At 32.2% G+C, this 72,089-nt stretch overlaps 2 protein-coding genes and 1 non-coding gene across 3 annotated transcripts; 1 reads left to right on the top strand and 2 right to left on the bottom strand.

Annotated features, from left to right (window-relative positions):
• Window positions 1-17,296: 17,296 nt before the first annotated feature.
• Window positions 17,297-18,070, bottom strand: LOC120080911 (agamous-like MADS-box protein AGL80). The gene is made up of 2 exons (XM_039035588.1): window positions 17,822-18,070; window positions 17,297-17,731 (listed from the first exon to the last, which is right to left on the bottom strand). Exons 1-2 carry the CDS (start codon window positions 18,068-18,070, stop codon window positions 17,297-17,299), a joined length of 684 nt encoding a protein of 227 aa, XP_038891516.1.
• A 17,462-nt stretch (window positions 18,071-35,532) lies between these two features.
• Window positions 35,533-36,309, bottom strand: LOC120080760 (agamous-like MADS-box protein AGL80). Its single transcript, XM_039035383.1, has 2 exons — window positions 36,061-36,309; window positions 35,533-35,970 (listed from the first exon to the last, which is right to left on the bottom strand). Exons 1-2 carry the CDS (start codon window positions 36,307-36,309, stop codon window positions 35,533-35,535), a joined length of 687 nt encoding a protein of 228 aa, XP_038891311.1.
• A 25,527-nt stretch (window positions 36,310-61,836) lies between these two features.
• TRNAL-UAG lies at window positions 61,837-61,916 on the top strand. Its single transcript has one exon. It is a non-coding gene; the product is annotated as a tRNA-Leu (tRNA).
• The last annotated feature ends 10,173 nt before the right edge of the window (window positions 61,917-72,089 follow it).

The raw sequence follows: 72,089 nt of genomic DNA, 5'->3' as shown, positions 1-72,089 counted from the left end.
GCACTGGAATGGGAAAATCTTCACCCATTTCATCCCTGGTCGGCTCATTATTATCGTCTTCTTCAAAATATGGAATGAAATCATAATCCTCCTTTTGTATATTCTAATCCCAAGAGGCTTCCTCATAAAAAACAACATCATGACTAATAATTACTTTCCCATTCAAATGATTGTAAAGACGAAAACCCTTTGAACTTGCATCATAGCCGATGAAGATGAGTTTCTCGCTTCGATCAACGAGCTTGGTCCTTTTTTCTTCCGACACATGAGCATATGAAATACTCTTAAACACCTTGAAGTGACCAATCCCGGGCTTTCTTCCGTTCCATGCTTCTTGAGGCGTCTTGTTAAGCTCACTTTTGGTTGGTACTCGATTTGTCAAATAAACCGCACAAGCTAAGCCTCCGCCTAAAATTCCCTCGACATCTTCTTTGTCTTTAGCATGCTTCTTTCCATGTTCAAGATTGTCCGATTCTTCCTTTCCAACATGCCATTTTGTTTCGGTGTCCTTAGGACTGTTAACGGACAGCAGATGCCTTTTTCATCACAAATTTTTTTGAACTCATTTGATGTGAATTCACCACCTCGATCGGTTCTCATGGCTTTGATTGTAAGGTTGCTTTCATTCTCCACACGTGCCTTAAATCTCTTGAAGATTTCAAATACTTCTGATTTTCCTTCAAAAAGTACAGCCATGTTTTTTTTAGAAAAATCATCAATAAAGAGAAGAAAATATTTACTTTTACCATGAGACTTTGGTTTGATCATTCCACACACATCAGCATGGATGAGTTCTAAAGACTTCTTTTCTCTTGTCATAAAATCCTTCGAAAAACTACTTCGTTGATGTTTGCCAAGAAAACACCCTTCACATACTTGGTTTGGCTTGTGAATGTGTGGTAAACCTCGCACCATCTTCTTCTTCGACAAATCTTCTAGACTTTCAAAATTGAGGTACCCGAACCGTAGATGCCATAGCCAAGAGAGATCTTCATAACACGTCTTCAAGCATTTTGGAACATCATTACATATATTCAAAGGAAACATTTGGTTTTTTGTCATGGAGACTTTAGCAATAACTCTCTCATGATTATCCATCAAATACAAACAATTGTTTTTCATTTGAACTTCAAAACCTTTCTCTAACAATTGTCCTACACTCAATATATTATTTTTTACTTTAGGAATGTAATAAACATTTGTGATATATTGATTTCCTCCAATTTTTAACCGAATGAGAATTTTACCTATTCCTTTGATGGCGGCTAAAGAATTGTCTCTAAAGGCAATATTACCTTTCTCCATCTTGTTCAACTCCACAAACATCTCGCATTTTCCATACATGTGATTTGAGGCTCCTGTGTCAAGATACCACATACTATATTGACTCTCTTCTTCTCCCTTTGAAACCATAAATAAGGTTCCATTCTCCTCTGCATAATTGAATTGCCCTTGATGGGCTTTTGATGTGCTAGCAGTTAATCAATCTTGATGCTTTCGATCAATCGACTCTATTTGAGATGAGTAACACTCATTCGCATAATGTCCATATTTGTTATAATTATAACATTTTACCTGAGATTTTCTCTCCCAGACTTTCCATCACGTCTTCCACGACCTCGACCTCCTCTTCCTCTTGAGGATTCAGACGAGTTTTTCAGAAACATTGGTGTTGGCTTCACCTCTTCCACCATGGCCTCGACCACCACGACCTATTCCACATCCACGACTATTCTCCTCCTTGATTTTGAGTTGGAGAAATTGTTCAACGGTCTCTATTGTCTCCATCCTTCTTTTCTTTTTCTCCTCATAGGCTTGTAATGAGCCTATAAATTGTTCAATTGTCATGTTCTCGAGATCCTGTGTCTCCTCGATCCTCGTGGCGATAATCTCAAACTTTGTATTTAGGCTTCATAGAACCTTCTCCATGACATGAACATCGGTGATTTCTTTACCATTCCATCTCAATTGGTTGACGATATCCATTACTTTTGTGTGATATTCCGCTATCACTTCAGTCTCCTTCATTTGTAAAGATTCAAATTCACCATGTAAGGTTTGTAACCGTACCTTTTTTCACACGATCGGCTCCTCTATGAGTAGATCGGAGCTTGTCCAATGCCGCCTTTGACGTCTTCGCATTGGCGATGGTCTCAAACGTATCTTCGTCCACCGATTGATACTAGATATAAAGGGCCTTCTTGTCCTTCTTTCTTGTCTCCTTTAACGCATCTCTTTGCGCTTGGTCGGCTCCAGCTTCTGCCTCTTGGAAAGCGTTCTCCACGATCTCCAATTGTCATAGTTGAGCTTGGTAAACATTGGTAGTTAAAGTGAACCTATCCCACCGTTGGCCATTTTTCTCTCAATATTTTCTACTTGCTCTGATACAACTATGTTAGAAAAAAAACGTGGACGACAAATATGAAAAATGAGAGATATATATTCCATTCAACTAAGCATGCCTTTATATAGGCTTACAAACATAACTATAGGGAATGTCAATGGTTTAAAGCTATAAATGTCATCAAATGCTCATAACTCACATAACTCCTATAACTCAAAAATCACTATTTGTTACAAAAAACTAAAAGACACAAAACCCAAAAGTCACACTAAATGCCAAAAATAATGTTTAATAATGAAAAACTTTTCAACACTCATTTTAGCAGATGATTATAAATGCACATGCTCAAAAGAAAATTGACATTAGAGAACGAAAGACAGAGACCAAACTACCACAAACTAAAGAAAAATGGAAAAACCAAGAATCATTAAACTTTGAATGCCTGAACCAAATAAAATCACAAAACCCAATTTAAAAAATGAATTCAAAGGGTGAAAGATTAACAGAAGCAAAGAAGACATCAAATCAAAGAGGGGAGAAACAAGAGGAGATTTAAAAATTGGAAGAAAAACCTAAACCATGTGCAAGAAAGGAAGAAGAGGAAGGAAACCCAAAAATTGGCATAAGATTCAAGAAATAGGGTTAAAAGAAAGAATACCTAGAAGGATAACTTTATGATTAATTTTGAGCCACAAACACATAAACTTCTCTTTGGGATTTAGGGTTCTAAGTAGCGAAATTGGTTGGGGAGTAGAAATGGGCAATACCCATATTGTTTCCTTGGATTTGAATTGAAGAAGGTTGTTTTGAATTTGCCATTATCGTTTCACTTTGTACCTTCATCGTGGTGCTACTTGAAGTTCAAAAATGAAAGAAGAACATTTAGGTCAAACAAAATCTGATACACAGTGATAAAACTCTATCACTATCTATGCCTAGTAGATTGTAATAGAGTTCTATCATTAATTATCAGTGATAGATAGACTAGTTCAAATACAAACTAACGATCAGTGAAAGTCTATCAGTGTCTATTAGTGATACACAATGTTAAGACTTCTATCAATGTCTATGTTTGGTAGATCATGATAAACATAATATCAACAAACAAACTAATTTATCTAAAACCTATTATTATCTACCATTAATAGACAATGATAATGGTCTAACACTTTCTATGAATTATAGGTAGTGTCTATAAATGATAACAATAGATTAATATAACTGTCTATGACATTCAGCGATAGGCCACTATCACTCTCCTATTCTTTATTGATAGACACTGATAGTAGTCTATGATTAGTATCTATCTTCTATCAGTGTTTATTGCGGATAGATAATGATATAGTTTTATCACCGTCTATCGCTGATAGACTGTGATAGAGTTTGCCATATAAGTTCATTCAAGAATTCTTATTCATCTTTTAATTCTACAAATGGAAGCATAACAAACTAATTATACGTGATAGAAAATGATAGGAGTCTATCACAATCTATTACTTATAGACATTGATAGATGTTGATCAATGTCTACCATTGATGTCAGTGTCTATCTGTGATAGATAGTGATAACAATGTCTATCACAACTATCTAATAGCAACAAAAATTTCAAATTTAATAACAACGTCTAGTATAGCAACAAAATTATGAATGAAATCATTATCTATTGATAGACCATTGATAATAGACTATCATGGTTTATCACTAATAAACAATGATAGAAAACTATCATCGTCTATCACAGATAGACAGTGATAGACAACTACCATTGTCTATCACAAATAGACAGTGATAGATAAATATCAGTATCTATCTCTGATAGATAATGATAGTGTTCTATCACTCGGTCTATCACTTGACCATCCATTGTCTATAATTATCATTCTAATTACTATTTTGGAACTAGCAACGGAACTACCAATTACTATGATTATCATTCTAGCACTTAGTCTGTCATAAAGTGTATAACTTTCTATCACCGATAGACAGTTATAGACTACTATTAGTGTCTCATTAATAGAAAGTTGTACACTTCTATTATTGATAGTCAATGATAGACTTCTATCAGTTTCTATGAGTGATAGAAAGTTGTACACTTCTATCATTATTGATGAATAATGATATACTTTTATCATTAATGAATAATGATAGACTTCTAGAACTTTTTATCACTGATAGAAAGTTATGCACTTATATTATTGATAGAATTCTATCACACTCTACTTCATTTAAGTTTCCCTCAATATTTTCTTCTATGTCATTATGACATGGGATTGGAGATTACAACCAAAGAATATGAGAAAGAGAGTGACGATGATATTTGTTCTCTATCGATAGACAGTGATAGTAGTCTATCATGGTCTATCGATGATAGAACACTATCACTATATATCACAGATAGACAATGCTAGAAGTTTATCACTGTCTATCATGGTCTATCAGTGATAGACTTCAAAATTCCCATTATTTTCTCAAACCCATTTCTCCAAATTTTATTTCCTGTCGACAAAAACATATCAAATGCTCTCAATTCAATCAGAGAAAAGGGAAAATAAGTGACAGTTTGAAAAAGCCTATTGAGTATAACAAAAATTACAAGTTCCTAGGAGATTTACAAAGTTCTTTTCCTAGATTTCTCAAGAAAACTTCGTTCGAATCCTATATACCAGAATTTCCTTAAGTCTTATCAAGTCTCTTCTTAAAATATTTCTAAGACCTAGGGACTGCAAGTTTAACTTTCGAAAAGACTTTACTACATTTCGGAACATTGCATGATTTATTTCAAAAAGAAAATTTTGTACCGGGGTGTCAAATGATTTTATCCTTGCATAAAAATTTTCTTCATTGCTTAATTTTTTTTTTTCTAACCTTGCGTTGATCCAAGTGCCTTGCCTTCATTTTGGCTTGCCCCCACGGGTGTCATGCGGACATCCAACGACGAGTAATGCACTTTTTCTCAAACTAAACTCATACCAATTTGGCAGTGGAGTTGTGGTCATTGATTTATGCGTTCATCCTGGTGACTTACTTTTATTTTGGCTCTCCCCCACATGTGTCATGCGGACATCCAACTACGGGTAAGTGCCTTACACAACTTAACTCTTATCAACATGGGTTTCTCATTGCGTCGACAGTAGAGTTGTTATTCTCAATTTTTTTTTTTTAGAAATAGCAAGGTCGGAAACAAATACCTCACCCCCAAATTTAAAATGCGGCAATGTCCTCATTTCCAAAAGATTAAAATAAGTTATGTGATGTTCTAGAATGCGTTGCAAAGAGAGTTTGAAAGAAAGCTAGCAAACCCCTAGCTTCTAGAAATATTTCATGAGGTGACTATCTTAAGATTAAGTTGACTCTAATATATACAAAAGAAATAGAAGCATATTTTTCATCATTGAAATCATACTAGTAAAAGAAACAAAATGCGGTAACTCACTAAATTTATCTATGTCAAATGATTGCGGTGATAAAACTTTGAAGACTAACACGCAATCTGATAGTGCAAAATTTGAAATAAAGATAAGGAAGAGTACACCCCCAAATTTTGTGTTGTCGCCCACATTGTATTGACGCATCCATCTTTGCAGCGATCTCTCTTCTTTGGGCTGCGATGATGGAATAAGATAAGTGCTTCTTCGTGTAACATTTCCACAATCCAGCACCTCGATCGTTGCAAGAAAAACAAAGGGAAGGTCAAATTATTTTAAACAAAATAAAACTCGTTATCGCATTTTTTTTGAAATAAATATAGTGATAGTAAAATAATGATAGATCAAAATTTGGAAAGATAGTAAACTTTCGAGCAGTGGAGAAAGTTGAAGAATTGAGGTTTCCCAAAACTTGCGTCCCTGATAAGTGCGATCATTTGATAACGCAGGGACCACTTATTTCTGGCCGGTTTGTTCACGTCCATGGTGGATTTTCTCTCTTTTCTTTGTCTTCTAGGGTCTTTACTACCTTAATTTGGATTTTTTCCCCATGAATGCTCATTACAATTTCCCCCTTGTGCACATCAATTTGATCGCGACCGGTTGAAAGGAATGGTCGTCCCATCTTCGTCTGCTTTATAATCCAAAATGAGGAAGTCTGCCAGCATGATGAATTTATCGATTGAAATTGCGGCATTTTTCAACTCTTCTTCAGGATCTATTCGAGATCTATCCGTGAGCAGGAGAGTTTCCTTTGTGGGCATAAGTGTGCCAGCATTCAATTGTTTGAAGATTGATAGCGACAATATGTTTATACTTGCCTCAAGATCACATAGTGCCTGGCCATTGAAGGTCCCTCCGATAAAGCATGGGATCGTGAAGATTCCCGAGTCGACCATTTTGGGTGGGATCATAGCATTTTGTGCTGCAATCACTATTGCGATATTTTCTTCGTCAATTTGTTCCTCTTTCAGTCTTTGCGGAGTCACTGGTGGTTGAACATCTTCGGTCTCAAGATCTAGAAGCTTAAGGGTGGATGCAACTTCAGGGTCTATTTTCTCAACCTTCTCCAAACTACAGGTCAGCGGGTTTTCGGTTATCACTGCATTCAAGTTGGTCGCAATGCGCTTCTCCCCTACTTCCGTAGTTGTGTCGTCATTTAGCAAGGAGACTGCTAAGCATTGTTCCTTCCCATTACCCCCAACATTGCAAGGGAGCTTGATTGAGCTCGATAACGCTTCTTATGGTCTATTTTTCAACTCACTCGCAATCTGGCCCATCTGTAATTCAAGATTGCGGATGGACGTGGCCTGACTTTGAAGCACCGTCTCATTTTTCTCTATATATTGCTTTAATAGGCTTTCCAAAGAAGATGATTGTGGTAGTTGTTGTGAGCTACTTGCTTGATTGCTCGATTGAGCGTTGTTGCATTGAAAGAATCCTGGTGGCCCTTCTTTTTGCGCCACAGGTTAAAAATTTTGTTGTTGATTCTTCCATGCAAAATTGGGGTGGTTTCTCCACCCGGGGTTGTATGTATTGGAAAAGGGATTATCTCTCATGAAGCATACCGACTGCGGGTTTGTTAGGCATTCTTCCATCGGATGAGCACTGTCTCTTATACACATCTAGATGTGTATAAGAGACAGACCCGGGGTTGTATGTATTGGAAAAGGGATTATCTCTCATGAAGCATACCGACTGCGGGTTTGTTAGGCATTCCTCCATCGGGTGAACATCATCGCAAAGGACACAACTTGTGTTCGTCTGAGTAATTGCACTGACTTGCCCTTTCTTCGCTCCCTTATTATTAATTGTGATGCCTTGTATTGAACTCATCATCGCAATCATTTGATTTTGCAGGGATGCGATGGCCCCATTGCATCGTTTTCTTTGACTCTTAATCTCTTATCACTTTCCCTCCAATCCTCATGATTTTTGGAAATACGATCAAGTATACTCTTAGCCTCCTCATATGCTTTGTCGAGCAGACCACCAGTGGCTACCGCATTGGCAGTGGTCTTCGAAGAGGGATTCAGTCCTTGGTAGAAAATCTCCATTTGCAGGCAGTCTGGTAAGCCATTGTGTGGACAGTCTCTTACCAGCCGCTTGAACCTCGCCCAAGCATCGCTGAGCGATTCGTCATCTTCTTGTTTAAAATTTGTTATTAAATTTCCTTCTCCTAGCGTTCTCAGTTGGTGGAAAATACTTCTTCGTAAACTTTTCCACCACCTGTTCCCACGAAGTTATCTCTCCCGGTTTGAGAGAATATGCCCAATTCCTCACCTGATCACACAAAGAAAAGGAAAATAGAGTTAGTCGAACTTCCTCGGTTGAGATATTTGGGAACGCAAAAGCGTTGCAGATTTCTATGAAGCTCCGGAGGTGGGCATGCGGGTCTTCACCACGCCTTCCTCCAAATTGCCCAGTTGCCTGGATCATCTGCAACATTACTGGATTCATTTCAAACCTCGATCCATCTAGCGCCGACCTCATGATTCCTGGAGAGAAATCGTAGAGGTTAGATGACGTATAGTCTCAGATGGGTCTATTGCGGTCATTCGCAAGAAGAATGGGGTTGGCCATTATATTATTCGCGTTAGCGGACCTTGCGTTCTGTTGCTCCATCATTCTTGGTGTTTCTTCTAAAAGTCCTCTCAATCTCCATGTCATAATTCGCCAGAGATTGAGAGAGTCTTGCGAAGAAATCAAAAAATTACCGTTAACAAACTATTTTGTCGAAGTCCCCGGCAACGGCACCAAAAACTTGATGCGTTATTTTATTAAGTGAAAATATGGATGATATGCGTTGATGGAATTGTGTTGTGCACTCAAGTTTCCCCAGCGGAATTCAAGTGTAAATTCCTCTGAGTTTCCTGGTAAGTCCAGGGTCGAACACAGGGACTTGTGAAAATAGATTGCATTGGTAATTTTTGATGAAAACTTTGTGGTAACCGGAAAGATAAATAAAGTGTTTGGTTTTTCGATTGCATTGATGCAAAAGAAATAAATAAATGCGGCGTATTTAAGAAACGAAAGTTGCGTTGATAGATGTAATGAGTATGCAATAAAGGGGTTGAAAAGATCTTTAGCTAGCGTTATTCGGGAATGCGTCAGACTATGCGATCATGTTACTACCATGCACAGCAAGTCATTTTCCAATGCAAATGTGATGCTCCTAAATCTAGGACATATGTGTTGAATGCAAAATGTCCATAGAGCTCATCCCTAAGTCTTTACTCTTTTCTTATGCGTTGATGCAAGATGCATGAAAGTAAGGTGACCGCATACAATCATATTCTATCTCTAGTATGCATGCGATACGTTGATAACAAATAGTGCTCATTCCTAAGTGCCTATCTCTAGTTTATGCTTTCTAATATGGTTCTTCCAAATCTAGATTCTAACCTGACCTTCCAAGTCTAGATCCTGTCCTTAGACTACCCTCCCGGGTATCTCTAATGGACAAATGAAGCATACATAAATAAGATAATCGCAAAGAATGAAGATTCCCTAATTGTGCTAGCTAAATATTTCTCAACTCATTCAACTGATTTAGCTACTCATGCGTGAATCACAGAGAGTGAACAAATATAGAGAAAGAAATTCCATTCTTATAAATGAGTTGAGTACAAAATGCCAATGAAAGTTTAAGGTAGAGAGCCTGGTAGCAATTCCTTGCTGATCGAGGCTTTTTACACTGAAATCTCTATTCTGATCTAAAGATATTCCTGCTTCCGTAGGCGTTGGCCCTCTCTCTTTCTTTGGAGTTCTGGCGCTCTCCCAAGCTTACCGAAATGATCTATCGGCACAACTTCTCCCTCGCGTCTGCGTTGAGATGAAAGAAAACTAAAAATGAAGACGTGCGAACTGGAGCAAAAGATGGTAAAAGTGGTGAACCCCTTTTCTGAAGAATGCACTTGGTATTTATAGAGCATCCATGGTGAAAGGTGACTTCTCTCTCCTAGTTGTACAGATGGGACAACTTTAATTCCTGATTGACGCGTCGGATAATTGTTATCGATAAAGCTAAATGTACTTTGTGACCGTTATCGGCTGTCAACTTAATTTGGATTCGTCTATCGTCAGCTTTCTGTCCCATTGCTCTTAACTAGCCTTTCACCCAGATGCGTCCACCATGTTGCACGGACAAATTTGCGGCGATCCTTCTCGGGCGAATACTTGCGAGCACCATCAACGCAAAGTCTTACAGTGAAGTTGCACTTGACCAATGAATTCCTATGATCGCAATCTTTGCATTGCGTTAACGCATATTTTGCACAAAAATACAAAAATCAATAGTTCTAATACGCTGAACGCATGCGATTGCAACATTATAGAATTTATGCTTAATGGACACAATTTAACATATTTCATCAACACAATCCAACATTGTTTACGAACTTAGCACTATGATAACGTGCATTTCTACCCGTTATCAATCACAACTATCTAAAAGCAACAAAATTTTCAAATTCAATAACAACGTCTAGTTTATAAAAGGCCCCCACTCAACCTTCTTTCTTCTTTTATCGCTTTCAACCTTTCCTCTTGAAGTCCTTGCTCTCGAACCTTCACTGTCCATTGGAACAAAGTCAATATTCCGGTCATTCCTTCAGCAATGATGTCTTCAGCTTCCGATAACAAAAACCAATTGTAGAGCTACGGAGGAGGCTCACCGGTAAGCTTTTTTTCTCATTTCTTTGTTGGTGCAAAAAATGACTACGACACATCTCCTCCCCCCTCACAATCCTTCTCTCCCCATCCCATTCCCACCAAACCTCTTAAAAAGACTTTTTTCCATCCAATTCTTCGCATGATGAATCATTCCTCCATCTCCCAAAGACAAACTATGCGCAGTACGAAACCACACGAAAACCATCAAAAAAATCCTCACCCGCAACACACCCCAAGAACCTTCTTCGCCAAACCTAAGCCCCATAAACCCCTATAAACCCGAAGGCGCGGCAGTTGTAAAGCAAAACGCCTTCATACCTTTCTGCAAGCTGCCGAGAAAGCTAGCCCTACAACAGCCTCTCCACCCAACCGAATTTATTTTGATATCAAGTCCGATGGATGCGATGCTCGATCCATTCTTTCTACCGCCCTAGTCATTCCTGCACCCTGCCATCGTCCGTCATCGGCATCCCTTTGCGCCCATCCTATCCATCCAACCTTTGGGCACCAATCTTTCCCATCTTTCGAAGTTGGAAGCGAGCAAGCTAGCTGCCTTTTTCTAACTTTCTGCCCTAACCTATTCATCATCTCATCTCCTGGGTCGCCGTACTCCATCTGGCACTTGACCCCAATTACACCCCTCCAAACCAAGCACTGATAGTCCCTGCGTCAGAGCAAAATAGTGCGAAGCTTATGAAGATAGCTCGGAAAGGACGAGCAAGAAGTCTTTGGAGCAATTCTAGAAAGTTTGAATCAAGAACAATCAAAGTGGAACAGTGATGCGTCCTGACCAATCGACGCATCCACTCAAAATATTGATGTAGCAGAGATTATGCGATGATGCTTGAAACCGAATTGGAAGAGAAGAAAGAGAAGGGAGTTGGCCCGGACTCATCGCAACCTTGCCAATTTGATGGTGGATAAAAGAAGAGTGACCGTAAAAAAAAGAGAAAGAGCGTTGATTAATATAGAAATTAATTGTTGGAGCGATGAAGAAGAAGAGCAGTTTGCACTTAGTCCTGAGGGTGCAACGCATGGAGCTGCTCAGATTCAAGAGTGTTGGAAAGGGAACTGGAGAGGTACAAGCCTGCACGAAAGGGTGAGAGAAATCTGCCCTCCAAAAGGAATCTGGAAAATGAATTTAAGGGAACTTAGCCGAGAGGCCAAAACAAATGAGGCGAGAAAACGTAAGGTGAACATTACCGCGTTACCTAAAAAGACCAAGGGAGGAAGTGCCAATTCAGTGACATCTCTACCGAGAAGGCCTTCTTTCCCTAAACATAACCCATTGCTCCATATTTGATTAAGAAAAGTATCATGCCTACAACGCATGATGAAATAGTCTCAAGAGAATGCATCCTGGCCACTCATTGCATCATGCAGTGCATTTCTCTGAACATAGGGAAGATAATCAATGGACCAGTCAAAGCCATCAAAGCAAAACCATGAGGACAACTTTACTTTCCTTGGGCTAATCTGCGTGCTGTGTGAACGTGGGGCGCATCCCTCTGGGGATGATTATGAGAAGATCGTGGTCTGAGGATAATAAATTAATTAGGCATCTGCTTCGCGGTTCGCCACAATAGCACACACCTACCTATCTATGGTTGCCATCGCCTCTGAAGCCATTACCAACAGAATTGATATCATGGTATTTTATTTGGTATTTTATGGGTTTTCTTTGAAGATCTTGAATACCTATTAATTTTGGTTTAAGTTTTGGCTCACCCATATGGTTTTGAATGATTGAATATTGGATCTTCCTGTAGACAGACTCAAAGCGTTCTTTTCAATAAGAATTTAAAGCTCGGTTAGGGGCACATAATTATGTTTTTTTGATTATTTTTGTGAGGTAAGGTTCAGGGTCTTTGTTGAGAATTTTTGGATACCACTAAGTGTCGGTTTAACTTTTGTTTTAATTGTGATTTTTGGAGATTGGATTAAAAGGTCTAAAGTTGATGTCCATTAAAGTTAAAGGTTGATTTTGAGGATATAGTTGTTGGATTGTGTTGATTTTGAAGCTTCGAAGTGGTTTTGGGATCAAACCACATGTTGGATAAGTTGTTTGGGGATATTTGGGTTAAGTTGTGATTGGAATTATGTCCTAAATGATGGAATTAATTTTGATTGTTGGTATAGGGTTTGATTCAAGAATCGAAGGATTTTGAAGTATTGTTCACTAAATTTGATAAGTAATTGGACCTTGGGACTATAAATATTTGGCCTTAATGGATGATGTATATTGGTCGATTGAGAATTTCGGCCTTATTGGTTTATCACTTAGGACTTAGTTCGTGCTCTTTTCGGCAAATAAAAGTTAAGATTGTTTGAGCTCGTATTGACTAAAACTTAAGGTAAATGTCCTACTATTGGTTCACCTTCGAACCAGTCGTCCGACCACTTGGACTGCTTATTTAAGATTATTGAACTATTTATTTAAGAATACATGGACTGGTTACTTAAGATTATATGGACCATTTCTTGAGACTGCTAAGATGGATTTGACTAATTATTCTAGACTTTTGAGACGGGCGATTTATGACTGATTGTACTACATGACTTGATGGCATTGACTGACTGGATTGGACTATTTTGTTTATGATGATTGTACCATTGACTGAGGATATATATGAAATTTTACCCCTAAGTTAAACGACTAAAAAATATAACACAAGAGTTATATGAAAACTTATGCATGCTAAGTTATAGGGTTCCTATTAGTTTTTCTTATCTAGGTAGGTGTACACACCACGACTGATTCATGTTCCTTCGGGATCATGTCTATGACTGATTTATAGACCTTCAGGTTACACACTATGACTGATTCATTTTCCTTCTGGTTCATGTCTATAACTAATTCATGTCCTTTGGGTTCATGTCTATGACTGATTTGTGGACCTTCGGGTTATACACTATGACTGGTTCATGTTTCTTCAGGTTCATGTCTATGACTGATTTGTGGACCTTCAGGTTACATACTACGACTGATTCATGTTCCTTCGGGTTCATGTCTATGACTGATTTGTAAACCTTCTAGTTACACACTACGACTGATTCATGTTCCTTCGGGTTCATGTCTATGACTGATTCATGTTTCTTAGGATTCATGTCTATGGCTAATTGGTGGACTTTCATGTTATACACTATGACTAATGCGTGCTCCTTCGGGATCACTACGATTGATATGATGGGTGTACACCAATGCCTAGATAAACTAGCTAATAGGTAACCTAGAGGGCCCAATGGCGGGTCACATACTGGTTATTGTTATACTCATCCTTTATCCCTACATGTTTTTAAGGGAATGACAAGACCAGGTTGGCGAGTGATAGACAGAACCCGTGACAGAACCATATGGGGACAAGAGAAATCACTTCCACTCAATCTATGTTTTTGTCTTTTGAATGTTTTGAAACTAGAATTTAATGTTAGACAACAAATTTCAATATTATGTTTTCTTTATGAATATTATTTGTAGGGGACCCAGAATAAAAGTTTTATTTATTTATTTTCTAGTTTATTTTAGAAAAACTATCTTTATTGTTTTAATGGACTTTTTTTAACAAAATATTTGGGTTTTAAATGTGTATTTAATCATAACGGCCTTTGCCAAAGTACTCGAAAGTTCGGGTTGTTATAATATAACTCTTATATTAAGACATTAATGAAAAACATATAGTAAACATACATTACTTTAATATAACTCTTATATTAATATACATGCATACTATATAATCATGTCATCATATATTATAACTATTATAAACACGATGCATGAACATGCTTTTCATTAATAAAATAAAACTCTTATATTAATTAATGAAACTATATTAAACATGCATTTAAATATAACCATTATATTAAAATGCATGAGCATGCTTAACTTAATCATGCAACTATATTATATAACTTTTATATTAAAATGATGCATGGTTTTATGTTTATCCTATGGTGAGATTTATATTATATGATATACAATATGTAAAATAAATAATTAATATTATACACCATATGTATAATTAAATAAAAGAATAATATTGGACCAAAATTGGTATTCTAAACATTAATTAAATTAATATAACACTTATACAATTAATAATTAATTATTATAAATTAATAGTTAAAAAAAACAAATAAACTACTAGAGAGCCTCAAACCCACAATCTAATAGAATTCTAACACATGCACTGATCATTCGGAGCGTTGCAACACTTTGTGCTAGCAATGCAACGCTGGTTTTTATGTTGCTACAGCATTACACTCCGTGTAGCATTGCAATATTGCAGCTGGAGCGTTGCGACGCTGTAAGGTAGAAAGCTTGCTCTGCTTCGCCTGTTTATCCGATTTGCTCCTCTCTTGCTTCAGAAAAAACCGATTCGAAGCCTGAATACCATAACAAATGAACACGGACAATTACAGACTTGATTACATGAAATTAAAGGCCTAAAACATTAAACATTAGAGATTATATCCACTTCACTACATTGAAATCGATACAAAATTCCACAAATTAAATTTCTTCGAAAATCCCGTGTCAACACTTATTCTTTTTATAGTAGCACTATTGCTCTTGACATTTTCTAAACATTTTAAAATTATCATCGAATATAAAATAATGTAACCGTGATCTTGAATGGTATGACGATTATTCTTTTAAGTCATTGTAGCATTGTTCTAGGTCCTAATTTCATTAACAAATTCTAAATTATTATTTGTACTTCGAATGTAATTTATGAAAAGGTAAAGGTAACGATAAGATTACAAATTTATTAGAGTAAAGTACATAGTTAAGGATATTTTTTATGATTTGGGTGTAGAAAATATTCCCTTTAAATTAATATTATATGTTTACTGGATATCATATGATGGAGGAAATTAAAGTGAAGAAAATCATTAAAATATTTCAAAAAAGAAATAAGAAGAATTTGACATATGTCAAAATATAATTGAATAATTTGGTGGATGCAGAAAGATAGTGTTAGCCAATATACACCTTAGTATTTTTTGTATATATATTTATGTTGAAAGCTTATGCATCTTCTTTTCTTCTTCTTTTATTTTAACTTTGGACAAACCCTTTTCTATATTAATTAAGAACCCTTCTATAAAGGATGCATGCCAATATTCTATATATTAATAATAAATAATAATTAAAAAAATAACCAAGCAAGTCATAGATTAAATGTATATGTTTCATTTTTTTCACTACTAAATGCCCTGTGAAAGTTTATGAGAAAACAATATTTTTTGGATTTTATTACTATAAGAATAAAAAGGGAATGAGAGTATATAAATGTGTTGGACTCATAAAATGGAAACAATCATCAACATCAATCTAATCAAAGGAAAATTTTAAATTAAAACATGGAAATGCATTAAATGATTTAAACTAATTAAAAGGGTAAGTACAAAATACCTGGAAAACTGTGAGAAATTAAATGCAATAATGTCTTAATTACTCTGGAAATATTGCCACTAAATTCAAACACTAATCATCAGTTACCATAAATCAATTTGCCATAATTTGTATTATATCACATTTCATTTGACATTGTTTTTATGGTATGCTTTTTGGTATTGCTGTCTTATTCCACCATTTTTTTGCTCATCTGTCCAAAAAGTATATCTACAAATTTTAAAAGAGATGAATATAGGTTAAACATATTTTCTTTCCTTAATAGTTTAATCTTTTAATTTATAACAATTTAATCTTTATACTTTTCAGATGCTAATAGTTCAATATCTAAATCTTAATTTGCACGTTTAGTACTAAAAATGAAATCAAAATCAAGTGTCGGCTTTTAATTCAATCTTTATAATTTGAAAAAAAAAAAAATAAGAATCTATGTCAATACAAGTATATAGCTCTACGATAAATATAATTAGTTTGATTTAGGTCAGAAATTTTAAATATTCTTGAAAGCTAATGTTCAAGAGTTAAATTATTACTTTTATAAAAGTTTAGAAATCAAAAATATTTTTTTCATCGAAAAATATATGATCTGTGTATGAAGTACACATTTTTATTTTTATTTTATAGAATGTGTTTCATTTTATAATATATCATATAAAAGAGATAAATATGTTATTTGGTGTATGCATTATTTTTTCAATCAAATGTTTCATGTCCTAGCTCTAATATATCAAATAAAATAGAACTAAATCTTCAATTATTCCTCTTTTTCATGATGCCTTATTTTGTTCAAGGCTGTTTGGTTTTACTTTTATAGGCAACTAATGCACTAGTTTGTAGTACGTATAAGATTTCTAGAATAATTGAAATTATACGAAAAGAATAATGATTTGAATGATTTGAATGCATCTATTTAAAATTCGGTCTATCTATATTGTGGAAATAACTTTAAATAATATTCAAAAAATATATATGAAATAGTTCTTATGTTATAAATTGTGGTTGGACAATTGCGTATATTTTTAGGCATTAGTCTATTTTCATAAGTCAGAAAGCCTAATCCATGCACGGATGCATCTTTGGACTTATCAACAAACATTCACTAATTATGACGGTTTGTCAGGACCTCTTTCCTCCTCCCTTTTCTGATTGAAAAGGTTAATTCAATATATATATACACTAAAATAAATTATTCTCACCAAAACCCTCCCTATATGTCACATAATATATACATATTCGGAAACAATATCCAATTTTTATAAAGATTAATATTAGCTTCGAGGAAACGAGAAAAAAAATGCAAATTAGATACAAAAATGACATGAAAAAAGAAGAGTGAAAAATGAAGGAAATTGATATTTAAGGTGATGAGAATATCATTTTGGATGTGGAAGAAGAAAATTACAGAAATTAAAAGAAAAAAAATGAAGGATTGAAATTTAAGGGAAAAAGGCATTGGACCACATTGCATTATCGTAGTTATAAGTTTGATCCCCAAAAGGCAAAAGCATATCATCCCCTACAAACCGCATTTGATCCTGAGGGCTCTCAAGCTCCATCAGCCACGCAGCGCTTTGCGGCTGAGTCTGTGACGGTTGAGATGGAGGCGGAGGCTGAGGCTGAGACCGAAGCTGAAGCTGCATGGATGGCTTTTTAAGAGACTCAATGCGTATAGCAATGTCTTTAAGCTTTTGGTCGATGACCCAACCGAGGTCATTCAAATCAAGCATGTTGAGGCCATGCAACCCTTTTGCAGCGGTGAGGCTTTGAAACATGAGTCTTGTGATCTCTTTCTCTCGGTTGTCCTTTCTCATCTTCTTCAATTGCTCGTTTGTTTTTGCAATCCTCTGTCGTAAAAATTTCTCTTGGTTGACCTGTTTCAAAAGATACCTCTATTCTTTCGAAAACTATGTTGCAATAACAATGTAACAACAACCTTTCATAAACGTTTCAAAACTACTTACCATATTCTTGCTCTGTTCCATCTCAGGCATCTTCTTGAATCTAGAGAGAATGTGTTCGACTCCACTGGACGAAGGCCAGAGCTCAGGCTGAGAATCATAAGGACCAAAGATGATTGCACATGCCTCAATCCCACACAGAGTGCTCAATTCACTAACTTTCTTCATAAGCCCTCGCTTCCTCTTCTTGTATGTTGCCTTTCTTGCAGAGTCATTTGCAATGTAAGCCAGTTTCACTTTCTTCCTTGTCATAATTTTTTTCTTTTTTTTGGTTCAATTTTTCATTCTCATTTTGTTGTTAATTTATATAGACTTGAATCTCAGATATGATTGGTGTATGATTTTGGTAGGTTAAGTGAGTAGTAATCACATTGATATTCTCATTATTATATTATTCATAAGATCCAATAACTTCTTACCTTTTTAGTATTTTCTTTTATGATTATTTATTACTATAAAAAATGTGTGATTTAATTGTAATCAAGAGAGGAGAGGTGAGAAATAGGGGATTAAAGAAGAAAGATATATAAATTAAAATATTTGAAAACATAACGTAAAAACAAATGAAGGAATTTAATAATAACGTAAAAATATAACATAACGGTCCTAATTGGAATTAAAACAAAAACAATAATAACTAAAACATAACTCCTTCTTCTGTAAGTGGTTAGCTGTGAGGGACAGATTGGGTAGTGGAATTGGTTGAGAAGTTGGGGAGTGTTGTCAAAGGAGGTGTCTTCTGTGTGAGAGAGGTATGCAGTCGTGAGATCATTTATTTTTAGAGTGTGGGTTTGGGAGAGAGTGTGGTCTGGGATGTTGCGTCAGTTGGGTTCGTCGCATCAGGTGGCGGGTTGGGATATAGAGCTGAATTGGTTGTACCGAGTGAGGTCGGGTAAGGGGATGCGTAGTAAATTGTTCCATGTTTTCTGGTGTGCTTCCATATACTACATCTGGTAGGAGCGTAATCGGCGACTGCATGGAGGTCGACCGAGGTCGGTGTCAGCTCTGGTTCACCTTATGATCTCTACAGTTGTGCTCGTGCTACTTTCTGGTGCGTTGACCTTCTTGGTCTTATCTGGTATGTTTATAGATGTTTTTTCTTTTTGATCTTTACGTTGTTCTTTGTTTTGCTGTTTTCCCTAGTTTGTGGGGTTTTGGGTTCTTTTCTCTAGCTTTCTCCCTGGTGGTCTGCGACTTTATTTTTATGTATTCGTTTTATTCTGGTCTTATCTTGTGGCCTTTATTTTGGTTTGTTTGCCTTGTCTTTGCTGCTTTGATGCCTTGATCCCGGGTTATCAGATACCCTTATTGTAATATAATAATATCACCTATATATATATATTATTTCTTTGAGAAAATGAATAGTCTTCATCATTAACTTTACAAAAGGAATGTATAATAAAACATAAAAACAAAAAACGCCCTCAATGTAATTAATATCTGTTGAGAATCCCACATTAGAAAAACCAAGGGGACTCACACTCTTTATAACATAGATGGGTTACTTCTATCATTGCCAATTGGTTTTGAGATGGAGCTTCATACTCTCTAACGTAGTATGAAAGCCCATAAAACCCAAATGGATAATGTTGGGTCCAATAAGAAGAAATTGTGATCCAACCCCATTAATTGTCATTGCCAATTGGTTCCCCCTGTGATACTTTGTCTTTGAAAAATAATCCATAAAAAGCTCTAATGAAATCATTAATTTGGAAGACCTCACTTTCATTCATATTTTTTTTTTTAGAGAATGTTGTTTCTCCCCCATTTTTTTCGCATAATAATTCAACCCAAAATAGATTGAAAAAAGAACTTGAAATGTTTTGGAATTCAACCTTTTCTTAAATTAATGATTATCACTATATATGTATATAAAAAATAGTTTTAGTAACAATTGAACTTATGTATTGGCATATATGGTAGTCTTTTTTCGAAGGTCCTGACAGCCAATGTTATTAAAAATCTAAGAAAATATAGCATAATATTCATTGCTATAAAAACATTTCATAGCATTGGGTATTAAGGCTATCGTTAATGAATAATAATTTGTTCGTAATGCTATCTTATCTATATAATAACATTTTTTTAGTGTTATATTTACCATATAACAACTTTTTAGTAATGCTATCTTTAACATATAATGACCTTTTCTTAATATTATTATTATATCCTATATAGAGGTTTAATTTTATGCTACAACGAACTTACACATCAAATTTTCATAATCAATTTACATTAGAATTACTTATTCTTAGCTAAATACACACATGAAACACTTGGTAATGCATCAAATATCATGACTTCCTTTAATAATAAAAATTTGTAATCCATTTGTACATTATAACATAATGAAATTATCCAACATAAAAGTACACCAAATATTATTTGCAACTATATAAGTTCACAAAATACAAAACTTACAAGCGTTCAAAATTATGTCATCATAGAATTGAGCTACCATCTTTGAGTCAAACTAGATTGAGATTATGGATAAAAAGCTTTGAGTTGTCGAGTTGCATGAAGTGAAAGTTGGATCATGAATCAAATTGAGCCAAACAATGGGAGAGAATTTGGTGATGAAGTTATCTCTTGAGGTGAAATTGACATTGAGATCTAAAAGGCTTCAACACAAACAATATAACCTGTAATTAAGAAAGTTGTCAAAACGCTTCATCACAAGCCATATAATCACTAACCATCACTTCACGTTTTGCTCAATATGTAATCCTTTAAATTTATTGTATAAAGAGATCATAATTAGAGATATTATAACTAAAGAAGAATTTTCACTTTTAAAATTCAAACCACAGCCGTAGAAAAAAATGAAATTTGAACCACAACAGCAACAAATTTAGAAAGTTATCCTCTCAGAAGGCCATATCAAACAATTTTTTTTATTTTTTTATTTTATTTTTTTGAGATATTAACTATCTAGCAACCTTTGATGAGATATTAACCACATACATCTGTTAGCATAAATATGGGAGAAGTATAGATTGGTACCAGTTAAAATGAATAATCTAAAAGCATCAAACTGAAAAAGCAACCAGTTGCTACATGATGACGTGAAAAGTTCCATGGAGGCTTAGTGAACCCTTGTAGCTAGAACTGTATCAATCTGTAGTACAAGATTGTTCCGTGCCCATGTTCTTTTTCTAAGAGGTATTCAAAACATTAACTTTTTCTTATCTAGTCTTGATCTTGCTGGCCATAGTTTTCCGTATTTCGTATCTTGGTTTATATGGTGGATAATCAAAACTTTTGGGACGTTCTTGTATATTTTTCTTATTGCACTTTATGAAGGCCTTGCTTTAGCTGTTAATTCGTCTTTACAGAAAGTCACAATTCAGGAGAAGTTTAGTCGTACGTGAAAGGGGCAATAACTTTAGGATTGTACTCATTGTGTTGTTTTAGAGTTTCTAAGCTAATCTCTCCGTTGAATAGTTCTTAAAAAATTAAATAAAGATTGAGAGAGCTGATTGTCTACTTTGGAGTGTCATTACTATCCCAAAAAATCTGCAAAGAAGACATGCTTGCTTGTATATAAAATCAAGAATAATTTAAAAATAAATGAATTATACTAAACGAAATTACATGAAGTATGGAAACTATATTTATACAAACTTACCAAAAGGAATGAATGCAAAACTTGCTATTCTTTTCTCTATTCTATGGAATATCCATTGACTCTTAAAATGATTGCACATAACAACAAATACAAAAACATGTGTAATTAAAAAGACACTAGGAATTAATGCCATCAGTTATACATGAAGCATATCTAGATACAAGTATTTATAATATCATTTTTTTACCACTCAATCCTTACAAAAGTTTTCTGAAAAAGAATTTGAATGAACAAACTAAATCAAGTTAGTGAAAATTTGAAAAGCAAAATCCATATTCAAGCTAAATGATTATTTTGAACAGGAGTAATACAATACCTGGCAACACAATCCACTGATGGTAGACCATAACCACCACTAACAATAAGAGTGGCGACACCCCTGTTTTGTAAGCTCTACAGAAAATGACTCTAATTCAAAAGAACAAGATTGTGCTCATAATTACAAAAAGGCATAATGACCAACGTCCACTACTTGGTTAGAGGAAGTGAATGGAAGATAACAATCGTGTAGACGATTGAGCAAGTGGGAGATAAGAGCTGTCTATCGTATAGACGATGTGCTCAATCGTGTAGGAGATGGTAGCCTATCGTATAGACAATGCCACACGATTGTTTAGCTACGACCAATTGAATGAACTATCGTATAGTTAACATCCACGATTGTTTAGTCTCTCTATTACCAGATGCATGAATCATGAGATTATAAGAAAGAAGTGATAAACATAAGTATTGTAATAGACATGAAAACATGAAAACATGCAACATAAAGTAACTACATCTCAAATCTAAGAAAGAAGTGACAAACATAAGTGATAAAGTATTGAATATACAAAGAGAGGACTGAAGGAAAAAGAAAAAAAGGTAAAATTTTTAATTGGGAGGGGGAATTCACAGGCCAAAAACAAAACCAGATGGTAGTAGTATGGACAATCTGATGCTTGAGCTATGATAGACGTAAATAGAAGCTAACCTCAAGGACTGCATTATACTCTTTTGATCGTTCATATACCGCTGATGCTCCTTAGTATTCAGTTCCAAATTTTTTATAGAACTAGAAGCCCTGCTGGAAAATAAATCCTCAACTTTCTGTGTAACCTCGTTAAATATCTCCTTAAATTGAAAAACTTTGTTCTCAAATTGGCTGTGGGAACTGCTGCAATTTTCTGCTGATTTCTGCAAACTATCTTCCTTTACAAAATCCAGTAAGCACTTGTGATTGGCTGTTTGAAAGGCAGGATGGAGCTTCACAGACCTCAATTTCTCAATGTCTACCCAAATTCATCAACAGATTATACTTCCAGATTCATGGACTTAGTTCCTATCAATGAAATGAAAAGTCAAAAAACAAAAACTTAGGACAGTTTAAAACTCCATCAATCTAAACAAATATAACAATAAACCATAAAATCTATAGAAAGAAGTGATTTCAAAAGTCAACAAACACAAGTAGTTAGCATAATAAAGGAGAACTCTTAACAACCATCTATCAAATAAGAAAGTAGAACTCTAAAGATCAATTTCGAGATATATTTCGAGACTCGTGTCCTTAGAGTTAGACTCTTTTTATAAATACTTCAAGAAACGCAGTTTTTACTATTCAACATATCATGTCAAACTCAATCTAAGTCTGTTAAGTTGAATAAGTCCACAACCATCTATCAAATAAAGCTTTATGATAAAAAAACACCAAAAAACAAAATTAAACCAATTATTAGGCCAAAACTTTAATGGGTGAACAAGAACTTCAAGAAAAATCACAAAACTTACCAAAATAAACTAATCCTTACCTAACTCCAAAATTCTGACGAAATCCACAGGAACGACAAAGATTCATTGATGGCAGCGCACGTTAGCAGAACTCGCATGCCTGAATCCCGAAGACACAAGTGAACGGAAAGAGCTTGACGGCTAGGCGAACGGCGACCGGGACGCAGGTGCAAATCTGGCTGTCCGATAGTGACCTGTAGACATCGCCGATGGCTGGATCTTCCTGATCAACGATGTGGGCAGTGGCAGTCTTACAAGCATTCACAAACATACAAACCAACTATTTATCTTCTAACAAATTAGGACATGCTTTAGAAAGTAAATAAAAAAGGAACGAGAGACGATACCTTTGAACGACTCTTCTTCTAAAGACCTCTCGCTCTCGTGAAGACTTGAACCAGCAATCTCTCGTTGTCTCTAAGACCGTCTAGTCAATCGTTTGGTTAATCACGAACAATCTTCTCCACGAACAAGTAACCTCTCGGACACCACCACTCAATAACCTTCGTATTCTCGAAGTGAGAATCTAGGAGGTGTGAGATCTGTTGGATTTGGTAGAAGGAAAGAGGAAACCACGACCGAACTAAACAACCAAGCAAGTGGGAGAGTATATTGTCTATCGCATAGACTTTGTGTTTGATGGTTTAGTAAAACTTAGCAGGTACACGGTCGTTTAGAAAAATAGTCGTGATCGTTTACACGATCGTTTAATGAAACTCACTTGTTACGCAATCGTTTAGTAAAACTTTACACAATTGTTCAGGCAAAGGTACTTGAAGGCTATCGTGTAGTCTCTCGTGAGCTAAACGATTAAAAGTATACTTAATGAAGTGATTCTTTGCAAAATGAAAACATTTTTCATTTTATCCTTCAGTTATGAAAACTGAACATAGCCTCCCACTTCACGCACGGTTAAAAGAGAAACCGCCTACAATTATCGTATAGTTGTTTTAACTATAAATAAATATAATTGCTAACTTATTATATTATATTTATAATATATAGTTTTAATATCACATCATATGTAACATTTAAACCATAGTCCCTTTCTCCTTTACTTGATATAAATCATATTTATATCATATTCCTCCAATTAATGTATCTCATACATCATATCAATTATATCATATATAATTGAACCAGTTTAATCATATCATATATAATCAAACTCTCTCTTGTCAATTTGAACAATTCAAACTGACCCAAAAACTGATTCTCAACTTAAATCCATTGATATACCAAGGGGACCTTATGGACCTGTAGCTTGAAGCTCCAATGGTACGTGAATAGCTGACTAAACTCTTTATTCACGAGATCTAGCATCCATTAACTGTCAGGCACTACACTAAAGACCGGCAGCCGCACTCTTCTCACCACATATATATTTCTATGTCCATCAGTTATAACCAGTCAACAGTACGATAACCCATCACAGATGCTTGTAAGTACAGTTGGGTCAATTTACTGTTTTCCCCTATAGTTACATCTAACTTCTTAAGTATCGTTGATCCCTCTAATGAACAATACATTATAATCCTACTATGAGTGGACACCTCTCGGGCCATGAGAAGGTGTGTGGCACCATATTGTTCAAGCCTCGGAATCAACCCTTAAGGGAGCAATCTATCTTCTTACCCCTGCTTTGGGGATGGAGTGAATTCCATCTTGTGTAACTGAGTTCTCAGCTCCACAATCAGATGAATCCCCAAAGTGGTAGGTTTTAGTCGGCAATCTGGCCACTCGCACCCATGCAAATCAAAGAACTGCCCTCATAGGCAGGAGTTCCCAACTAACTTAGGATTAAGGTCATATTACCTATGGTCATTCTAGTGAAATGAAGTCTCTGTCATGAACGACATTATATAATGAGACTAAACACTTTGTGGTATGGTCTTATACAAACTCCTTTGTATAGGACACCCCTGCTCGCATGTCTCCATATGAATGATCAAGATCAGACCATCTGTAACATGCCACAACACTTGTAACTATATACAAAGCGGGTCATATTCGTAGTGTCACAAGGATAAGGTTTCCCTCCTATATCCATATACTATATACCATTTTGGTTATCACCTAAGGCATGATCCACTTGTATGTCTCCACATACATGTTTAAGTTACAACAAAACCAAGGATCTTAGTTAGATTGGTTTGTGGTAAATGCAACTAAAATATCTCATATTTAATAGACAATAATGAAGGAAATATCTCATGTTATTACATCATAAGCATTTGTTCATACAGGTGTTTACAAACTATAAGACCCTACGAGAGTTTAGGGCATCAACCCCAACAAGCTAGATAATGGCAGAGGCGATGGAGGCTATTGGGTTGAGGTTCCTACAGATGGCTAAGAAATAGAGAGAGAGAGATTGCATGAGAGGAAACTTAGAGAGAGAGAGGTTGGGCATTAGACATTTAGGGTTTTTGGTGAAGGAAATCGAACACGAGGATTTCCATGAGCAGCGGAATGATCTTTTTAAATTTCAATCGTATAAGAACATTACAATTACAATCATGAATGGAAACATGTGGTTATGCATAAAACAGAAATTACAGCATACTTTACTACAGATCAAGGGAAGAATCAACAAACCTTTGTAGACTCATCTTCAAGTTCCTTGATCACGAATGCTCGATCACAGCAACATAGCAACACACGAACGTTAGTCTAACACAACCGCTATACTGCACGAACACCGCGCACTCGAACTAAGCGATTGTATTTTAGAAGAAATTGAAGTAATCCTAAAATTAGCTTTTAGAACATTTTCAAAATGTATTTTAAACAGGGTCTTGTTCAAACAATAATAATAATAAAAAAAAAAACTTTAGCGAATGCAAATACATTGTACACATAGTTATTGTGCAGTAAGACGAATATGTTGGTTTTTCTATGAATTAGTTTTTGAAATGATGATTTATCAAGCAAGGACCAACGGTCTAATTTACTATTAGATAGTGACATCCTATACAGGCTTTGAAGAGGAGGGGAAAATTGACTTGTATAAAAACTAAAATGGTTTCTTCCATGTTCAGCCACACCCAACCTTCCCTCGCATCGCACAACAACTCTTTCTTATTTTGATTTGCTCAAAATTAAGCCAGTGTAAATTTAAACCATAATTAGTTTCATCCAAAAAAATATAATTTCAAATCACACTTTTCCTCAAGTGTTGTTAAACACTTACCCAAATGTGCGTTTGTTCTAAAAAAACATCCAAGATTCCACTCAAAGACTTCCTCTAAACACAAGTCAACATGAGAGAATTAAGCCAGGGTTATATATGTTCGGGTTAACTATTAGAAATAGATTATTAGACTTCTAAATGATTCTAGATGGTTTTAAAAAATTCACTAAGTCAATGACCTAAAAAATTCAAAATCAAATGTCCAAAGTAATTGTACATAAACTAAAAAAGAAAAAATGTAAATTTTTTTTAATAGTAGATATTATTGCTATATAGTTTTTTTTAATAGCGGATATTATTTCATTATTTTATAGTAGATTAATTGGAGAAATATTGACGTTTTATTTTATAGTGGTTTAATTGAAAATTTTATTTTATAGTAGGTTAATTGGACGTTTTATTTTTTAAATGAAATAAAAATGTAAGTATCTAAAACATCCCCAATTTTGTATTGATTTTTTATATTTCGTTTACTACGGCTATTATTTATGAGAAAAATTCTACAATTAAGTCATTCATTTATATATAATTAAAATGATGAGATTATTGAATATTGAACGTTTGAATGTTAATGTAAATGTTATTGTTATTATTGTTGTTGTTATATTTACCGTTTATCTAGTCAATTTATTCTGGATTATTTACCTTAATATTGTAAATTTTATGATGATTGAAAAACAAAGATTCATGTCAATATAAAATAAATTTTTATCATTGATTTTCAAAATGATGATGCATGCCTTTTGTAACAATATTTATCATGATATTCACCTTAATATTGTAAATTTATGATGATTAAAAAACCTAAATTCTTATAAATAGAAGAATTCCAAAAATATTTACATTTTATAGCAAAAAATTCCAAAAGTGCTTGTACTTTTGGAACTTTTTGCTATAAAGTGTAAATATTTTTAGATATTTTTTTATATTTAAAAAATCCCTTTTTTATTATTATTTTGTTTAAGGTGGATATTATTTTAAAAAAATATTCCTTTATAAAAATGTAGTCATTATCTTGTCTAAGGATCTTGCGTAGACTCACATCTATATATCGAGTATGATATTTCGATGATGATGTTCGAGCGGAAGAACAAGGTGATCCAGCAAGACATCAGGATGTTCATATTCGATTTAATGTTCAAAATGAGTATCCAACAACCCCACTCGATCACTCTACACATACTTTCATGATGCCCTCTCCCTCAACATTTGAATTCTTTCCAACAACCCTTAGTACGCTAAGTATGGAAGAAGGACAAACTTCACATGTCCGTTCAGATTTCCATGACCAATACGTGACATATAAACATTGTGGTGAGGGTATACACTTTACAGAGGAGGGCCAACCATCAAGTGTAAGAGGTCGTAGCGATCGTGAACACTATGTGACTTAACATGATCGATCTAAGCGTAATAGAGGATCTTCTTCTAGTCATGAACTCGCATGCCCGAAACCTGAACAGACACGTGAACGGAAAGAGCTTGACGGCTAGGCGAATGCGCGACTGGGACGCAGGCGCAGATCTGGCTGTCCGATAGTGACCTGCAAACATCGCCAGTGGCTGGATCTTCCTGATCAATGGTGTGGGTGGTGGCAGCTAGACGACGGCAGAGGCGATGGAGGCTACTTGGTCGAGGTTCCTGTAGATGGCTAATAAACAGAGAGAGAGATTGTGTGAGAGGAAACTTAGAGAGAGAGAGAGGTTGGGCGTTAGACATTCAGGGTTTTTGGGTCATTTATTTTTCTTTTTCTTTTTATGAGAGGATTGGAGGGAAATAAAAATTAGGGAAAGGAGGGAACAAAATTTGGTGTTTTGAACTTTTTTTTATTTCATTTTATTTCAAAAAGGGAGGTTTTAACATGGTTTATCTACAATGTAAGTTCTAAATTGACATTGCAACCTCGTCTTTAATTTCGGTTTAAAACCGACATTAAAGATTCATTCTTTTTAAGAACTGACATTGTATATCCGTTTTTAGTTTTTTCAACGGACATCAAAGCCTAGATTTCTTGTGATGAAGATACCTGAAAAAATTTAGAAATCTACAATGAGTTCATGACAAAAAAAAAAAAAAAAAAAATGTTGGTTCCTCTTGCCAATGGTTCATAAGAGTCTTTCGTCATTAAGTCTTGCAACAACTGCAATTAGTTTGGGCCATCTGTGTAGTCTTCAACCTACCATGCTTTATTATTAAAGTGGGAGATATACTTTATGGGGGGTTTGTTTGGCTTTTGCTTGATAGGGAGAAGATGCACCTGGGTTTGTGCTTATACCTCCGTCCCAAAAAGCTATGTTACAGAGGTTTTGCCTATTTCCTTGAACAATCTGATTGACTTTCTCTAACTTTTTGAACCATTCTCAGGCTAACTTATAGAGAGTGTAAGAGAAAGCTTTGCATATGATCAAATCTGGAATTCCATGAAGTTCCATCCTAGAACTGTACATATCCAAGAAATGGAAGAAAGAAGAAAGATGGCAAGGGGAATAAAACTACCCTTGTTGTTGTTGTTCAAAAGGGCAAAAAGGTCAATGTTACATAACTATACAAAATACGAAGCTATGAGGATTATGCACAAATAGAACACCTTTAAGGATATTATTTGTGTATGGTTCAGATTAAATGAAATATATGATATTTCATTAATTAATTAATTAATTATTAATTAGTTAATATTGTTTATTTAACTATATGTTAAATATGATTTAACATATATTTTAATTTAATTAATATTATTAATTTAGTTATAATAAATTAGATTTAATAATAATAAGAATAAATCCACGAGTTATTCTTTATGTAGGCAAGGGAGAGTTATTGAGTAATAACTTCTCCTCTCTCGCATAGTACGTAAGATTTTTTTTATTTTTTTTATTTTTTTGCAATTTCACAAAACACGGTTCTATTGGACGTGAAATTTGAGAGGGTTTGGTGCGCTTGTTGGGTTTATCTCATCGTGTTGCTGGATGGGATGTGGAGTTGAGTTGGGTGTGTTGGGTGGGGTCTAGTAAGGGTGTGAGGAGTAAGTTATTTAGAGTCTTCTGGTGTGTGTCAATTTACTATATTTGGCAGGAGAGAAACCGTCGGTTACACGGCAATCAGCTGAGATTGGCGTCTACTGTGTTTCAGCTTATTGTCTCTATGGTTTCAAGCGCATGCTACTTCGTGGCGGATTGATCTTCATGGACTTATCTAGTTTGTCTGATTCCTTCGTTCTTTGTTTGGAAACTTTAACTCTCTATGTCCAGTTTCTAAGGTCCCGAATTGTGGGGTGTTTTTTTGTTTTCGGGATGTTTTGTTATTTTTTCGTATTGCCCTTTGTTGGTTGTCACTGTGCGTTTTTGTAGGTGCTCTTTTTGCTTTGGTGCTATGATTTTGGGTTGTGGAATCCCTCTTGTTTTTGTATAATAATATTACCTATTGAAAAAAAATAAACATGGTTCTATTGGATCTAAAAAAATCCATCTGAAAAAAAAAATAGTATCAACTCTGCCAAATTCGTTTTTTCTTCCTTACAAAATTGAAGAGTCCACACTACCTTCGATTCTTATCCTAAGAATAATAAGAAAATATCAATGGCAGTGTTCTCTATACATTGGGAGTATCCAAGTGTTTGTAACTTTCATGATGGTTCATTCTGTGGAAAAATTCTATAGAAGATGGTTTTCAAAGGTTTGTTGTTTTCTCCCTTAAATCTATTAAGCATGTTGTAATTTAATATTGTTTATCTTATAATACTATATTTTTTTTTTTTTTTTTTTTTGAGTTTTCAAAAATGAATTACATCGACAAAAGGGGATTACTCAATTTCGTTAAGGACTTAATTCTTCCATTGAAAATATTTATGTCTCTCATAATCTAAAATATAATTTTGAATCTTATTTAAAATGAATAAGGGAGGAAATGGGAAGACAAAGGGGAGTGGGAGGATAGGGATGGAAAGTGAAAAAGTGAGGGGAATGGGAGGGAAATGAAAATTAGGGATACATTCCCCAAATTGTTTTTCCATTTCATTTCTATTTCTTAAAAATATTTTATTCTTGATATTTAAAACGTGACAACTATGGGTAAGAAGCTTCTTGACGTTTTTAATATGAGTTTTAAGTTAGCGTGAAAAAATCCAGAAAATTTCGTGAAGCTCCACCTTTTTTTTTCATTATTATTTACGTTTATCTTAAAAATTACATATTACTTGACATTTTTCATAAAAAAAGTCAAGTAATTAAAAGTTGCAAGCGTCAAGTAATACGATTTTTTAGTAGTGGTTGCCTGTCTGAAGGGTCAACTATAAACGGATACCCTAGCTATGACTACATCTTCTGAGGCTACACTAGAATAACTCTAATTCTTAAAACATTTAAGGCAAGTTTATTAGACAATTACACTTGAACACGTTGCCTGTCTGAATGAATCTCTAGATATCTCCATAATAATATGATACTGTTTACATTGTGCATAACCCACATGGTTTTGTTTTTGGTATCACCCAAAAGGTCTCATAGCATTGAAAATAGTCATTCTCCCTTATATATCCATGATTTATCCCCTTATTTAATAGACGTGAAACTTTGATTCATTCCCAATAATAACAATCAAGTTGAATACTATCGTCATGTGAAAGTAAGTGCTAAATAAACTTGGTACTTCACATTCAAATCAATCTAACGAAAGCATTATGGAAGGATAGATGAGAAACTTAGATAAATGAGACTAGCTTAATTTATCTAAGTAATTGAAAATTACATTTCAAAATACTTTGTGAAAAAGAAGGGCATATAAATATGTTGAGATATTCTAGTCTCTATCATTGATTCACATCGTGAGATTTATAAGGAGTCACGTGGCAGCATTTGAACCATCTCCCTATGGAAGGTGTTTGTATAGGTACATACTAGGATGAATTTGATAAAATATTTATAGTACGTAGGAGAAAGATATGTGTCAATGTAACCTACAATTTTTAGCATTGATTCATAACGTGAAAATCATGTAGGACCCCACATTTGAAAACCATCCCATAAATAAGGTGTATTTACATAAGGAAGAGGAAATGCATCCTCTATCTATTCTCATCTTGTTGAGATAGAAAAAAGTTGATATTCTTGTTTAGAACCTGAATCCTCATCCCATTTAGGTCAAGTTTCCACTATCCTTTCCAATGGAAAAACTTTACATTTGGGACAATAGAAAATAAATAGGAAAAAGAAAAAGTCCCTACATACCCAGAGAGGCATGGACTTTTCTATTTATTTCAAAAAATACTAAAAGTATATTGGATAAATCATTTTTTTAAAATACTATTAACTTTCTCTTTCTTACCATAGACATTCTTTATTTCACAAATATCTTTTTCTTTTCAAATAGCAATATTGCTCTTCACATTTTTCTAAACAATTTAAAAATATCATCGAATCTAAAATGATGTGACTATGATCTAAAATGATATAACGATGATTCGTTTAGGTCACAGTAACATTGTTCTAGATCCTAACTTTAATAACAAATTCTAAATTATTATTTCTATTTCGTATGTAGTTTATTAAAAAGGTAAATGTAAAGGCAAGATTACAATTTGTTAAAGTACATAGTTTGAGGATATTTTTTTATGATTTAAGTATAGATATTCCCTTTAAATTAAATCTTATATGTTTATTGGATATCATATAATGGAGGGAATTCAAGTGAAGAAAAGTATTGTTATTCTCCATCTGTCCATCTCAACATGACACTCTAATTCGTTCACAAATCATTTGACCTATCATCTAATTAGATATGGAGGTACTCTTCGAACTAAAATTTCCATGATTAAAATTATATATATGGGTAATACTTGGGTGCAACTCGGGTAGCACCTATCTTTATGCATCTCATTCTTATCACTCAGATAAAAAAATCATTAAGATATTTTAAAACAGAACGAAGAAGAATTTGACATATGTCAAATTATAATTGGATAATTTGATGGGATGTAGTAAGATAAGTGCTACTTGTTATGCATCTTAACATTTTTGTATATATATTTATGTTGAAATTCTATGCATCTTCTTTTCTTCTTTTATTTTAACTTTGGACAAACCCTTTTCTATACCAATTACAAACCCTTCCATAAAGGATGCATGTCAAATTTATATTCTATATATGTTAATAATAAATAATAATTAAAAAAATAACCAAGCAAGTGAGATTAAATGTACATGTTTCATTTTGCCACTACTAAATGCCCTGTGAAAGTTTAAGAGATAAAACAATATTTTTAGATTTAAACAAAAAAGGAATGAGAATATAAAAATGTTTTAGGATTTTTTTTAATATGTAATATTATTATACAATAATAAGAGGGATCCTACGGCCCGAGATCAAGGCACCAAAGCAAAATAATCACCTACAAAGACGCACACCGACGAAAAGACAAACTCAACAAAGAGGACAATACAAGCAGAAAAAAAAACAACTAGAAGAACAAAAACACCCCACAATTCGTGGATGACAGAAACTGGACATACAGAGATAAAGTATCCAAACAAAGAACAAATAAAACAAATAACTAGATAAGACCATGAAGATCAATCCGCCACAAAGTAGCACGCGCACGAACCATAGAGACAATTAGCTGAAGTACAGCAAGCGCTAATCTCGGTTGTCTTCCATGTAACCGACGGTTCCTCTCCTGCCAAATAAAGTAAATCGACGCACACCAGAAGACTCTAAATAACATACTCCTCACACCCTTACAAGACCCCACCCGACACACCCAATATAACTCCACATCTCACCTAGCAACACGATGAGACGAACCCAACAAGTGTACCAAACCCTCCCAAATCTCACGCCCAAACACAAAGTCAAAAAATAGATGATTCCTGGACTCTACCTCACCCAAACAGAGCAGACAAGCAGTATCCACCGACTGATCCCATCTTCTCAACCAATGCCGAGTGCCCAACCTATCATTCACTGCCATTAATGTATAAAATGAATGCCTTGGAATATTACCTCCCATACTAAACCAGACAAGCCCAAGATACCTTAGGACGCCTAGGACGCAAGCTCTCCCACGCACTGGCAACAATGAAACGACCATTACCACTCGGAACCCAAATCCAGCTATCCTCCTCACCCACCCTTGGAACCACGTCGTGAACCAAACCCCACAAATCACGTAATTCCCAAGATATCAAAGGCCAACACCAACAACCATTATCAAATAAAAAATCTGAGAATCTAGCCTCACGAGAGCTTGCAGCGTCATAGATCATCCCCTCCCTATAATTCTTCAAGATATATCCCATAGGCAACCACGAATCCTACCAAGCAAAACATCTTCTTCCGTTACCAACCGCTTAAGCCTATCTCAACAATATTTTATGATTCATAAAATGGAAACAATCATCAACATCTATCCAATCAAAGGAAAAATTAAAACTAAAACATGGAAATGCATTAAATGATTTATAGTAATTAAAATGGTAAGAACAAAATACCTGGAAAACAGTGAGAAATTAAATGCAATAATGTCTTAATTACTCTGGAAATATTGCCACTAAATTCAAACACTAATCGTCAGATACCATCAATCAATTTGCCATAATTTGTATTATATGACATTTATTTTGACATTGTTTGTAATTTGCTTGCAATTGCTGTCTTTCTTCTGTTATTGCTGTCTTATTCCACCATTTTATTGCTCATCTGTCCAAAAATATATATCTACAAATTTTAAAATATATAAATATATGTTAAACATATTTTCTTTAGTTAATAGTTTAATCTTTAATTTATAACCATTTGCTCTTTATACTTTTAAGATTTATAACATTGGAGATTTATAACACTTCAAACCTGAGCTTTAGTATATTACATCTTTTTATGAACACGTTCAGTACTAAGAAATTAAATCAAGTGTCAGCTTTTAATTCAATCTTTATAATCTAAAAACAAAATTAATACCTATGTCAATACATTTGTATAACTTTACGATAAATATAATCGATTTGATTGAGAACAGAAATTTTAAATCTTCTTAAAAACTAAAGTTCAAGACTTAAATTATTTGTTCTATAAAAGTGTGCAGACTAAAAATATTTTTCTTCACCATGGAAAATATGATTTATCTATGAAGTATGCATTATTATTTTTTATTTTATAAAATGTTTCCATCTTATAATATGCTATTTGTCATATAAAAGTGATAAATATGTTATTTGGTGTATGAAGTACACTTTTTTTTTTTTTAATAGAATGTGTCCCATCCTATTTCTAATATATCATATAAAATAGTTCAAATTTTGTATTCATTCATTTTTCAAAGGTTACTAATGAACTAGCTTATAGTATGGATTAGATTCAATTATATGGAAACAATAACAACTTATGTTTACAACTCAGCTAACTATAGTGTGGGAATAACTTTAAATAATATTTAAAAAATATATATGAAGACGCATGATAAATTATGGTTGGACAATTACTGTTATTGCAAAAAGATGGTACAACCTATGATTTTTAAATACATTGTTTTACACGATTTTGGTGGTTTCGAAAAGATTAATTCAATTATATATATATATATAGTCTATTTCATACTTCAGATCGTATCTCGATCGTAAGAGAAAAATCATGGTAAATTAAATTATTCTCATCAAAACCCTTCCTATATGTCATATACTATATTTATAAATATTTTCGATATACATACCATATTTAAAAGGAATCCATATTCAATTTTTATAAAGAAATTGCAACTTTAATAAAAAAACTAAATTGAAAATTGGTCGCGTGTCCTAGGTTTTGCTTTTATGGCAAACATGGCAAAAAACTTCCACCTAAAAATTTGATTGTTATTTGATTTTTATGTGATTGTTATGTGATTGCTATTTGATTTGTATGTAATTGTTATGTGATTTTCACACCTGCAATTACAAAATAGTTTAAGTCATAACTTTGGTTTCTTAAAATATATTTTCCATATAATATAATTTCTCCAACAATATCCAATTTTCATAAAGATTAATAATAGCTTTGAGGAAACGAGTAAATTGATATTTATGATGATGAGCATAGAGTGCATTTTGAATGTGGAAAAAGAAAATTACAGAAATTAAAAGAAGAAAAATGAAGAATTGAAATCTAAGGGAAAAAGGCATTGGACCACATTGCATTATCGTAGTTATAAGTTTGATCCCCAAAAGGCAAAAGCATATCATCCCCTACAAACCGCATTTGATCCTGAGGGCTCTCAAGCTCCATCAGCCACGCCGCAGTTTGCGGCTGGGTCGACGGTTGAGACGGAGGCTGAGGTTGAGGCTGAGGCTGAGACCGAAGCTGAAGCTCCATGGAAGGCTTTTTAAGAGACTCAATGCGTGTAGCAATCTCTTTAAGATTCTGATCGACGAGCCAACCGAGGTCATTCAAATCATGCATGTTGATGCCATGCAACTCTTTTGTAGCAGTGAGGCATTGGAACATGAGTCGTGTGATCTCTTTCTCTCGATTGTCCTTTCTCAACTTCTTCAACTGCTCGTTTGCCTTTGCAATTCTTTGTCGTAGAAACGTCTCTTGGTTCACCTGTTTCAAAAGATATCTCTACTCATTCGAAAGCTACATTGCAATAATAATGTAACAACAACTTTTTATAAAAGTTTCAAAACTACTTACCATCTTCTTGCTCTGTTCCATCTCGGGCATCCTTTTAAATTGAGAGAGAACACGTTGGACTCCAATGGGGGAAGGCCAGAGCTCAGGCTGAGAATCATAGGGACTAAAGATGATTGCACAAGCCTCAATCCCACAAAGAATGCTCAATTCACTAATTTTCTTCATAAGCCCTCTCTTTCTCTTCTTGTATGTTGCCTTTCTTGCAGAGTCATTTTCAATGTAAGCAAGTTTCACTTTCTTTCTTGTCATAATTCTTTTTTCTTTTTTCTTTTTTTTTTTGGGCTCAATTTTCCATTCTAATTTTTTTGTGAATTTATATAGATTTGAATATTGGGGTATGATTTTATTGTTGGGTTGGACCAATTTAATGTTGTCTTTGGTGTCACCTTTAATTTTGAAAGATTGAGATGATCATGTTGTAATCCCATCGATATTTTCATTATTATATTATTCATAATATATCCAATAACTTCTGACCCTTTTTAGTATTCTTTTTATGATTATTTACTACTATAACAAATGTGTCATTTAATTGTAATCAATAAAGGAGATATGAGAAATAGGGGATGATAGAAGAAAGATATATAAATTAAAATATTTGAAAACATAACGTAAAATCCTAAGGGTCTTTAAGATTGAAGAGAGATTTAAACATAAAATAAAAAATAAGATGATCATAAAAAGTAATATAATATAAGATTTAAAAATTCAAAATAAGATAATCAGAAAAATAATCTAAAAATAAGATAATATGATATTTTAAATTTCAAGCCAAGATTTAAAAATTAGTTATTAGGGAAGATTGAAATATTTTAAATTTGATACTGAAATTCAACTATATATACTGTAACTAACATTAAGAGGATAATTTTTGAATTTCTGTATCAAATTTATAGTTAGTTTGAATATTTCAATCTTCTATACCAACTAATTTTCAAATATTGGCTTGAAATTTAAAATATCATATTATCTTATTTTTAAATTGTTTTGATGATTATCTTATTTTGGATTTTTAAATTTTATATTTATTTGTTTTGGTAACTAACTTTTTATATTTATAGTAGATTTTCTCTTAATCATAATTAAATCATACGTTTCTTAAATTGTTTTTATGATTATCTTTATTATGAATTTATTTTAAACATGGAATATAAAAAAAATCTCACTTTTATTAATTAGTTTTTTTTTTATTTTGAATCATATTATTTTTAAAAAAAAAAAATCATTGGGAAGAATAATAAAATAGAAATTTCATCAAATTTATATCAAATACGGTGTCACATGTGTACCCATTTTTCTTTAACCCTAAAATGCTTTTATCTGGATTTTCAGTACACTACAGCTATGTCTACCCTTTACAGAATTTTTAGCATAAATCTTGATTTTCTACTTTATCTCCCTACACTTTTCAAATTTAAAAAATGGAATGTATTTTTTTTCCAATTATCATATTTGATCTATCTTCAATTTTAAATTTTATTTTATCTAATTTTTCAATTTTTATCTTTTTCTAATGGTTTTATTTTTGTTATCAATCGACGACAAGTCTACTTTGGAAGCTTGACTTAACCAATCAAATTCACTGGTGCAGGATGAAAGACTAACTTAATCGACCGCGACCAATAATTCAAGTCATAGAGTCTCTTCTTTCCAAAGTGATTCATATCAAGCCATTGTGACAAAGTAGGCCAAGCATATAGACGATGTTGGTATTAACCTGTTTGTCTTGGGATCTTATACCCACCTTGACTGATTCGATCAAGGAAGGATGTACCATCGTCGAACATTGTTCGTTTATTTTCTATTCATGAGATCTCCGCAATTATTTAGATAAAGTTTTTATCTATCGAACCCTCACTTTCTAAACTAATATTTTAGTCTAGAACAAAGAAAAAATAGTGTTATAGAATTTTGGATAAGTTCAAAAGAGGGTTTGGTTAAGTGATTTTCAATTGCAGTGTATTTGTTTTTAAGTTTATTCTATTTGTTGGGCCTAGTTTGGAAACTAATTACATTGTATTTGTAGGTCACATAAATATCGTACCGCCAAAAACTTTCAAAATATCTTTGATAACTACAAAACTTTCGTTAGAATTATAGGGTAATTAATTTTACTTTTAACCCTAAAATGTCCCCATCTGGATTTTTAGTTATCTCCCTACTGTTTCAAATTTTAAAAATCGAATGTAATCTTTTTTGAAAATCGAATATATATTTTTTTCAAATATCATGTTTGATCTTATATTCAATTTTAAATTTTATTTTATCTAATTTTTCAATTTTTATTTATTTCTTATTGATTTTATTCTTTGTTCTCAATGGACGACAAGTCCACTTTGGAGGGTTGACTTAACCAATCAAATCCATTGGTGTATAGATGAAAAGCTCGACTTAATCGACCATCGACCAAGAGTTCAAGTTGTAAGGTCTATTTATTTCAAAGTGATTCATATCGAGCCATTGTGAAAAGGTATGCCAACCATATGGAAGGTGTTGGCATTAACCAGTTTCATCGTGGGAATTCTATTCATGACCGCACCATTGTTGGCGAAGGAGTCGATTTTGGACAGAAAAATGACGGCATCTTGGTTGGAAAAGAGGTTGGTGCAGAGTCTGGCCAATTAATAGTTTTGTTTTAATTACAATGTAATTAAGAATATTTCTTAAATAAGTCATTTGCAATCTCATTTGTATGGCCCATAGTAGTTTAGACTTTTATAAATTTGTTTATATTTTATTTTTAATTTTTTTTTCTATTTTCACGAATGAAATTGTGATTTGCTATTTTTACAAATGAAAAGTTAAAATCTGCTATTCTTCTCGTTAGCCCTACCTTATTTTGAGATCTAAAAACATATCTCCTCGTTTAATTCTTAGGAAAATTATGAGGAATAGTTAAATAATAATAATAATAATAATAATTGCATTAAATAGAACTTTTAATTGTAACTATAGCAAAATCTATTAGTTATTGACTCTATTGCTAATAGACTTCTACCCTATCACTGATATATTTTGAAAGCAAAATCTAAATTGTATTATATCTGCAAATTCTTTTGCAATGTGTTATATCACAAATAATTTTGACTTGATTGCTACATTTACAACTGCTCCTAATAAAATACTTTACCAAATTTCTCAAAATTTATATTTTTTAGTAAACAAATACATGTCTTATATTCTCACCTCTTATCATGTTTTTAGAATTTAGTTGCATTTAAAAGATTTAGTTATAAGATAACCATGAGATTCTGATTTTTTTCAAATACACTCACATTTACTTATAAAACACGTAATAATTTTTAAATTTGAAATTTACTTTCCATATTTTAGTTGCATGGATCGATTCTTTATTATAAAATAGCCAAAAATAAAACATGTAATACCGAAAATAATATAAAAGAAACTGCAGATCGACTAGTTTAAGCCTAAAGAATAAGAAAATAGAGTCTGGGTCATCGTTCTTTACTTTTTATTTGTGAAATGTTCAAATTTTAAGTACTAGTTAAAAATTAAATTTAACAAGTTTTTCCCATAGGCCAAAATTTGATTATTTTTCGACTGTGTTAATATTGATCATTTTTTTTTGTCCATCTTGGGTGGTACCTTTCGCTACCCATTTTTTAATTTTGTGTAAATGTGTTAGAGATTCGCATGGGGATATGACCTCAAATTTTTATATCCATAACCCCTAAATTAGGGGTGTTCCCAAAATCTGATAGATTCGAAAAAACCAAATTAATCCAATCTAATCCATGTGGTGTGGATTCAATTATCAACTCATTTGAGTTGGATTGGGTTCAAATAAATAAAAATTTTACGGGTTTGGTTAATTCATGAGCCTAATATAACTCAAATCAACCTGAACCAACCCGAATTTATTATTAATTTTAAAATATTTATTACTTATAACACAATTATTTATATATATATATATTGATTTTAATTTTATTTAATTCAAATATTCTTTTAATAATTTATTCTTTAACAACTCTTAAAAGTAGTTTCTTTACATTTTAGAAAGAAAATTTTCACTATATAAATTGAAATTGAGTAGTCAATCATAATTGAATATATAAAAATAATTAAATTAGACTTTTACCTACTTACGTTTTCCACAAAATTTTAAATAAATGATTCGACTAACCCGAATCAATCCAATCCAAATATTTTATGGTTGGATTGGGTTCATTTTTTAATAAGAGTTATTTGGGTTAAAAAAAAATTACATCTCGAACAATTGGGTTAGGTCTAAAAAATCTTTCAACCCATCCCAATTCAACTCGTGAACACTCTTACACTTATAACACCCAATAAATAGGGAAGAAACTACAAAACTACTAGTTTAACCCTCGGAAAAAAAGGGGGTCTTTGACATAATTTTTCTTTTTTTTTTTTTTCTTCTTTGGGAAAACCTCAATATTTTTTTTTAAAAAAATGAACATATTCACTACTTAAAAATTAAATTCAATAAGTTTTTCTCACCGGCAAAAAAATGGGTCATATTTTTTTTTTTTTTTTTAAGTTTTTCGTCCCTTTTGGCCTTCCTTAATAAGGACTCTACGCATTTTTTTTATTTTGTGTAAATGTGTCAGAGATTCATCTATTGATACGACCCGAAATATATAAAGTTATAATCCCTTAATAAAATCTATAGCACAAAAAAAAATGTAAAAGTATCTCTAAAACGACTAGTTTAAGTCTCAAAAAAAAAAAAAAAAAAGTATGAGTCATGGTTTTCACTTTTTATTTGAGAAAACGTCAATTTTTCTGAAAATAGACTCGCATACTAAATAAAAATTAGGATAATTACAATTAGTAGTATTTTTAAGAATAATAATCAAATGTATAATATCATTTAAAAAAATTACAAGTATAAACAAGTCTATCAGCTATAGACTTCTATAGTTGAACTTCTATCGTTGATAGACTCTTACCAGTGATATGATCTATTACTGATTAACTCCCACCAATAATATGGTCTATCACTGATAGACTATTTAAATTTAATCATATTTGTAATTTTTTTTACATTAGGTTATATCTACTAATACTTTGGATAAATATAACAACTATCCCTAAAAATTAAGCTTGAGAAGTTTTACACACAGACCAAAATTTGGTCATTTTCTGAAGATGTTAGCATTTGCCATTTTTCGTCGATTTTGCATGATACATTTGGCCTCCACGAATGAGCACTCCATGCATTTTTAATTTTATATAAATGTGTCAGAGATTCATCTATGCATATGACCCCAAAATTTTGAACCCATAGTCATTGAATGCAAAACTTATTACCGTTGAAAACGAAATAGACCCTCATAATACAACTCAATATATAACAAAAGAAAATTGTTCTCTTACTCACACAAGATTGGAGAAACTAGAACTTGAATATTACTTTATTTTCGTGGCTTGCTTACAAATGAAAATTCCTACACATATTTATACTAGTAGGAAAATACATCAAAAAAACATCAATGATAAATGCAAATATATGTGACTTTTTACCAATACATGAACATTCATTAATGTATCTTGTAATTCATGTATTCAACTATTCCTTGAATCTAAACTATTCATGTATGTAATTAAATGTAATTCATGCGCTTTGAATATAAGTCTAGACTAATTCTATCAAAAACTACAAAAACGACTAATATAACCCTCGAAACAAAAATCGAGTCTGTGTCATCGTTTTCCTTTTTTTTAAATCGGGAAAACCTCAATTTTTTAAAAAGTGAACACACTTACTAGTCAAAATTTTAATTTAATAAGTTCGTCACATAGGCAAAAATTTGGTCTTTTTTTTTTTTTTTTTTGAAAGTTTTATTATTGGCCATTTTCGTCCCTTTTGGGTAGTACCTTTGGCCTCCCCTAATGAGCACCCTCCTCATTTTTAATTTTATTCAAATGTGTCAAAGATTCATCTAGAGATGTCAATCCAAAATTTTAAACCCATATTCCATGAATAAAAAACCTATACCACCCAAATAAATAAATAAAAGAAACTACAAAATTACTAGATTAATTAAGCCTCGAAAGAATTCGAGTCTGGATCGTTGTTTTCTTTTTTTGTTTGTGACAACATTAATTTTTCTTAAAATAAACCCACGTACTAGTTAAGAATTAGAGTTGAGAAGTTTTTTACACAGGCCAAAATTTTGTCATTTGTTGAATGTGTCAGTATTGGCCATTTTTCTCCATTTTGGGCAGTAATTTTTAGATCGGCAATTGAGCAGTCTAGATATTTTTTATTTTATGTAAATGTATCAAGGATTCGTCTGGGGACATGATGTACAATTTTAAACCCATAATCCACTAGTACAAATTTAGCTTTAAAGTTAATAGAAAACCGACATTATAGGGATACAATGTCGGTTGAAAACTGATATTGAAGATCGTATTATTTAAGGTATTCGATGTCGGTTGTCTTTTTTTCTTCAATGCCAATTTTCTACCGACATTATACATAGTCAACACTTCAATGTCAACTACCTTCAATGTCAGTTTTCAACAGGCATAGAATGTTATCTTTAATGTCTGTTTTCAACCAACATTGAACATCATCTTCAATGTTGGTTTTTCACCTGTGCTTTTACAGTAATTGTTCAATATTAAATGTCTTATCATCATTACATATTGAAAATTAAAAAAATATAAATATTTTTTATTTATGCACATGCAAATATTTTTTTAGGAATAATAATATTTCTCTGTTTTTTTTATATGAAAACAATAAAATCTTATTGCTTTTATATATACAACTCAAATTTTAACACAAAAAATAACTTATTTAGAACAAAGAAAGTGACAAATTGTTTAATTAACCTATCAACCAGTTATATTGATAAATATATATATATATATATTTATATAATTCTAAAGCCTAAAGATTTAAAGAGTTGATTGTCTACTTTAGATAATCATATAGATACATCCAGCAAAAATAAGACCAATAAATCTAAATTATTGGTGTAATTGAATTTGGTGCAATTACTGATAAGAGTGGACGGCATAAGTCATAATTTGTCAATACTTACCATAATATAACACACGAATTAGAGCTGAAATAGCTCTATGACTACAAATTCTAAGACATTATTACTACCACCAACTCAGTCCATAGACACGATAAATACTTCCCCATCCAATAAAATTAATAACTATCATACCATATTGCTGATATACAAGCCAATGAGCACATATTTAATAACTCAAATAAACTCTCCTCCCCCATTTCAGATAGGCTATCTGAACCCAAGACGAGATATAATGACAGTAGACCCTAAGCAAGCCATGCAATCTACCGTCAAATTTTTCTTAAACTTGAAACTTAACCTGAATTAAATATTATTTACACACTTATACAATTATAATCTCATTAAAATTTTATGCTTAGCTACACATCTTGTAGCAACAAACTGATGAGTCGGGTGACAGCTTCTAATAAGTTAATTCTAATTTAACCTGGTGGGGGGAAAATAAAAGGAAAAGAATGAGTTAAAAGACCAATGAATGGTGAGTTTATAAGATAACAATTTGAGATATCCATCATTATTTAAAAAGAAAGGTAAGTTTCAAAAATAGATTTAAAACATTAGTAGCTCAAAACTCGTAAAAGTTATCACAGATAAAATATCATAAACATACTCTTGCAAACGTAGACATAAACTGTAGATCGATGTAAAACATGAATAATTCGATGTCTTGAGAAAAATACCATTTAAATAAAATCATGAGCATTCTCTTATAAACATGAATGTGAACTTGTAAAAATCTTCACTAAATTTGTACTTGCACGTCGCTGGTGTAGACCAACTCAACATGTATATAAATCTCATCATATGTGCACATTGACATGCTTTCAAAGGGCTAAGCACCCCAACACATGGCCTTATATCATATACCACACCACAGACTAATGATTCAAATTTCGGATTTGGCCTTGGCCCCAGTAATTCTAAATGGTGCTAAGAAAATACATTCATATAGAATTTGGGTAATGTCACCACAAGTACAAGATCCAGTGGTTTGAAAACCACTCTTCATTTTAAAATTACCATAAATCTCAATTTACTCATAAAACAACATGTATCTCATTTTGTCGTTTGCAAATCAATTCATAACATAATTCTCATGCTTTTCCAAGACATAAAACGTTTCATAAGAACATCAAAACATTCGTCAAAATCATACTTATATATATACATTTCTCAATCAAGTCACTGAGAACATTAAAATATCCGCTCGATACTTAAATCTCATAATAGTTTTCTACATCATTCATAATCATGAATTTAAGAAATGTCGTAATATTTAACTAATAAAAATATTTAGTAAAATAACCGCTCACGGAATTATTGTTGATTACAGTCCACATCGTTCTTTGTTTTCCAAACATTGGACAACCCTGAAATTTCAAATCAATCTTGAGGTAAATTATCAATTACTTCCAAAAAGTTTTGAGATAAATTGGCTTAATTATTTCGACTAATTCTGCATCCTTAAATACCATCCCTTGCTCAAACTCTCAAATCACCATTCTTACTCACTACGACAAAACCACCTTTCTTGATATTTACAATTTTAAATACTTGACATTTTTATTAAAAAAAAAAATCAAGAAATAAGTGAATTTAAAGAAAAAAGTCAAGAATTATCTTAAAAAAACAGAGGTTTCCAAAAAATATTGTACTTGACGTTTTAAAAACGTCAAGTTCAATTAATGGTTTCTTGATGTTTTTAAAACGTCAAGAATATTAGAATATACAGGACAGCGTTGCAACGCTGCGAATTTTGACGAAAAAATGAAAAAAGCACGTGCACCTCACACAAACAGCGTTGCAATGCTCTCAATAGCATTGCAACACTACGGGTTTTGACGAAAAAATAGAGCGCCTCACAAACAATGTTGAACGATCTCAATAGCATTGCAATGCTATAAGACAGATTTAAAAGAAATTTTCCAGCCGAACTGCTCGTTTTTCTTTCTTCTCCTTGCAAAATTTCTGCAATTCTTCTTTGTTTTTCACTTCCCTTCAATGCATCTTTGTTATTCGATCAATCTTGAAGAGATTCTTCATTGAGGTAAGTAGATTTAGTTTAGATTAGGTTTAATTCTTAATTTTCTTAGTTTGAGGCATGAACATTTAAGTTAGGGTTTGATTTTTTTGGTTTGAGGCATGAACTTTCAAAGTTAGGGCTTAATCTCTCATGTATATATTCTTGAATCTCATAATAAATTCTTCTTTAATATTGTTCTTGGTTTGAGGCATGAACTTTCAAAGTTAGAGCTTGATTTTATTCCATCAATCTTGAAGAGATTCTTCATTGAGGTTAGCAGATTTAGTTTAGATTAGGTTTAATTTTTTATTTTCTTGGTTTGAGGCATGAATTTTGGTTTAAATGTATCTTTCTTGTTTTATTTGAAGTCATTTGCGCTTTCCCTTTTGTAGGATATTTTACGATCTTGATGTGTTGAGCAAAGTTGGGGATATTTGTTTGAAACTTTGTGTTTGTATCATTTGTAGGATATTTTATACGAAGTGGTTCTTTATTGACGTCAAGGTGCTGCTATGAGAAAAGTTCTAACTTCGTAAAAAGTAATTTGTGGACGATTGAGGGCTTTATTTTATTGTGTCTAGTTGCTTTTCCTTCAAGATGTATGGTCTAAAATTAGTTACCATAATACAATGTCAAAGATAGTTTTAGATTGGTACATGTGATAGTTGTTATGTGCCTATGGATAGTTTTGATTGGAGGTTTGGAAATGTATGTTTTGAAATTATTCATATTTGGTTGACTGTAAGAATTACGTTCCTTATATTATTTTAGAAGTGCCGATATGGGTCTGTCCATATTCTTCTAATTAACTTACAAAATCCTTCATGGAGTTGTAAAGTTTCAACTTATATGTTGTAGTTTTTGTATATTATTTCTTTGATGTAGGTGTTCAAAGCAACGAGTTCAAGATGGACTACATTATTCTTGTGGAGGCATGAGCATAGTGTGCAAGATTTGGCTAGGATTACTTCATACGAGATTGATAGGTATAATTTTTTTTAATTATTCTTAGAGGGGATGAGGTTGTTGATTGTACAATAGGAAATGTGTTCAGATGAGGATTGATAGTTGTTATACTTTTGAAATTGTTCATATTGGGTTGATTATAATGTTAGAATTGTTCATATGGGGTTTTCCATATTCTTTTAACTTAGAAATACTTTATGAGGTTGTAATTGACAATATTAAAGAAGTGAAGTTTTTAAAAAGAGATATTGATGGAAATTTAGTTGATATATAAGATTGAAAATGCGTGTATTATTTATTTGATTGGTGAATGTATGTCATATATATACCAAATGTGGTTTGTTGGATCAAAATACAGTAACAATTATAGGTAAAAACGTCAACATTATAAATTTTTTTAAAAAAAAAATCACAACCAAATTTCTTGACTTTTTTTCCTTGTCAAGATCATAGATATTCTTGACATTTTTTTCTTGTCAAGAACGCTCATATTCTTGACATTTCAAACATGTCAAATGTCAATATTTTTTGATAGTTTTTAAATGTCAAGTGTCACTTTTCTTGACGCTTTTAAAATATCAAAAAAATTGATATTTTTGACACTGACTTTCTTGACACTTTTTAAATCATTAAGAAAAATGATTCTTGGCATTTAAAAAACGTCACGAAACAGGGTTTTTATAGTAGTGATTCCTTGTTTAACCATATATTTAAATATCCAAATTTTGAATTTGTTCAAACATCTCCGGAATTCTCTCTTTTCATGTGAACCACTACAACTAACAACCAAAATTAAACTTTCCTCTTACTTCATTTAACATTATTTTTCCTTTATCATTATTATCTTTAAATTAATTACAGAAAAAATATGTAGTTTTCTTTTTAAAACAATTTTAAATACATCCATTGCCACATGTCACCCACACATGTCAATAGCTCCTCACTCTCCAAAAATTCCGGCATCAATTTTAAATTTATTATAATTATATATTCTTTTCCTTTTAAATCACTATATACAAAAAAAAAATTAATTATACACTTGCAACTTTCCCTTTTATCCTTATCCCATATTTCAAATATCACAGTTTTTTTTAAACAACACATCAATCTCTCTTTCTTTTAAACTAAAATCTTAATTTAATTTCTATAGAGAAAAATTGAGTGGTTCTTACAATTTGATTTTTTTTGTTTAAGGTGTTAATATACTACAAGAAAATTCATTTTCATTAACAATGTTTTAACGATACAAGTCATTTTTGTTGATCAAAGATAACTTACAATAACTTTTTAGAAAAAAATGTCACAAAGACTTATTAGTAACACATTCTAAATTGATGGCTATTCCTACAATGCATGTATTGCTAGGTTCAAAGATAAAATTCGGTTAATTGATTAGGTTATTCAATTGATTAATCGACCCGATAGGATCCTAAGGTTTAGAGCGCATGTTTTTAATTCTATATAGATGCTACCGAATCCAATAGATTTAAGGGCATGTAGTTTAATTAGAACATGGTTTTTCCAATTTTAATTAGGGCTAGTTGCATAAATAGAATTCAAATCCAAAATAATAGAATATGTAGTACAAGGATAAAATAAGGATAAAATAATTTCATATATAGATAAAAAAAAATGGTAAAAGACTAAAAAACCCATGTCTAGCCACCATTTTATCTGCTTCTTCCCGGTTTTCTCAAATTAAAAGCTATCACTGATAGCTTCTATCAATTGTTATCGATGATAGTTGCTGTCAGCGATAGATTTTAATTTGAGAAAAATTAATACAATCTTGAAATATTAGCTTTTAATTTGTTATCAATTATTAGTAGCTATCATTGATTCACTTTCATCAATTGGAATCAACGTTGAAATATTACTACTTAAGGCTATAGGTGGCTATCAATAATATATTTATAAATAGTGATCAACTTTGAAAGAAGACCAAAAACTTTGATTACCATAGTAGTTATCACTAATAATCTTTTATCATGGCTATCACGGATAACAGCTATCAGTCGTTATCACTGATAGACTTTCATCAATTAGAATTAACCTTGAAATATTAACACTTAAGACTATCAATGATAGACTTCTATAACTTGTTATCACCTTTGAAATAAACTCGATATATAGATATCACCTAAGTTTTATCACCGATATCACTAACATCACTCATATTGTGGTTATTAGTGATAGCTTCTTTCACTGATAACATCACTAATAAGATGCTATCAATGATCTCACTGATATCATGCTATCAGTGATAGTTCTCTGTCACCGATAACGTGCTATCAATGGTAGCTTCTATCACCGACAACGTGCTATCGGGTAGCTTCTATCATCGATAACATGCTATTAGTATTAGTTTCTATCACTGGTAACATGCTGTCAGTCATAGCCACTGAACACGTTTTTCTCCCTTTCTTGTCCTTCCCAAACATTTATAAGTCTCTTTTTTTTTCGATGATAGCTTCTATCACTGATAAACATGCTATTAGTGATAACTTCTAGGCATTCCACATACATTTTAGTTCGAGATTCAACTTCATTAATTAAATTCACTAAGTTGGCTATCAATGATAGATTTCTATAAATGGCTATTAACTACGAAAATATAATCAAAGATTAAGCTATTAATGATAGAAAATATTAGTGGCTATCACTTAGATTTTCATTTGCTATTTATATTTATTATTTGTTATAATAATCAAACTTGATGATTGATTTGTTGGTGTTAAGTCACTTATGAATTGAGTACTTTTAAGTTCTGTGTACGGAACTCAACCTCATAATTCTTGTGAACAAAAAAGGGGAAGAAGAAAAAATTTAAATAAAGGAAAGGAAAATTTTAAAAATAAGAGAACGAAAAGAAGCAAAAATTCAAAAAATGAAAGAAAATTAAATAGAAAAAAAGAAGCAAAAAAGGGATAAATGAAAGAAAAACTAAAAAAGAAAAAGAAAGGAAAGAAGCAAAAATCGGAGAAAGAAAAGAAAAGAAATAAAATAATAAAAAAAGATAAGGGAAGAAGCAAAAATCGGAGAAAGGGAAAAAAATAAAAATAAAAAAATGAATAAGCAAGAACTGAAGAAAGAAAATAAAAAAATAATAATAATAAACAAAAACCAAAGAAAAAAAGAAAATTTAAAAAAAAAGAAAAAGAAAAAAAAAGAACAGAAAAAAGAAGGAAATGAAAGAAAAGAAAAAACAAAGGAAAGAAAAATAAAGAGAAAAAGAAGGAAATGAAAAAAATAAAAAAATAAAGGAAAGAAGTAAAAATCGAATAAATGAAAGAATAAAATAAAATAAAAAAGAAGAAGCAAAAATCGAAGAAAAGAAAAAAAATAAAAAAAAAACTAAAAAAATGTGTACAACAAGATAAAACAAGGGAGGGCGAAATTGGAAATTAAAAAAAAATCAAAGATTGACTAGTCAATTCATCTATATTTGCAAATATTTTAAAGATGTAATATATTTTTACATTTTTTTCTCTTATTCTACTCTGTATTACAAATATCCTTTTAATTATCATTTAGGAAATTTTCTTAGTTCGATCCTAGCTAGTCGCCTGCCACTGTGGAGGCTAGTTCAATTAGGCTACTTTAATCATGTCAAGCAAGTTATTGTACAAACATAAATCGATTGCATGTTCAATTAACGAAATTCGATGATTGAAATTGCATAGGCTATCTCTTACTCTCAAATCTAAATAAACTTAATCGTAGGCTATATTTACCCCTTTGCACATTAATAGATGTTTGCTAGCAACAGAAAAATCTGTGTGTGAAGCAACAGGCCCATAAGCATTAAAATCAGATTGTTTCAAGGAATCTGCACTAACCTGTTTAAGGCTCTTGGGTGCTCAAGGTCTACGTCCAATCCCATCAAATCCGAACAATTCGTTGAATTCTTTCTCAGTTATAAAGTTCATAGGTTTAGGGTAAACAAAAATGCATAAAAAATTAGGGTTGAAATATCAACATTACCTCTACTAAATAAATTAATGGAATCTCAATGCCACCTGCTGTCTTTTTATAAGCCGAATATCTATTAATTAAAATGTAACAAAAAAAAATCATTAATTTCAATGGTTAGGAATAAAAAATTACAAATAAAAGATATAACAAACAAAATCCAACTTGCTCACCCACACAATCTAAATTCATTCAAATAGAGGATTTAAGTGTTCCACTTAGAAAAATCTAAAAAAGTACTCTAAAATACATCAAGATTTAGGATTGAAATAACAACATTAAATTAATGGATTCTCAATATTTTCTTTTGAGATGATTGAATTAACATGAAAATTAATCAGACAAAAATAAAAAAATAAAAAAGAATGAAAAATGTTAAAAGGAAATGAAAAGTACCAAAACAAGAAATGAAATGGAGAAAGGTAAAGGTCGGGGAGAGGGTATGTAAATCCATATGAGAAGAATAGTAATAATAGAAGAAGAAAAAAAAAGTAAACAAAAATACAAAAATTTAGGGTATCTCTCATCGTAGAAATGAATTAATGGATTCTCAATACTTCATGAATAAAAAGAATAGAAAGTGTCAAAGGGGGACTTGCAAGTTTAGCAAAAATAGAATATAATATTTGCATTCATGACCACCAATTTTTTACTTTGCACATATAGCAAAACCGGCCAGTTAAAAAAATTTAAAACTAAATCTAAGATTGAAAAGTTGAAAATAACCTCATCAAGTTTTTTACTAGTTCATGATTCACATTTGATTTTGATTTGATTTTCCCGCTATTGTTATTTGCTAATAAGAACTTTATGATTGCTATCGATTTATCATCATATTGTTATTCGATACTAAATAGTTTGTAATTATTATTTGATTTCTATTTGATACTAAATTGTTTGGGATTGTTATCTAATTCCTATTTATTATTAAGTAGTTTGCTATTGTCATCTTATTACTATCTGATACAAAATAGTTTGTGATTTGTATCTGATTGTTATTTAATACTAAGTGTTTTGTGAATGCTATCTGATAATCATTTAATTTCTGTTTGACACTTATAAGTAGTTTGTAATTGTTCTTTAATACTAAGTATTTTGTAAATACTATCTGATAGTCATTTTATATTAAGTAATCTGTTATTTGAGACTAAATAATTTATGATTGAAAGTCACATTTGAAAAATGAGTGGCCACCCTTTTGATGGTGAAACGTGAACACAAGAAAAAATATTCAAATTAAAATTTTAACCTTGTTATATTTCTTAACAATCTAAAAAACTCAAGATATTTTTATAACTTCTATAATTATCCATGGTAATTTGGTTCATTTTTAAATATAGAAAAATAAATCAAAATAATTATAAATATAAAACAATTTATTTATCACGGTCTATCACAAATAAATTGTGATATTTTACTATTATTTGTAAATATTTTCAGTAGTTTTTTCATTTAAAATAATTTCATTTATCATTTCTATATTTTTCTGTATAATAAGGTGGAAGATTAGAATTATAGAGTTCGTGGTCGCTAATGCATTTGTATGCCCGTTGAACTATGCTTACTATGACGATTTTATAAATATTCTTGATTTTTTTTTTAGAACAAATATTGTTGATCTTTAAACCATCATAATAATTATTAAGTTTAATAGAAAATAAAACATGTTCAATAACTGAGGCCCGTTTAGCTCGGTTTTTTTTTTTTTTTTAATGTTTTCAAAAATAAAAAAAGAAATACAAGGAAAGAAATTAAAACTTATTTGGTATACTTATTTTCAAAAACAACATTTAAAATAGTCCATTTTAAAAAAATAATAATTGTCTATTTTTTTTTTCAAAGTTTTAATTTGGAATCAAACGTGTTTTCAAATATTGTAAAAAAAATGACCATTCGTTTTTGTTTTCTACTAATTCTTTATTTTCGAAACAAATTTTAGAATCACAAATTATATAAATCATATAGTTTGAGAGATTAAAATTCTGATGGGTCATTGGTATATTTACCAATGCTTAGATTATCGAAAACCAGTTATTTGATAAATTAACTTTTTAAAATATAAATTAATAATTAAAATATTGATGGTTTGATAAATATTTCAATTTAAAAACTATTAATATTTAATAATAAAAAAAAAGCGAATAATTCATATTGGATCGTCAAGCAATCTAAAATAGTAATTTATGAAAAATGTAGATCAAAACATTTAAAGTTTCTTTTGTCAATTTTTTAATATTTTTTGTTCAAACCTTATGGGTGGAGAATGTCACATCTTATCACATTGAATTAGAGTACTATATTTATTGTACTAAATTTCCATGTACATGTGATAATTTTATCAATATTTCTTTATTTTCATCCGTCCAATATTATTAATATGAATGGTGAATGGATATTTGTGTTATAACATAGAAAAATTCATAAAACATAAAAAATAAGTAACAAAATATAAGTCCTATAAACTTAATATAAATAATAGAAATATTAACTTGTTTAAAAATAAAATATTTATTTACTAATTTATTTATATTTTTCTATATTTATAATTTTTCATAAATTTTCATTTATGCGACATTTTAAAATTTGAACTTAATTTTATCCATTCTATAAACTCTATAATTTTAAGTTTTGTTTTATAACATTTTGGTTTCTTGTTTTTTATATTTTTTTACTATTTGAGATATCTGAACATACCTACTTATCCGTCAACCTCTTGTATCTTTCTATCTCTCGTATTTTGTTAAAAAAAAAGATATAAAAATTTGGGTAAATATAAATAAATGTTAAAAGAGAATAATATATATATATATATATATATATAAAATTATGAGGATGGATTGAGTACCAACTACTAAAAGAAAATTGATAAAAAAAAAAGAAAAGAAAAGATGTTCTTTATAATGCTATGCCTATTAATTCTGTTCAGATTTTGGTGGTTGATTCTATTTCACTACTCAACTCAATATACCAATTCTATAGATATTTTATGTTGTGTTTATGAAGAAAATATGAAGATAGATTAAACAAACTTAACTAAATATTTATTGATAATATAATTGTATAGTTTTAGAGCAAATAATATGCACGGCATTTGAATTGATGAATAAATTAAAATGAGTATCTTTTATTTACTAAAATGTTTTGTTGATGATATAGTTGGAGACATTTTGTTTTCACTGCTTTAATGTTTTTAAAACCCACTGTATGTGTATTAGTCTGTAAAAGAACTTCATTATTGCATTATCTGACAACTTTTAAGGGTGCTTTAATAAACTTCTTTTTCCAAAAAACAAACAAAATTTCTGATAGACTAACGAGCCAAGACAATCCAATTAAAATTTATGATACCTGAGTCATGTTATATCCGCTTAAAGCTAAGTACCCTAAAAATGTAATATTAGAAAAGTAAGGAGAAATGAATCCCATCAATGGTTGTTGATTTATGTTGAGCACCTCGATGTTATCACGGATGTTGTACTAAACGAAAGTACAGTTACAGTAGAATTGAAAATTTGATTTTATCTCAAACCCAATATTATTTAGATTCTCAAAGGAATTGAGAATATTCGAGAGTGCAAACAACGTTGTGTCACATAGATTTGTTTGACGATATGTAAAAGAACTCCCAAAGTTTCAATCAAGATTTGGTTCTTTTATGTATTATCAAACAGATTCGTGTGACACAACGTTATTTGCACTCTCAAATGTTCTCAATTCGTTTGAGAATCTAAATAATATTTTGTTTGAGATGAGGTCAGATATTCAATTTTACTGTAAGTGAACTTTCATTCAGTGCAATATACACGACAACATCGAGGTGTTCAACATAAATCAACTACAGTTGATAGGGTTTATTTCTCTTACTTTCCTAATTTTAATCTATAGAGCACTTAGTATAAGCAAAAATAACTTGATTCGTGAGGTCCCAAAAATTTTAGTAGGATTTGTTTTAGCTTGTTAATCTAGATATTTCTAAAAATAACCTCACTGGTCGATTGCCAAAGTTCAAGAATCGTGTTCAGATACATGCTTCTAGTAATCGTTCCTAGAGATTGAGATTGACTGACCAACAAGTGGAACTGCAGTTCACTTTCAGTGAAACTATAACTTTGATTTTTTTTGTTATCATTACTTTAATTTATATTGCATAGGTTTTGATTTAATCAAAATTAAAATTATAGTCTTCTCTGGAAGTGACGATAATGAAAATGATCAAATTATAGTCTTTCATGAAAGTGGTTGTGAATTCCACTTGTTGGTGAGTTAGTGTCGATCTCTAGGAAGGATTACCAGAAGCTGTATCTAAATTCGTTTGTTAAACTTTGGCAATCATTTATTGACTTTATTTTTGGAAATATCTAGATTAAACAAGCCAAGACAATCGATTAAAATTTCTGGTACCTCACGAGTCAAGTTATTTCCGTTTAAAGCTAAGTGCCCTAAAAATGTAAATTAGAAAACTATGGAGAAATGAATCCACCAAGTGTTGTTGATTTATGTTGAGCACCTCGATGTTATCACAGATATTGTACTGAACGAAAGTCCAGTTACAGTAGAATTGAAAATCTGATCTATCTTTCAAACCCAATATTATTTAGTTCTCAAAGAATTGAGAATATTCGAGGAGTGCGAACAACCGTTGTGTCACATAGATTTATTTGACGATACGTAAAAGAACTCCCAAAGTTTCAAACGGGATTTGGTTCTTTTATGTATTATCAAACAGATTTCGTGTGACACAACGTTATTTGCACTCTCAAATGTCTTCAATCTTTAAGAATCTAAATAATATTTCATTTGAGATGAGGTCAGATATGCATTTTTTACTGTAAGTGAACTTTCATTCAGTGCAATATACACGACAACATCGAGGTGTTCAACATAAATCAACTACAGTTGATAGGGTTTATTTCTCCCTACTTTCCTAATTTTATATCTATATAGCACTTGCTGTAAGGAAAAATAACTTGATTGGTGAGGTCCCAAAAATTTTAGTAGGATTGTCTTAGCTTGTTAATCTAGATATTTCTAAAAATAACCTCACTGGTCGATTACCAAAGTTCAAAAAACGTGTTCAGATATATGTGTTTGGTAATCTCTTCCTAGAGATTGAGATTGACTGACCAACAAGTGGAACTCGCAGTTCACTTTCAGAGAAGACTATAACTTTGATTATTTTTGTTATCATTACTTTAATTTATATTGCATAGGTTTGGATTTTAATCAAAATTAAAATTATAGTCTTCTATGGAAGTGACGATAATGAAAATGATCAAAATTATAGTCTTCCATAAAAGTGAGTTGTGAATTCCACTTGTTGGTGAGTCAGTGTCGATCTCTAGGAAGGATTACCAGAAGCTTGTATCTAAATTTGTTTGTTAAACTTTGGCAACCGTTTATTGACTTTATTTTTAGAAATATCTAGACTAACAAGTCAAGACAATCTGATTAAAATTTATAGTACCCTTTAAAGTTAAGTGCTCTAAAAATTTTAAATTAGAAAAATAAGGAGAAATAAATCCATCAAGTGTCGTTGATTTATGTTGAACATCTCGATGTTAACACAGATATTGTACTGAACAAAAGACCGGTTAAAGTAGAGTTGCAAACCTGACCTCATCTAAAACTCAATATTATTTAGATTCTCAAAGGAATTGAGAACATTCGATAGTGCGAACAACCTTGTGTCACATATATTTGTTTGACGATACGTAAAAGAACCAAAACCCGATTGAAACTTTGGGATATATTGGGCAATGCCGACAATGGCGATGAGTAGTAAGAATGTTAGTGTAGAGGGAGAGACAGAGATATTGTTGTGTCAAGAATCTATCGTAGAGTTGGGAGAGGTTGATGGCTTGGTTTACGATTTTAAAGAGAAAGAAAAAGTATAGAGATGGAAAACAGTGTAGGTTTGGGTACAGATCTCTGTGTGTCTCAGATATATTATTTATTAGCTATAATCATGGTTTGTCTATTGTATACTACAAAACCCACTCATTATTATGATTTTAAATGAATTTCAAATTAATTAAGCTTTTTTTTTTTAATACCCTTCTTATATTAGTAAAGCGAGAAACACTTGACAGTTGATTAATAAGTGGATGGCTACTTATAATCCTATGGAGAAAAACATATCATTATATTATCAATAAATATTTAGTTAAGTATTTGTATAATCTATCTGCATAATTTTTTCATAAACACCAACACAAAATATTTGCATGGAATTGGTATATTGAGTTGAGTAATGAAACATAATCAACCACCAAAATGTGAACAAAATTAGTAATCATTGATAAAGAACATGTCTCTTCTTTTTTATCAATTTTCTTTTGGTAGTTGGTACTCAATCCATCCTCATAATATATATACATATATATATTATTTTTTTTAATATTTATTTATATTTACCTAAATCTTTACCATTTCCTCCCCTATCATTTATACCTTCCTTTTTCTTTTTAACAAAATACGAGAGGTTAATACCTGAGGGATGAGTAGGTGTGTCCAGATATCTTAACTAGGTTGATAGATCAATAGCACCCTATCATGCCTTAATCCAAAAGCGATACATAACTAGAAAAGTTACATAAAAACCAAATAGCTCAAAGTTTGATTAAAAAAAGGAGAGCTAGAGGAAAGCCAACCAAACAAGAGGGATACAAGATGCATCTTATCATTTATATCTTCGTATTAAAAAAAGAAAAAATCATTAATTTGACTTTGCATACGCTAACCTCATTTGTCCTCTCCATCATACTTTTACTACTTAAAAAATAATAAAATAAATATATATGTATTTGCATAAAGAGTAAATTCAATTATTGCATTCATCAGGGAAGTATAAACATAAATGATTTTTTTTTTTTTAATTAAAAGGTATAAGAAAAGAGAGTAGATATGAAATAATGTTTTTTCTAGTAAGGGGATGCAAGTTATAAGAGAGACCATGAGATATATGAAGATATTAAAAATTCAACTCTAAGATGCAAACTATTGAATAAAAATGAGATGAAATAGACTTAATTTTCAAAAAACAAAAAAATTAAAGAGTGGTAATTGCAACTTTAATTTTAAAAAAAAATGGGCACGTGTCTTTAGGTTTTGTTTTTGTTGCAAACATGTCAAAAAACTTCTACCTAAAAATTTGATTGTTATCTGATTTCTATATAATTGCTATATGATTTCTACGTAATTGACACACCTACATTTATAAAAGAGTTGAAGTCATAACTTTGATTTCTAAAAATGTATTTGTCATACGATGCAATGTTCTAGATAAAAAAAATAAAATGGTTATCAAAGGACACCTTACATGTTGATATACCATCATTTGCAATCTAATTAAAGTCTTATATTTAATCTAAGTAAAAATTAGTTTAAAATATAGTATTTTTGTGTTTCACCTTGCTTAAAAGGAAAATTTTAACCCAACTAAAACATCTAGACAGAGCTATAAAACCATAGAAAAAAAATTGAGATTGGAAAATAAAAAGAATGGAGTTTCATCTAAAGAAAGTCCAGAAAGGAAAAGATTTAAACTTCAGAGAAATAAATTAAAATTAAAAACAGATTTAGAAAGAAAATATATTCCTCCAAAGAAATAAATAATTATAATATATAATAAGCAAGTAATAAAAGCATCACTCTCTCTGGAATCTTTCATTAGTCCAAAAAATCTGTTCCTTCATTATTATATTATTTATTAGCGTGTAAATTCTGCAAATATATATAATCCATGCTAGCAACACTTCTTTTTACAATTCTACTTCTCATCGCCATTGTCGTTGTCGGGAAAAATCTCCCCATATTTGTTGTTGGATTCGAACTGAATCATTTTCACCTACGTATTGTCAAACACATCAGTGCGACATAAATTTGATCGCGTTCTCGAATATATTCAACTCAGATTTTGGTGGTTGGTTCTATTTCATTGTCTTCTTTTATTTTATGTGTGTGTTCGGAGAGATATGAGTTTGTAGTCACTAAGTTGAACGAAGGACTATTTTTTTTTCCTCTTTCTTTTCTTCTTTCTATTTTAGTCATATTGTCAACTAATATAGTGTTGTTTAATATTAAAAAATAATTTTCTATCATAAGAACTAAACTTTAAATTAAACCCAATATGCAATTAAACATCAGAGAAATGATGGATATTTTGGGAGATAATATTATCAAGAACAAGGAATGAGTATAAAGTTAAATAAATTAATTTAAAACATAATCGAATTAAATAAGGATATTTAGGGAAGAAAATATATCGTAAAAGAAGGAAAGAATATAAAGTTAAATAAAATAATTTAAAACATAATCTAATTAAATAAGGATATTTAGGGAAGAAAATATATTGTAAATGAATAAAAGAATATATCAATGTAAATTTGAAATTATCTAAACACACGGCGTATAATTTTTAATACTTTCCTTCTATGATATGTAAATAGATATTTACAATTACCCTAAAACATAGTATTTATTTGGGGTGAAGGTTTTATTTTATTTTTTTTTTCGAGGAATATTTGGGCTCGAGGTTTTAGTGTTTTTTTCTCTTCTTTCGAAAACTGTTGAATATTTCGAAAATAAGTAATTAAGAAGAAAATTGAAATTGAAAGTTGAATTATAATATCCAAGAGCTGAATCGAAGAAAATTGAAATTGAAAGTTGAATTATAATATGCAAGGGCTGAATCGAAATTTATTATATCTGTAAATTCTTTAACATTGTATTATATATATTAATATTTTGAATTTGGTTATTATATTTGCAACTCTCTTTTTTTCTTGAATTGATACGTCGCTGTGTTGGTTTGGATTGAAATAAAATTAAATAACTCATACCTTGGTGCTTAATTTTAGCAACGTTAATTTGTACTTTAATTTCTATTTCAATTATTTCAATGCTTAAGATAATGTTAGTTTTGTCCATCTCTCTTGATTTATATAATTAATCGAGAGAGAAGACTTAACCTAACAATGTTACTATTTAAGAATATACATATTTTTTTTTCTTTTTAAAATAAGCTTCACTAAAAAAAGGAAATATTTGACTACAAGAAAATTATCTTCAATATTTTAGCAACATTCATATTCCACTAAATAAGAGAGTACATCAAAAAAGGAAAAATGAATTAAGTTGATCATTAGCGCCTAGAACTATTTTAGGCTACGTTAGTGAGCTCGACACTTGAAGAGGTAATTTCTCCACGTTATTCTAACTTTAAGTATTTAGAACATTTACATTTGTAATTTGGAAATAATTTGGCCGAAGAAGTACCAAAAATTTTAATTGGATTGTCAATACTCGTTGATATGGACATTTCTGATAATAATCTTGAGTATTTGGACATTTGCTTTGTTTCAATCCAAGTCATTGTGAAATAATAGATTAAAGTAAGAATAATAATAAAGATTATTAAATATATGTATCGTTTATCAATGAAATAAAATAAGTATCCATCCGCGTAACCCTAATAAGTAAATGGGCAATGGATATTCCATATTAAGTTTTTTTTTAAAAAAAAAAAAACCAAAATATGAATAAAGAAAGTTACTAACATTGATTTCTTGGCGGTGGGTAGGTACTGATTAACATTTCAAACCAAGCATGGGTTTTTAAAATTTGCAGATTTCTGCTAATACATGAAAAGAGGAAACAATTTGTATAAGATTTAAAATAGAGACAAAATTTCAATCTCCATTTTCATTGTATTTATGGGAATATATGTATCTTATATATATAACAACACAAATCTATACATGAGATCGAAACTAAATTATAAGAATTTTTAACTACCATTTTCTTCTTTCTTCTTTCTTTTAATTTGTTTTCATTAAATGAAATTTTAATAAAGCTACATGTTAGCATGTATTGGATCCACAGCTAATAAATTCAATGAAAAGTATATTATAGGGATTATATGAGACAAGCTCTCATGTTTTTTTTTAAAATTTTTTTTTTAATTATATATTATTTAACTTTTTTTAAAAAAAGGAAAGCAACTTAGTTTCAGGAGTGCTTTAATTTATGAAAACTAAAAAATTAAAGAATAAATTCAGAATATGTATGGTAGCTAAGGAACAGGGAGATAAAAATACTACCACACAGAAAGGTAATGGGAGGATTCATTAGCTTCATTTAATTGAAATATGGTTTAGGGTTTGAGTTATGTGCTCAATCCTTTTATAAAACATTCACTCTCTCTCTCCCAAAATAATATTAATAATGATAAAACAAATAATAATAATAATAATAATGTCCACAGGAGAGGGAGAAAAAAATGATTAAAAGAAGAAACAAAAATTGGACATCCCAAGATTTAATGCTACTGTTGCGCACAAGCCAGGGATAAAAAAATGAATAAAAAGGAAATAAAAATGGACATCTATTAAGAAAATATTTGGTTGGAAAGTTGATGAATTAATGGCTCCAAGTATTTTAGTCCATTAACATAAAGTTTATAATTTAAAGAAAAAATCATTTCAAATCCTACCATTGACATAAAATCGAGTGTTTTATTTTATTATGTTAACAAAATAGAGACAACAGCTTTAAATAATTAAAAATTAAACATTTGTGGAAGGACAAATTTGAAATTTACAAATCACACTTTGATAAAATAATAATAATAAAAAAAAAAAAATAATTTTTTAAGGCTCTGTTTGATAACCATTTATAATTATTTATTTGTTATTTTTAAAATACCTCTTTCACCTTTAAATCTCTTACTTTAATATCTATTTTTTCCCATATTTTCAAAAATTCTAGTCAAAATTTGAAAACGGAAGAAAGTAGATTTTAGAAACTCATTTTTGTTTATAAATTTAACTAAAAATACGGCACTCTTACTTAAGATTGATACAAACCATGCTAAGAAATTGAAAGAAAATCAATTTAATTTTAAAAAACAAAATGATAAGAAAAGGGAAGAAAATAAACTTAATGTTAAATCAAAATAATATATAAAAAAAATGATATTTTTAGAAAAACATTAAAAAGGTAAAAACTTGGGAGATGGGCAGGGCAGGTACAATTTTGTACTTCAAATGGGTTAACCACTTAACCAAAGAACAAAATTTTGATAGTTTGGGCAAATCTTGGTATTAATTATATATATACAAACCCACCTATTTCAGTGGTCCATTCTTTGGATTTACCTTTCATTCAATGTAGGCAAAAGATTTAATTCACTTCATTTTGAAATGTTAAACATTTATCACTATGTGTGATTCGTGGGCATTTCTTATGTTTATGTTTTTTTTTCTTTCATTTTGTGAGAAATAGTAAGGGGATGTTCCAACGAGGATAAATGCTTTAGATATATAAAGTTAGAAAAATGTGGAGAAATTACCCTTTCAAGTGTCAATCACTCAAATTAACGACCTCGATGTCACCATAGATACTGCACAAAATGAAAGTCCAGTTACAATAAAACATTACCTGACATCAACTCAAACTTTATATTCTCGAGATGCTCAAACAAGTTGAGTATATTAGAGAGCACGATTAAGTTGTATTGCACTAACGCAGACGAAAATCATTTGGATTCAAATCCAACAACAAATATAGGAAGATTTTGCAATGTTTCCTTAAACATGGGAAAATCTAACAAGACAAATACATACCAAGTATGTATTTGTAATAATAATAATGGAACATATTAGTGGACAAACAGATTAATAACAATAAGTATTAATGATAATATTGAAACATGGCACTAAGAGAATGAAACACATTAATTTTCTATGATACAAATTTGTATAAAAAAAATAAGACAGTTTGGCCGAGTGGTCTAAGGCGCCAGATTTAGGCTCTGGTCCGAAAGGGCGTGGGTTCAAATCCCACAGCTGTCAAATTATTTTAATTATTTGTAGTTTTATTTTATTAATTATTTATGGAAAAAAAGATTTTTAAATTTCCATTAGCTTTCTAATTAATCCCAGTACACATATAAATTCCACTAATATTTTGATGCTTTTGCTATCTAACAAACAGTTTCTGTCCCTATTTCCTTTTAGGTTTCTACTTTAATCTTTATATTTTTTTTTTGTTTCTTTTCATTTTAATTCTTATACTCTTAAATTATTCATTTTGGTTCCTATACTTAATTTATATGGTAGTTCATTTTGATTTTTGTTATACTTTCAACATGTTTATTTTGATTGCTGTACTTGCAACTTTGGTTCATTTTGATTATTGAATATAAAAACTGACCATTTTGATCATAGAAAATGATATAAAAAGGGAAATGAACGTACTACAATAGTCTCTTTTTAAAAGTACAAAACCAAATGAATCAAAGTTAAAACTACAGGGACCAAAATGGATATATTAAAAAGTATAAGAACCAAAATAAATCAAAACAAAAAATATAGGGATCAAAATAGTATTTCAACCTTGTTTTTATTCATACAATTTCCATTATCTATTTCTTGTAGGATCTAATGGTAACAGTTGAGGGGGTGAATAGGGTTGTACAAGACTATGACTTATTGTTCATTAGAGAGATCTGCGGTACTTGAGGAGTTAGAAGTAACTACAGGTGCAAAACGGTAATTTTAGTTCAGTTGTAATTATGAGCAATTTGTGAGGGGTCATCGCGCTGGTGACTGGTTATATCCAATAGACACGAAAATATATCTGTAGTGTGAAGAGTGCAACTATCGATCTTTAGTGAAGTATCCAATAGTTAATGGATGTTGAATAATTTTAAAAGAATTTAATTAATTATTCAAGCACCATTGGAGCTTCAATCTATAAGACTATGTGGTTTCCTCTGTAGCTCAACGAGGATTTAATGAGGATCAATTTTGGATTAATTTGAATTGTCAAATTAATTGAGGGAATTAATTATGTGTGATATAATTAATTTTAGATAATTATATATATGATATAATTACTATAATGTATATGATGCATTATAATATAAAGTTTATTTGATAGAAAATAAAAATTTGGATATGATTTAAATATTAATTATATGAGTTAGATTCATATAATTAAAATTAATATAAATGGGAACATGTATCAATATAGGACCTCGTTAGATAACTATTTCGTAATTTGTTTTTAAAAGTTAAGCATATTTTATCTTATTTTCTCATGATAGTTTGCATTTTTCTCAATTACAAGAGTTGAATTCTATTCAAAATTCCAAAATAAAACATTCTTGGCCAAATTCCAAAAAAAAAAACATTGAAGAGGATGTACAATGTCGGTTTAAAACCGACATTAAAGAGTTTTAATAACACTATCTTTAATGTCGGTTTAGCCAAGAATTCTTGTAGTATAAACACAAGTCAACGTTAGAGAATTAACCCAAATTTTTCAGCAATAAATAAGTATTCCAATGGAATTCAAAACCTTAAGAACTTACTAAAATCCACCAGAACGGACTTTACCTCTGCTGAATAGCATTGACACCCTCTAAACTTCAAATCCAACCCCGAAAAACAAAATTAAGCCAATTATTAGGCCAAAACTTCAATGGGTGAACAAGACCTTCATGAAAAATCAAAACTTACCAAAATAAACTAATCCTTACCTAACTCCAAGATTCCGGCGAAATCCTCAGGAACGACGGAGATTCATTGATTGCAGCGCACGGTGGCAGAACTCGCATGCCCGAAACCCGAACAGACGCGTGAACAGAAAGAGATTGACGGCTAGGCAAATGTAGCACTGGGACGCAGGCACAGATCTAGCTGTCCGATAGTGACCTGCAGACATCATCGGCGGCTGGATCTTCCTAATCAATCGTGTGGGCGGTTGCAGCTCGACAATGGCAGAGGCGATGCAGGCTATTGTGTGAGAGGAAACTTAGAGAGAGAGAGAGGTTGGGCGTTAGACATTTAAATTTTTGGGTAATTTATTTTTCTTTTCCTTTTTAGTTGAGGATTGGAGGGAAATGAAAATCAGGGAAGGGAGGGAACAAAATTTGGTACTTTAAACTTTTTTTTATTTCATTTTATTTTTAAAAAGTGAGGTTTTAACATGGTTTATCTACGATGTTGGTTCTAAACCGACATTGTAGCCTTGTCTTTAATATTGGTTTAAAACCGACATTAAAGATTCATTTTCTTAATTGAAGAAACGGACATTGTATATCTGTTTTTAGTTTTTTCTACAGACATCAAAGTCCAGATTTCTTGTAGTGTGTTTATCCCTGGCCCTTGACATTTTTTGCGGTGGTGCTTCTTGATGGATGGAAGCTTGTTGAGGACTTCTATCTATCAAATAGAATTTATAATATCCAATCATGATCTTCAACTAAATAATAGTCTTAATAGCAGGATCGAGTTGAACAACATGAAGTCTGATAAAATCTCTCTAAGCTAAATAAGTTTTGGGAAAGCAGTAGAAATAGGGAGTTTTGGATCTGGTTGACAGGAAAACTAAATTGTAGGAAATCAAAGTGCATGAAAGTAAAATAGATGGAGAAAGAGAAAATAATATATGAGATTACCTTCACCGATTAAGAGATTATTGGGCTATTTATGTATTAATTAATTGATTTATCATGCTAATTAAGTTCATGGGTTAACTTATTATCTAGCCTAATCAACTCTCTATAAAAGCTAGACAAACTCCCTTAAGAAAAACAATGTGGATGTCAATTATTAAATTAACTAAATATTGTCACACAAGTCTTTTGACGTAGCTAATTGTATTAAACTCTTGTATTTATTAGAAAATTGGAATAAAATTGGTCAAATTTAACCTAACGCATTCCTATTACTTAGGTTTCATTATCTTTTATTACTAGGTGACTCTAGAAACTTTATAAGTCTAACAATAACTTTAACTAAAACCTATTGCTACGCAATTTTTTTTTTTTTTGGCTTTTTGGCCCTTAATCTCAAAGTAATTAATTTTTGTTAACTAATTAATGAATATTTTGATGATAACAAAACTACTTTTATTTACTGAAAATTAGAGTATTTTAAAGTGTTAATTGCGTAAGACTCAGAATAAAAATTGAAATGCAATTTAAATTGTCCAAATCGGAGGTCAAATGAAGAAAACATAGACAAAACAAATCTAGCGGAAAAATCTCGAGTTAATGACATGGCAAATTCTTTTATCAAAGTGGACCAAATGAAATGTGCCACTTGGAGCATGGGAGGAATAATACATGGTGAGTTTACGATTTTTGGATTGATTTCTGGAAGAAAATGAATTTAATATTATTGTTAGGTTTTTAAGGGATATATATTTTCTATGTTAATTCCCCAAAATTAGGTTGATTATTTTTTTAAAATGTTAATTTTGTAGGTAAAACGGTCCCAGGGCATTTAGGAGTCATTAAGGGAAACTTGTACAAAAAGGATCCAAAATAACCAAGAAAATCAACAAATTGAAGAGAATCAAGTATTTACAAGAATGCCATCGAAGGTTGTTGAATAATTGAGCATCGAGTATTTAGCAAAATACTATCATGTATAATCGAGTAAATCCCATTGAGTAATCAACTATCAAGTCATCGAGTACTATTGAGTTCCTTCTTATTCATCGAGTATCATGAAATTCCACTGAGTAAAAGCTATTAAGTAAAGGTCATCCAGCGTCGAGCATCGAGTAAAGTATCATCCTGCATCGAGGATCGAGTATGAAACATAAAACTTGCATTTTAAACTACAAAAAACTCGATGCGTTCGTTCTTTTTTCTGAATTTTGACACGATTCATCCCCACGCCTCACGACGCTTTCCTGCTGGTATAAATTTTGGTTTAGTTATTCAGCAAAAAGGAGGATATCATTTTTTAGAGATCATTTTTTGGAAGAAAAACTTCAGGAGGAAAAACCCATTTTTTGCTAAGGGGAAGAAGCACGTTTTTATGGAGGCTGGAATTTCTCTATGTATCAATTAGTCTCCATGGTAATTTTGTCTCCTATCTAGGTCAGATTTTGATTTCTTTTTTATTTGTAATCAATAACTTGTAATTCTTCATGAATTTGTATATGGATTTATGAAGTAATTCAATATTGTTTCTATTTCAAGAGTTCTTGCAAATTCTTTTGAGTTTTCTACTTTTCTTTTAACATTAGCAATCTGAATTTGAGCATTCTTGAATCTGATTTTAATTCTTGAAGCATATTGAATGATCCATATATTGAACATGTTTAGTTGTAAACCCCGAACTTAGGTTCCTTAGATAGCATGTTTTGGCCAAAAGGGGTGCTATATTACATTTTTTTTTTTAAAAGTAGATAAATATGTTGTTTATAGGGATTTTGAAGAAAGGGAAGGAAATATCTTAAATGAAGGAATTCAATCAGTATCTGGCTGGAAGCACTAAGAGAGGATGACGTGGCAATTTACTCATTGAATTCAGGAAGTGGCAGAGAGATTAAAAGGGAAGAGAAACTTCAAAGGCATGGTTTCAACAATTGACAAAAGGAAATCTAGTAAATTCGGTGCCATTTGAAAGCTGGAAGAATCTAGTTTTCGAGGTGGTCCTGTTGGAGAACGATTGCAAGAGGAGAAGAACAAAGGAGGAGAATTTGCAAAAGAGGCAGAACCACGGATTAATCTAGACCTGAGGTGAATCTTAGAAGTTCCAAGCCAAACTACAAGGAAGTTTGGGCTGAAATTTTAAGGTAAGAAACTAACTCAAATCTAAACAAGTTGTAGAAGGAAGTTTCTTGAAAATAGCTCTGGATTTTGAGTTATGAATTTTTGAAGTTGTGCCAAGGAATTGGGCATAAGCAGAAAGCTGCTTGTGAAGAACAAGTAAGCAGTTCAACGTGGAGAATTACAGTGAGACTTTGTAAGAAGGTATCACTCTCGGGGAAATCTCGCTAGGAATTGAGGTGAGTATCGCTAAGAATTTCACAAGAAAAGCTTGGTGTCGCTCTAGAGGGTATCGCTGGTGTGCTGGTATCGCTAGTATCATTCTAGAGGATTTCACTAGTGTCACTTGTGGGGATCTCGCTAGTGTCGCTTGGGGGGAATCTCGCCAGTGAAGCTGTCTGTGTTGATGGAAGTTCTTTTAATAAATAAATTATTTGAGATAAGCTAGGAATTCTAAGTAGTTTTAATCAGGAGTTATATCTTTTTAGGCCAAGAGGAGCTAAAGGAAGCGTATAAACCAGTAGGAGCCTGACGAACTGTGAGTGACTAAGTAGATTCTAAGTTTTTAATATTCACGCATATCTGATCAAGTAAAGAACAGTGACATTAATGATGTATTTACACTTCCTCAAGCAACAAATTGTGGAAGAATAACTTAATGCATGTCTCTCGGTTTGTATGTGTCGAGCACAGGCCAAGGTATGTTGTATAACCTTTACAAAAGCTATGTTCTGATTTTGATATATGCTTTCTAAAGGAAGGTTATGGGAGAATGAATTCTTGTGTAAATTAGTGGCAATGGAATAACTCTTGTGTTATACTAGGCTATGGAACTTAGTGTGTGTTACAGAATACACATTTGATACCGAAGGACTTTTGAGAAGGTATCCAACCAATTAGGTACCGAAGGATACTTGAGAAGGTACCTGGCCAATTTGATACCGAAGGACTTTTGAGAAGGTATCCGGCCAATTTGATACCGAAGGACATATGAGAAGGTATCATAGAAGCTCGATATTGAAGGACAAATTTGAGAAGGTATCTGAGCCAAAGTATCTAAAATATGATAGTAATTAGAGTGGCCACGTGCACGTAGGTAGTTATGAATGAGGGACCGAGGTATGGGTCTCTTGGCTAGTTGTAAACATTGGGAGCTAGAGCATTTAGGCTCGTTCTTAATTAGGGAATAATAACGTTTAATAGTGTTGCGAGAATGGCTTAAAGCTATATTTAAAGACAATTGTTGAGTTTACTCGTTTGTGTGTTTACATGTTCATAGTATTGCTATGCTTGTTGTGTTATGATTCTATAGTCACTCACTGGGCTGTTAGCTCACCAAATTTTTGTATTCTCTTTTCTCAGGTAGCGGTCAGTTTCCTCAAGGTTGATCCTGCTGCTGCTTGCCACCAAAAGTCTCGGCTTATTAAGAAGATTTAGGTTGATAATCTGTTTATGTACACATGTTTTGTAAAAGGGACTAGGGCTTCTTTAGGAATGATTGGGCCTCTGGGATGTTTCCTTTATGTTTCCTGTAAAAGTAATGTTGTGGCTATATGCGTGTGTTTATAAAGTTTTGTAGAATCCCTTTGGGAGGTTTGCTGTATGTGTAGATTATTAGTGTTTGTAACAGGTTGGTATTAGATTAAAAGACTTGATGGTGGTCAGGCAGTAGGGGCTAGTAACTACCACGGTCATGTCCTTTTCCTGAATAAAAGAGTAATCTGGGAGGGGGTGTGACAAGTTGGTATCAGAGCGTAAGATTTTGGGAATGAGAGGGGAAGTTCATGCATGAGTCTAAGTCTCTAAGTGTGAGTCCCTAACATGTGTACATTGTATTAGGTGAAATGTCGAGGCAACGTGGCAGACCAAGAAAGCAGACAGGTGGCAGGAATACTGACCCTACCAATAGGGGCCCGGAGGTGACTAAGGGAGAGTCTAGTACTCCCCAAGCAAGAGCGGATTCTTAGCTAGAAGATGTGGTTTTTGACAGGATAGTATAGAGTAGCAACCAATGTGGCTCTGCATGAGCTGACCCAGAAAAGAAATATGGTATGGAGAGGTTTAAAGCCCTAGAGGCTGTGATATTTGAAGGTACAACCAATCCAGTCAAAGCTGAGTTGTGGCTGGATGTAATTGAAAAATGTTTTAATGTTATGAATTTTCCTGAGGACAGGAAAGTGGGATTAGCCACCTTTCTGCTACAGAAAGAAGCAGAGAAATGATGGAAAGTGATGTCTGTCAGACGAGCCAGTACAGATGTAATATTATGGCCTGAGTTCAGGAAGGCCTTTGAAGAAAAATATTACCCCAGTTTGTTCCGGGATGCAAAAAGGAATGAGTTCCTCAGATTAACACAGGGGACGATGTCGGTGGCTGAATATGAGTAGAAGTTTACAGAGTTATAACAGTATACATTGCCCTGCCAATTATTGCTGAGAAAGAGATAGAATGCAGGAAATTTGAACAAGTCTAAGGAAAGGAAATCAGAACTCCGGTGACGTCTATGGCTAATTGGCTAATTTTAACCAATTAGTAGAAACAGCAATACGAGTCGAGCGGAGTCTGGCAGATGTTGAGCAGTTTGTCAGAGGTAGTGAGGCTATGGTAGGGCCTAGAGACAGGGGATTCTGATCTCCAGTGGCAACACAGAACTAGTGGAAGCCATTTCAGGGGAACCAGTTGGCAGGGATCTAAGAAAAGAAGACGAGACCCCTCGGCCGATAGCAGTTACCGATCAGCAGGTGCCCACGAGCGGGTGAGACGGTGGCCAGCATAGATAAGAGATTCGCCCTAATTGGCAAGAGACATTTTGGGGTATGCTATAGTGACAGAGGTGCATGTTTCCGATGCGGACAAACAGGACATTTCAAGAGGGACTGTCCCCAGGTGAACAAAGACGTCCCAATAGCACAGTAGCCGACCTCCCAGACGGTTAACCAACCAAAGAATGCTGGAAATCGAGGCGAAGGGTCGGGTGGTGCCAAGCAGAAGAATGTTGTGGGTCGACCCCAGCAGCAGGGGCGAGTGTATGCCATGACACGCTAGGAGGCAGCGGAGTCTCCAGATGTTATGACGGGTAATGTTATGTTATGTGGACAGCCTGCTTATGTTTTATTTGATCCTGGTGCCACACATTCATTTATATCTAACATGTATGCACCTAGTATAGATAGGTTGGTTGAACCTATGTCTAAAGAGTTATTTGTCTCTACCCCTTTGGGAGATGTGATAGTAGTAGATATATGTTATAATCGTTGTGAGGTACTGATCAATGGTCAGAACTTCTATGTTGATTTACTTCCTTTAGAACTGTTAGAGTTTGATGTCATCCTGGGGATGGATTTTCTAAGCAAGTATCATGCCTCAGTAGACTGTTACAAGAAGGAGGTGGTGCTCAGAAAATCGAATGGGCAGGACGTAACACTGGAAGGAAGCAAGCAATTAGTCGAAGGGAATTTGATATCGGTAGTGAAAGCTTGAAAGTTATTGAGCAAGGGATGTAAAGCATACCTAGGAGTGATGGTTACTCAAAGGAAGAAACTGAACCTAGAAGGTATCCCAGTGGTAAATGAATTTCGGGATGTATTTCCTGAAGAATTATCGGGATTACCACTCGATAGGGAGGTAGAGTTTACTATTGACCTAGTTCCAAGAACAACTCCTATGTCGTAGGCACCGTATAGAATGACGCCGACTGAGTTGAAGGAATTAAAGGTTCAGTTGCAAGAGTTAATTTACAAGGGATATATTCAACCTAGTGTATCGCCCTGGGGAGCTCCGATATTGTTTGTAAGGAAGAAAGATGGTACACTTAAATTGTGTATCGACTATAGGCAGCTGAATAAGGTGACGATTAAGAATAAATACTCGTTACCATGCATTGATGATTTATTTGATCAGCTAAGAGGAGCCACGGTGTTTTCAAAGATAGACTTGAGATCAGGTTATCATCAACTGAAAGTGAGAGAAGTCGATATTCCAAAAACCACATTTAGAACGAGATATGGACATTAAGAATTCCTGGTAATGCCATTTGGATTGACAAATGCCCCTGCGATATTTATGGATCTCATGAACAGGATATTTCATCCCTACTTGGATCAGTTCGTGATAGTATTCATTGATGATATACTGGTGTATTCTGGTAGTAGGGAGGAGCATATTACCCACCTGAGGATAGTACTACAGACATTGCGAGATAGGCAGTTGTATGCTAAATTGAGTAAATGCGACTTTTGGTTAAATCGGGTAGTATTTATTGGTCATGTTATTTCAGTAGAGGGTATTAGTGTAGATCCCCAGAAGACAGAAGCAATAGTTAATTGGGAACAACCCACAACTATTTCAGAGATATGCAGTTTCCTGGGTTTGGCAGGTTATTATCAGAGGTTTGTGGAGAGTTTCTCTAAGATAGCCCTTCTGTTGACGAACCTAACCAAGAAAGGCATGACGTTTGAATGGTAGTTGGAGTGTGAACATAGTTTCCAGGAGCTGAAACGAAGACTAGTATCAGCACCAGTGCTTACCTTGCCTATTCCAAGTAAGGAATTTGAGATTTATTGTGATGCATCCCGACAAGGATTGGGATGTGTGTTGATGCAAGATGGAAAGGTGATTGCATATGCCTCTCGTCAACTTAAGAAACACGAGGGCATTTATCCCACGCATGATCTGGAGTTGGCGGCAGTTGTTTTGGCACTGAAGTTGTGGAGACATTACCTATTTGTAGAACGCTACAGGATATTTACAGATCAAAAAAGCTTAAAATATATCATTGATCAAAAGGAGTTAAATTTAAGACAACAAAGATAGATTGAATAGATTAAAGATTACGACTGTTCCATCAAGTACCACTCTGGTAAGGCTAATGTTGTGGCAGATGCACTAAGTAGAAAATCCTCGGTACCCAAGGCCATTGTTAGTTCAATAAGAGGAATGCTATTGCAGGAGTTCAGGAATTCCAGAACCGCCTTATCAGTGGAACTGTTAGGGGGAATGATAGCTACTTTTCAGATAAGGTCGACCTTAGTGGAAAACCTTAAGTGGGATCAGTTGAAAGACCCTGATTTTCAGAAGATTGCTGATGATGTAAGTAAGGGCATCATGGTTGACTTTCAACTAGGAGCAGACAATGTGCTAGAAAAGGGAGGGAGAATGTGTGTGCCTAACAAGCTACAACTTAAACAAGCCATTCTAGAGAAAGCACATAGTTCCGCCTATGCTATGCATCCAGGTAGCATCAAGATGTATAGAACTTCGAAGAAATCTTACTGGTGGCCTGGGATGAAGAGAGACATAGCAGAATATGTGGACCGATGTATAATCTGTCAATAAGTAAAACCTGAAAGACAAAGACCGGCAGGATTACTCAATCCACTTCCAGTGCCTGAGTGGAAGTGGGAGCATGTGACAATGGACTTTCTATTTGGATTGCCTAAAACACCCTCAGGAT

This window comes from Benincasa hispida, chromosome 7 (assembly GCF_009727055.1).
Source record: "Benincasa hispida cultivar B227 chromosome 7, ASM972705v1, whole genome shotgun sequence".
NCBI lineage: Eukaryota > Viridiplantae > Streptophyta > Magnoliopsida > Cucurbitales > Cucurbitaceae > Benincasa > Benincasa hispida.
The sequence above is the reverse complement of the archived record's forward strand: the minus strand, read 5'-3'. Positions and strand labels throughout refer to the sequence as shown.

Bases quoted from the DNA above. Each gene is read 5' to 3' on its own strand.
- LOC120080911 (XM_039035588.1), bottom strand. From the start codon at position 18,070: ATGACAAGGAAGAAAGTGAAACTGGCTTACATTGCAAATGACTCTGCA. The intron at 17,732-17,821 runs GTAAGTAGTTTT...CTTTTGAAACAG, and splicing joins TGGAACAGAGCAAGAATATG to GTCAACCAAGAGAAATTTTT.
- LOC120080760 (XM_039035383.1), bottom strand. From the start codon at position 36,309: ATGACAAGAAAGAAAGTGAAACTTGCTTACATTGAAAATGACTCTGCA. The intron at 35,971-36,060 runs GTAAGTAGTTTT...CTTTTGAAACAG, and splicing joins TGGAACAGAGCAAGAAGATG to GTGAACCAAGAGACGTTTCT.